The sequence below is a fragment of the Centroberyx affinis genome, unplaced genomic scaffold (assembly GCF_046629955.1).
Source record: "Centroberyx affinis isolate AG114_WGS23_722 - 3 ecotype Tasmania unplaced genomic scaffold, CSIRO-AGI_Caff_v1 ptg000039l_1, whole genome shotgun sequence".
In the NCBI taxonomy this organism is placed as follows: Eukaryota; Metazoa; Chordata; class Actinopteri; order Beryciformes; family Berycidae; genus Centroberyx; species Centroberyx affinis.
In genome coordinates this window covers 36,918-98,215 of record NW_027278752.1, presented here as the reverse complement: position 1 = coordinate 98,215, position 61,298 = coordinate 36,918, and the positions used below count along the sequence as shown (strand labels likewise).

The window sequence follows — 61,298 nt, the reverse complement described above, 5'->3', positions numbered from 1 at the left end:
TCGATTATCAATATAATGGATAGTACACATGGATATATATATATATATATACTCTGTACATGTAGACTTAGTGAAGAGAGAAGGCCTTTGACTTACATTACCAGAGGGAGCTGGGCAGGCTTAATCTCTACACAGCACTTTTAGATACATAATCAAATCCATCCTCCCAAAGGCCTGCTGAAACTGGTTACGCTTATAATACAATCAGGTCTCACATGCATCAGGACAAAAACAGTTGTGCAACGTCTCCCCTGTTCGCTGAACTGGTCTAATGCAGTCGCTCACTTTTGCAGACAAATTTGATAAATGAATGATGTCACTTTCATAACTTGTGTTTCTTTAAAAAGATCTATAGGTCCTGTAGGGGCTGCCCAGCTTTTAGAAAGACAGATATCCCCTCTTATGTATTAAAAGCACAATATAGTTCATGTGTAAGGATTACAGTCTGTATTTTATATTTCATACTGAACAGAAACAAAACCACTTATATATATCTAGCGGTTGCAAAAATGTGTGTAGGGCTCGTAACATTCGTTCTTGTTAATTCACTGAGGAGCCCTTACCTATTTGTGTGTGTGTGTGTGTGTGTGTGTGTGTGTGTGTGTGACTCCTCGGTCAGGTGCGGGAGCTGCAAACTCGCCTCCAGACTTCCCAGGGAGGCGCAGGATCCGGTTCGGGACGTCCGACGGCCGCTTCGCGTCCCGTCAACCCCAGCACCGGAGAGCTCAGCACCAGCAGCAGCAGCAACGACATCCCTGTAGCCAAGGTAGACACACACACACACACACACACACACACACACACACACACACACACACACACTGGTCTAACTAATTAGTTAAATCTTGTCCTGGTTTAATAGATATGTTTAAAGAGTAACTAAACCCAAATCTGTGGTGAAGCCTGACATCTAGTGGTGAAAAGTAGGGTACTGCACTGGCCTTCTGCTATTGGCTGGTCTTTGTGCCAGGCGATGTCACCTTCTACAGAGCAGTGATTCTCAACTTTTTCCATATTAAGGACCCCAATTTAGTCCACATTAGAGTCACAGACCCCCATTTGATGAGGTTTTGTCTCTCGGACCCAAATCTGACAGTATTTTTATTGTCAGATATGATTTTCTCCTATCTGTATTGTAGGTAGAGAGATAACAGAGAAACTACAATCAAAACAGTCTTTCTTCTACATTCTCTAATTGTGTTAACTTCTTGTAAATGAAATAATGCTGAAGTTTAACAATTCATCATTTTGCTGGGGACCCCCTGGAACCCCCCTTAAGGACCCCTGGTGGTCCCCGGACCCCACGTTGAGAACCACTGCTATAGAGTACAACAGGCGGTGACTTCACCACAACAGACAAACAGATTACATGCCTGCAAAACCCAAACCGTATGATACATTTCAATTAAATATCCTTGTTGTGGCACCGTTTTTGTCAATAAAGAAATTATGCAATAAATCTGTCAAATATCATAGGGAGAGTAATGGCAGTTGCAGTCATTTGTCACTGGATAAGCTAAATATCATCTAAATGACTAAAATGTAAATGTAATCTGGATAATCTGGATATAAAATGTATTCTCTTTCTGTCTCTGTCTCTCTCTCCCCCCCCATCTCTTTGACAGTGCCATTTTTTTATTTTTTATTTTATTTCATTTTTTTGGAGTAATGTTTTGTTTGATGTGATCGGCAGGTGGCAGAGAGGGTGAAGCTGTCCAAAACACGCAATGAGTCCACCGCCTCCTCCACTGAGAGGCCGGTACTGGGCTCTGAGATCACCAGCATAGGGGTAAGGCTGTGTGTACTGTGTGTGTGTGTGTGTGTGTGTGTGTGTGTGTGTGGTCACAACATTATACTGTGCAACTTATGTTATTATATGCATATGGCATTGCCCCAGAACAATAGATGACTACTCCCTATTAACATTTTTGCAGGTCTAGAAACGTTTTTGATGTTACTTAAAGCAGACGACTGCAAAACTATAAAAAATAAGTGATTTGGTCGATTTTGTTCATTCTATTATTTTATTTATTATTTTGAATTATTAATTGATTCACAGTGATCTTATGTATGCATGTTTCTTTGAGTGGTTTTCTATCCACTTGTTTTGAGTGCACTTCCTGGTTTTAATTACTTCCAATTATTGAATCATTATTCTTGTTGTGTTAATCAGCCAGACTCCACTTTTGTATAATAAATCCCTTTTGACTGAGAATGCCCTGCTTTTATGGTTTTATAGTGGCTTCTGGCACACCCATACAATTTTAAAGGACCTGTTTGTTTTTATTGTATTTATTTAATTCGAGGGATCCCGCCTGTATAACAGGGAGTGGTGTTGTTGTAGTTCATTAATACACTTAGAAAAGATTATTAGATTAGATGATTAGAATAGAACAGATTAGCCAAAATAATTTGGGATCTTTTTTATGGGCCCTGGCCTGTTGCAAGTATGAATAGGTGGGCCTTGAAGTAGAAAAGGTTGAGAACCCCTGTTCTAGACTAAGGCATTCTAGACTCATATAAGAAAAGGGCAAACACATGAGAAAAGCTAATGTTGAACAAAAGGGAGTGTTTCTAGCTGAAACACTATTATTTTGTTGCTGCTGTAAGACCAGCTAGCCACAGCTGCTTCTGTGACAAGGGGAATTCCAAGTTAGAGCTATCATTAAGTAGCAGCACTCATGGAAGCAAGGGAAGAGATTGGCCCACAATGGTAAAAAGTGTCTCACGAACAGTTTTCCAGAAGTCCATCATTTTTGGACATTCCCATATCATGTGAATGGCTTACCATAAGGGCAAAAAGAACAATTAGGAGATTAAGTATTTTCATTTGGGAAAGTCTCCTAGGAGAAAGATAGAATCTGTGTATGAATTAATACCTAATATAAAGCATCCACAAGTTATTTAGGGAAAGGGGTAATTGTTTATGTTTTAAAATGAACGTATAAAGATTTGAGACCACTCCTTCAGCGGCTTGCTTGTGGATTTTAGTGAGTGGATGAATTCCTAATCTGTGCGGTACGTAATTGCAAGTAGAAAAATAAAGAGGAACTAGAAAGGTTACATTTTAATTGTAAATCTTGAAAAGTAAGAAGACCATCTTGTCCGAAGATGTCCTGTAAGATGAAAACTCCCCTGCTGCTCCATTCATAGAAAATAGTAGGGTGGGCTCATGATTATGAAATATTGAGTGTGTCTCCGTGCACATTTCAGTTTTAAGTTCTCGGCATGAGCAAGGTCTTGCAACCTGAGAGGATGTAACACAATCTTTCTGACTTTCTGATCATTCTGACTTTTTTTTCTCAGAATTCTGAGTTTATATCTGGGACTTTTTTTTTTTCTTGCAAAAAAAGAGTCAGAATTCGGAGATATAGAGTCATAATTGTAAGAAAAAGAAGTCAGAATTGTGAGGGAAAAAAAGTCAGAATTCTGAGATATAAAGTCAGAATTGTGAGAAAAACATGTCAGAATTGTGATGGGGAAAAAAGTCATAATTTTGAGATAAAAAGTCAGAATTGGGAGAAAAAAAGTCATAATTCTGAGATATAAAGTCATAATTCTGAGAAATAAAGTCACAATTGCGAGAAAAAAACTCACAATTGAGTCCTTTTTTTAGTCGTAAGTTTACAAATGCAATCAGTTCTCAGTCGTTGTTGCCCAAGAGTGGACTTCCCAACATGGCCACCAGAGGGTGCCTTACATCACCTGAAAGCCCTCTCTCGTGGTGTTCTTTTGGCAGGTGTCGGGTAACGTGGCCGAGCATTTGGCCCATTCACTTCAGGACTCCTCCAACATTCAGGAGATCTTCCAGACGTTGTACTCCCACGGCTCTGCGGTCTCCGAGAACAAGATCCGTGAGTTCGAGGTTGAAACCGAGAGGCTGAACAGGTGAGTGTTACGCAAAATTTGGACTCGCAAAATTAGAATTTTGACTGGGTATGATGAAACGTCGGTGTGGTGAGCAGCAGTGATCTGCAGTCTGAGCAGCGTAGTAGTAGCATGGGCAATGCGAGAGAGAGTGAACAAGTGCATTTGTTAGCTTAGATAAACTTGCAAATAGCTCATTGCAATTCAATCAGGAGAGACTAGGATGAACGCTCAAATGGAAAACTTTATTCATGACATGAAACGTGATGGAAACTTTGGCGTAAGCTCCATGGAGGAACTCCCATTCGTGAAATTAAGAGTACATCCAGGATAGACGTAGAAATTAGGACGTCCCCCTGGGGAGTTCCTCTGGAGCCTGGACATTGGTGGTGATAGGGGGTGGTAGAGGGACGAAGGTAAGCACTGCGACTGGAATGACATCAGCATACAGCATAGATCTGTGAGTAGCACAATAGAATAGTAGGTGATGTGTATATACTCCCATCACTTAGACCATTGCCTCTCTGAAAAAGAGAGGGAAGTGACGGCTACTGTAATTCTGATTGGTTCTCTGGAAAAAAGAGGGAGAGTGTTTGCCAACTCTGATGGGGTAAAGGGAAAGCATGAATGAATGAGTGATTTAGGTAGTCACCCTGATTGAAATTGCGTAATACTTCACTTGTCTGCCTGAACTTACAGAAGAGGATCAGGGTGACGTGAAAAATTTATTTGAGTTCTGAGTTTAAAGTCAGAATTCTGAGATTAAAGTCAGAATTCTGTAATGTCATTTTCAATGTTTATTCTCAGAATTCTGATGTTTATTCTCAGAATTCTGACATTAAACTCAGAATTCAGACTTTAATCTCAGGATTCAGACTTTAATCTCAGAATTCAGACTTTATTCTCAGAATTCTGACTTTATTCTCAAATCAATTTTTTTACATGTGGCCCCAATCCTCTTCCGTATGAACTAGCTTTGCAGCATATTATTTATAATTAACTGCATAAACTTTACCAGTGAACACTGTAAAAACTCAATTTCATTTAGTAGTCCCCAAGTAATTATAATAAATGAAACAGTATTGTTTTTAGATGCAAAAGGAATTAGTAGCATGTTTCATTCTGTGTACTTTAATTTAGCATTCTGTGTGCTTTAACTTTTATTTTAAAAAAATCCCTTGAACAGGTGAAGCCTTTTCTCACTGTATTTGCAGTGATAGGTTTCCCTCCCCATCGCACAAGGGTACTTTATGTTAAAAACAAGATGGCGACTAAGCTTATGATGACAGTGACTCATGAATTTTAAAGTAACCCTGGTTTCATCAGTGATAGTGGGGATGTGATGATAATAACTGCAGTAATAGTGTTTTCATTGTCTACCTTTAAAGGCACAGAATAATCAGTGTGTGTGTGTGTGTGTGTGTGTGTGTGCATGTGTCCTCCAGCCGCATTGAACACCTGAAGTCCCAGAATGACCTTCTGACAATCACTCTAGAGGAGTGCAAGGGCAACGCTGAGAGGATGAGTATGCTGGTTGGCAAGTACGAGTCCAATGCCACGGCACTCCGACTGGCACTGCAGTACAGGTACACACACGTGCACGCTCACATGCACAGACATTATGTACCTAAACAATAAGCCAGTGGTTCTCAACGTGGGGTCCGTGCGTGTTTTCTCTCTCTCCTCCAGTGAGCAGTGTATTGAGGCATACGAGCTGCTGTTGGCCCTGGCTGAGAGTGAACAAAGTCTGGTCCTGGAACAGTTCAGAGCTGCCGGAGTCGGCACCGTAGGTAAGGAAGACACTATATGACGCTTGTCCACATGTATATATACATATATATTTATATATATATATGTACATACATATATATATATATATATATATATACACAATACCAGTCAAAAGTTTGGACACACCTGATTGAAGCCATTTTGATCTAAATACTTATGCTTAAATGCTTGAAATAAATAGTGAGGTTGATGGCTATGTATGAATTTCTTTCCAAAGCCTTTGCCTTTCCATCAAGGCAAAGGGCGGCTAGTTTAAAGAATCTAAAATATGATATAGTTTTGATTTGTTTAACACTTTTTTGGTCACTGCATCATTCCATCTGTGTTATTTCATAGTGTTGATGTCCTTGCTATTATTCTAATATGTGGAAAATAGTAAAAATGAAGAAAAATGTGGTGTGTCCAAACTTTTGACTGGTAGTCTATATATCCCTTTGCACATGCAATCCTTCACCCAAAGGACCAGGGCCCCCACGTGTCGGCAAGCATCTGGCCTGCCTTAGTGCCCCTTAGCAAGACATTGACTCACTCCCAGCTCCAGGAGTGCTGTTCTGTAGCTGACCTCTGACCTCTGACCTCTGACCTCTGACCTCCTTGTGGAGGAGAGCAACAGAAAAAGCTATTCGGAACTGATCGGTACTAGGAAGGGAAAAGGTTTATGTTTTTGCATCAATATAATTTGGTGCACAGATATTCTAGTGTTAGCCACATCCTGCAGATCTAGAGACACTGATCAAACGCCATGCATCTCTAAGAACCAGTAATGCCTTAAATGAACCTGACATTTTCATTAATTTACATTATTTCAATTCTTAAGTCGTAAACACCCCCTTAATCTTGACTCCTTACTTTCTAATTGAATGAAAAGTTCAGGGAGACAGGAACTTTTCCATTAATTTCCCCTAATTACCCTGTGAACCATGCACACAATCCCTTAATTACTAGTGTCTCTGTGTATCAACCCATGAATAAATCCCTTATAAACCCATGATACTAACCTTAGTTTTTTTTTAAAGCTGTTATTTTTAATGGATAATCAGATGCACTCGGCTGCTCTGATCACACAGTGATTCAGATAATCCCCACCTACCTAAAGAGGATCCAAACCTGTTGAGACCGATCCGGTCCTGACTGACAAAATAACAAAGGAAACAGGAGTAGTGATTCTCTTTTCTAATACCATCTGTACAAAACAGAAAAACAAAAAAAAAGTTTAAAAGCTTCTCACAGTAGAAGACTCAATAACACCAGTGAGTTATGTGTATAAAGCATGATATGTTTATAGACCGTTATTGCCTTCTGCGTGCACAGGGGATCAGTACAGCGAGGAGAGCATCGGCCAGATCCTGAAGCGGGCCCACGACAGCAGGAAGGCCGCCGAGAACGCGGCCAAGGACCTGCTGACCCGACTGGACGGTAGCTGCGGAGCCGCCATAGCTGTCAGCGGGTGTAGTGTCCAGCCCTGGGAGAGCCTCTCCTCTAACAGCCACACCAGGTGAGAGGAGACGAAAGGCCTTGGGATTTGCAAATTTCAAAATCTTCTATTTTTTTCAGAGGCGTGGACCAATCAGATGGAGACCTTTTTAAGGCAGATGAAGGGGTCCAGTGGTGTGAGACCTGAGGCAGATGACAGGAGAGGGAGAGAGAGAGAGAGAGAGAGAGAGAGAGAGAGACAGAAAAAACGAACATGCAATGGTTTTTTTTTTTTTTTTTTTTTTGCTCAAGGTCTTTTTATTGGTATTTAAAGTCATACAAAATGCAATAAATCACAGATACAGTTGGATAAACACAATATATCCCCCCCCCCCTCATGTTTCGGCTCCAACAGAGCCCCATCCCTATTGTACCATTTAGTAATGAACAGAATAGATTTCACAAACAAATTACATGTACATATAAATAAAGTCAATGTGACAAGAATTGTAGGTGAGATACAAAAAAAAAATATATATATATATAAATAAATAAATAAAATTAAAAGATACAATAAACGATAAAAATTAAATAAATAATAATAAAGAGTGGTAAGAAAAACATACAAAATATATATATAAATTAAAAAGTTACAAACAATAAACAAGTAAGCTATATATAATATGGGGTCAGTATTAAAACATGCAATGTTTGATACAAGAACGATCTGAACTTTCAGACACCACGAGAGAGCGCGTCAGCCAACACATTCTTAAACACCTTAACGCGTTGCCCTTTATTATTTCTTATTCATATTATCATTATTATCATAGCACCACCAGCTCCACAGCCAGCTCGTGCGACATGGACTTCACCAAGGAGGACGAGCAGCGGCTGAGGGACTACGCCCGGCAGCTGAGGAACGACCGCGCCGCCGTCAAGCTGACCGTGCTGGAGCTGGAGAGCGTGCACGTGGACCCCCTGAGCGTGGACGTGAAGCCCCGGGGCGACGTGCACAGGCTGGACCTGGAGAACGCCGTCCTCATGCAGGAGCTCATGGCTATGAAGGTAGAGGGGTCAGGCGGATGCTTTTACGTACTTATCCAGAGTGGTGGGTAAAGCCTTTACTTAAAGAGTAACTGAACCCAAACTCCAAATCTGTGGTGAAGCCTGACACCTAATGGTGAAAAGTAGGGTACTGCACTGGCCTTCTCCTATTGGCTGGTCTTTGTGCCAGGTGATGTCACCACCTGTTGTACTCTATAGAGGGTGACATCACAGGCACAGAGACCAGCCAATAGCAGATGACCAGTTCAGTACCCTACTTTTCACCATTAGGTGTCAGGCTTCACCACAGATTTAGGTGGGGTTTAGTTACTCTTTAAGTAAAAGTAGCAATACCGTGATGGGAAAAAATACTCCCATTAAAAGTAAAAGCCCAGCATTCAAAAGTTTACTTATGTAGAATTATAGAAGTATTAGCAGTAAAATGTACTTAAGTATCAAAAGTAATCATTTTTGAAAAATGGTCCCTTTCAGAGTGATAACTTATTGAAGCATTAACCTTTCAGATGTATTTTAATGTTGTCGGTCTAACTGCTCCATATACTGTTGGGGAGTTTAAACTCTAACAATGCAACATATTTTATGAGCTTATCATATGTTTTGCGTGTAAAACCTTATTCTGCAAAGTAACTAGTAACTCCAGTTGTCAGATAAATGTAGTGGAGGAAAAAGTACAAGATTTCCCTTTGAAATGCAGTGGAGGGAAAGTAGAACATCTCACAGAATGGAAATAATCAAGTAAAGTGCCAGTAGCTCAAAATTGTACTTAAGTACAGTACTTGAGTAAATGTACTTGATTCCAGGAGTAGGCAAATTAGCTTTGTGCATGCTCTGTAATGTGATGAGTTCAGTCTTATGAGGGGGTGTGCACACTTGCGTAACCAAGGTTTTTAGTTTTCCCTTTTTAACACATTGGCAGAAATGAATACGTTTTTGTTTGTAATCATTCCAACATGTTTAGTTTAAGTTCAAGATTATTACTAAGTTAGTTTAAGTTTAAGATTATTACTAAGTACTCACATGGCAGCTGACAATCATCTGAAATACGTGAGCATCACAATAGTGTTTCGTTTAAAATGTACACACCATGATGAAAACGAGAAGAATTTTGGTCGCGTAATAAATTATCAAAACATTGTGAAATAAAAAGACATTTCAGCACATAGCCAGGGAAAACAAAACTACACCAAAATATGAGCAAAGATATTTCCACATATATACTGTACATGCACACATATACACACACCTATATATATGTATATACATATATCTACACATACCAATATGTATACTAATAAAAAAAAAATACAAATAAATAAAAAAAATATATACAGTACTGTGCAAAAGTCTTAGGCACCCTATATTTTTATATAAATTTCTTAGAAGTCTTAGATGTGTATTTGTTTTCTGCAGTAGTGTGTCAGTAGACTGCTGTTTACTGTAAATTTTTGATATTCAGAAACTTTTCATTTCATTAGTTTTGAAAGCATCTTCGCTTTATGGATGTCTTTGACATATGCCCAAGACTTTTGCACAGTACTGTATATATTTATTTTTATTTATTTTTTGGAAATAGCAATAGATTGGATGGTTGGTCTAATCATGTAGTTCTTCTTTATCTTATATTTTGACTTAACTTGTAGAGCACTGTGTTTTGATAAGTGCTCTATAAATAAAGGTTATTACTATTATCATTGTTGTTATTATTATTATTCTAATTCTAGGAGGAAATGGCCGAGCTGAAGGCCCAGCTGTACCTCCTGGAGAAAGAGAAGAAGGCGGTGGAGGTGCGTCTGAGTGCGCGGGAGGCGCGGGAGCACGCCTACCTGGTGCACATCGAGCACCTGAAGGCCGAGGTGGAGGAGCAGCAAGGGCCCAGCAAAGACAAGACCACCGGGGCCAAGGTGGGAGTGTGTGTGTGTGTGGGGGGGGGGGGGGGGGGGGGGGGGAATCATCTCCATAAATACACACATCAGTTTTTAGTTGTGTGTGTATATCAGGGTTTCCCACAGGGTATTTCGGTAATGCTTTATTATCTGGGTCCACAATTTCCTAATCATTTCCTAGAAAGGAACTGTTCATTACTTAGGGAGTTTCCTGGAAAGAACCATGAGATGATGGAGTAGTTATATAGAAAATGGAAGCAGTCTGGAGGAGTCGATAAAATACTGTACATTTCTAAAAGAGTTTCCTGGAAAGAACTGCAAAACTATAATTATTCATTATTCATTATTCATTCATTCATTATTCATCACAACAGAAGAAATTGGAGGAACTTACCAACCAACTACTATTGAACTCTTTCTCTATTTTCCCTGTAATTAGTACATAATTTCATGTTGTTTTCCAGGAAACTTCCGAAGAAATGAACAGTTCCTTTCTAGGAAATTATTAGGAAATCGCAGACCCAGAAAATAAAGTGTTGCCTAAATTTCAAAACACAGATAAACAAAAAAATGTTTTTATATTTCAAATTCATAATAAATGATTATAATTATTATAATTGATACAAGTGATTATACAATTTGACTGCTCTTAAAATTGGTCAAATTCTGATGACTTTTGCCTATTATTAGGTCATTTTGCACAATAATAAAGCCATAAAGGTAGGGTACAAAACATTACCACTATTGCTGCAACTGCTCCTAGAACAGGGTGTTATATTGTTTCAAATATTGTCACATCCCCTCTCTCTTTAAACACAATATGTGTCTGCTACCCCAGATCATTTTGAAAATATGACTTCAATTTTTTTTATGCTTGTGTCATCTGATCTGGGTGTTGTGTTGTGTTGCGGGTCAGGACTTCGGAGACTCACCAGCCGCCAGCTTGTCTGACCTCAGGACTGTGAACGAGAACAGTGACCTGGCTGCAGAACTCACCAATGCATTCAGACGGTAGGACGTGTGTGTGTGTGTGTAGGTGTGTGTCCATATAGATGTAGTAGATGTAATAACTAATTATAGGATTAGAATGATTGGTAACTACTGAGTAATATAGCAGTAAAAAAAAGGTTCCTGTTGTCTTCTGTAGAGTTACTATGGATTGTAAGGTTTGTATACCTATACTATGTGAATATTGTACTTGTATGTCTTTTCTAAAATATATACTATATTATTGCATGCATTCTACATTATAAGCAAATGAAAACCTTATGAAAAAACATTGTTTATAATATGCACAGGTGTAGCCTCTAAATCAATGGAGACAGTGTGTCTCTTGTGGAGTAGTGCCATTATCTAATAAAATGACTGGTAAAAGCACCTTTTTTACTTGTATATTACTCAGTAATTGCCAGTCATTCTAATGCTATAACTAGTTATTACATCTATTTTACTTTGATATTACTATATAAGTCCGGTCATTATTTCTGGTCATTATCCTTATTATATACAGTACTGTGAGTTTTTATATAAATTGTGTCTTAGACATTTATTCATTTTTCTCTGCATTAGTGTGTCAGTAGACTGCTCTTTATATATGATATTTAGAAACTTTTCATTTAATTCTTTTTGAAAGCATCTTCGCTTTACTTTTTTTTCTTTTACATGCTTCCCTGCACTTATCTCCTGTTGGTTTGTTTTGTAAACTCTGTTTTAATAAGTGCTTTTATTTGTTACTGTTTTATTGACTGTGCAGCATATTTGTAACTTATTCAAAAAGTGCTCAACAAATAAAGTTGGGTCCATACAGGAGTGACATAGAGTGACAGAGAAGCCTTTAAGACAGTGTCGGTGTGTGAATAATATCAATATTTTTTATTGTGTGTGACATTTCTGTCGGTGTGCTATTGTCTTTTTTACGTTCTTGATTGATTATCCTCTTGTATGCACTCCATTGTAATTTCTAAAAAGGGAGAAGAAGCTGAAGTCTCGTGTCCAGGAGCTGGCTGCAGCACTGGACCGCCTGACAAAGAGCAATGACGTCCGCAACCAGCAAAGCGCAGAGTTTGTCAACGACCTCAAGCGGGCCAACAGGTAACCGTGGCAACACTAACAGGCATGCGGTTGGGACGAAGAACGGGGTCGGATGCGAGAAAAGGCCGGTAGTCTAGTACGGTGATTCTCAACCTTTTTCATATCAAGGACCCTTAATTTAGTCCACATTAGGGCCACGGACCCCCCATTTGATGAGATTTTGTCTCTTGGACCCAAATCTGAGAATATTTTTATTGTTCGATATGATTTTGTCTAGAATTCCATCACTATCTGTATTGTAGGTTGAGATATAACAGAGAAACTATGATCAAAACAGTCATTCTTTTACATTCTCTAGTGTGTTAACTTCTTGTAAATCAAATAATGCTGAAGTTTAACACTTCATCAATTGGCTGGGGACCCCCTGGAACCCTCTCAAGGACCCCTGGTGGTCCCTGGACCCCATGTTGAGAACCACTGGTCTAGTAGTCTTGGGGGTTTGTTACTCAAAAAGAGTAATATTACTTATTCATTTTAAAGTTATTTGGTAACACTTTACAATAAGGCTCACTAAGTTAAGGGGTAGTTGATGCTTAATAAGCATTAACCACCCCTTAATTAACAGTTAACTAATGTGTAATTACTAATGGTGTTCATGTTAACTAAGGTATTAATTTATACATTATTTAATAGTTTATAAAGATGACTATTAAATAATGTATAAATGAATACCTTAGTTAACATGAACACCATTAGTAAATGATTACCAGACACATTAGTTAACTGTTAATTAAGGGTTAGTTAATGCTTATTAAGCATTAACTAACCCTTAACTTAGTGACCCTTATTGTAAAGTGTTACCAGTAATATCATTACTTATTACTCCCTGGGAGAAGTCATTTCTTACTTTGTTACACCCCCAAAATTGGAGATTGGGTCCTCTCTTCCTTTCCAAAATCAGGATAAGTCAGTGTCCTCTCCTGAATGATCAGGAAACCAGACAGTGTCAATGTCCAACATTCTTGTCATCCTTTCACTGGGTAAAATAGTAGGGGAATACTTAAGTCGTACTGATACTGTCGCACTCGTTCTGAGAAAACGATATCAAACATGATTTAGATATGATGTGTACAGGCTACGTAATCTGAAAAGATTACTAGTTCAAACAGATATGCACCAATAAAAGAAAGAATCAATGTCAAATCAAAGTCACTTGCAGATCAAGTTCAGGTTGATGATTCATTTAAATTACACATAAGAATTTGTGGCATCCCATGGGATGAGAGCACCAAGGTGAGCTCTTAGAGATTAAACAGTAGAGGGGACATTACGTCATAGACTGTGGGATAACCATCCACCATCTTACCTGGGTACAGTTTATCTGTGGCCTATGGGAAACAACTATGGTTGTCACTATGGTTGAAAGGAGAGACTGTTTTATATACTAGCCTATATAATATAAGCAATTACAAAAACAGCAGACAAGAATTCTATTTGAACTAGGGCTGGGCGATATGGACAAAATCAAATATCACAATATTTTTGACCAAATACCTCGATATTGCGACAATATTTTAGGGATGACTATTGGTGCTTTCACAAAATATTTACACAATGAGATTTTTGATAAATAATCATCAGTAATGTGGATATAATGACTAAGTGGGTAAAGGCAAATAATAGAACAGCTAGAACAGTCTGGTAAGTTCAGAAAATGACATCACTTTACTGTAATGCAGCCTTTAAAACCAGGAAAAGACACTTATGCCATATCACGATATTACGATATCCAAAATCTAAGACGATATCTAGTCTCATATCACGATATCAATATAATATCGATATATTGCCCAGCCCTAATTTGAACTTGAACATCTTTCGGTAATCTAACGTTACCTAGGCGTTACGTTACCTAGGAAATCAGGTCGGCTGAGTCAGTGATCTCCTTCAAGTCCCTTCTTAAAACATGCTTTTATCAGAGAGCCTTTCCTGATTTTACTTGAGCTTTAATTTCCTTTGAACTGTCTCTTATTTCCTTTAAAAATGTTTTTCTTTTCCTATTTTTATCTTTTCCTACACTGTATTGGTTTTTATACACCAAATTGCTTTTTTTCTGTTGTCTTTTAAAACCTGATGATTTTATGACTATTTTTATTTTGCTGCCTTTGTGAAGCACTTTGTAACGTGGATTTTGAAAAGTGCTCTATAAATACAGATTATTATTATTATATTATTATTATTACATTTCAACTTTAAAACCTTAAAGTTGAAAGTTGGGGGTAACCAAGACCCAAGCAAAGCATAGCAAAATCTCTAAATGAATCCACAGGTTCATGGAGTACAGCAATCCACATCCTTTCTCTGCTTGACCCGGGGACAAGAGAGAAAAATTCCGCTCTTCAAATGAGTCTCTCTTCACAAAGCTACACATAGACTAAACCAGTGATTCTCAACCTTTTTCATATCAAGGACCCCTAAGTTAGTACACATTAGGGCCACGGACCCCCATTTGTCTCTCTGACCCAAAATCTGAGAATATTTTTATCGTTAGATATGATTTTGTCCAGAATTCCATGACTATCTGTATTGTAGGCAAAGAGATAACAGAGAAACTATGGTCAAAACAGTCATTCTTCTACATTCTGTAACTGTGTTCACTTCTTGTAAATTATATAATGGTGAAGTTTAACAATTCATCAATTTGCTGGGGACCCCCTGGAACCTCCTTAAGGACCCCTGGTGGTCCCCGGACCCCACGTTGAGAACCACTGGACTAAACCAATTTTCTCATTTTTCTACTAACAAACTTTTACGCTATCAAAATGAATCGGAGGATGATCTTTGCCTGATGCACATTTTTTTCCTCTTCATTACATGCTGAAGCACAAAGTAACTCTGCTGCTTTATTTCTAAATTAAAAATTAAACAGCCTTCAAAAAAATTTGTGTTACCTGGTAAATTCGGTTATGATTTCCAACCAAAAGCACATCAAGTCTTTATGACTTCTGTACTCCGGAAGCAGGGGGGCTTCCACGGTAACCCCCTTTGAAAGCAGCATCGCGGGGGTTTAAACTCCCGTGAACCTGACTCGCCTTCTCTCTCCCCCGCCCCCACCCACCCACCCCCCCCACACACAGCAACTTGGTCGCCGCCTACGAGAAGGCCAAGAAGAAGCACCAGAGCAAGCTGAAGAAGCTGGAGGGCCAGATGATGGCCGTGGTGGAGCGGCACGACACGCAGGTCCGCATGCTGAAGCAGCGCATCGCCCTGCTGGAGGAGGAGAACGCCTGCCCCCGCACCAACGAGACCTCGCTGTGAAGGTGGGGGGGGTGCCGCTGCCGGGACGGAGACCGAGATCAAGACCCATCAGTGAGGACACGCAGAAATAGGACCTGTGATGGGACGGGGCCTTAAAAATCCTCAGCGATCCACAGCGAGAGCTTACTTTGCAGCATTTGTTAATGAGCAATACACTAGAGACCGCTAGAGAATGCTAAATGGAGAGCAGTATTGATTGAATTCACATTATGTGTGTGTGTGTGTGTGTGTGGGAATGTGTGTGTGACTGTGATACAACTGTCTCTCCCTTCCTTCCCATTCCATATTCCAAAGACATGACTGAGTTCTAGTTCTCTCGTTTTCCTGATAATGATAACATTTCTCACAAAGTCACAGCTATACAAAAGTGAACTAGACATTATAGTGGAAAAATGTGTAATTCTCTATTTTTTATATTTTTTTTGGATAGCATTATTGTAAGATTATCTGATTATCCTTTTCCGGCGGTTTTATTCAAATGCCCCCCCCACTCCCCTCAAGTTAATCGCATTGTTTTACATGTTTAGCTTTGGTTTGTATTTCGCCATCTGAACGTTCGCGTGCTAATTATTGTTTCATGTCAGTGTCCACACAGCGATGCATTTGTTCTGAACTGAATTACTTCAGTGCATGACTTGTGAGTCAATGTGAAGCTGACATGAACAGTGCATGATGTCGGATGCAAAACCCAGGAATAGACTGAACTGTTATGCTGCCACAATTTTACCCTACGATATACCAGGTCAAGTGTAACGATACCAAAATTGTGCCGTGATACCACATCGAATCATACTTAAAATGAACTGTTAATTCAAAAGCTGGTGTCTGTATGTACTATGAATTTTGATGCATGAACAATACTTTTGATACAATACTTAAGCTTCGGTATTATAGGTAGACCTGTCATAAGACTTTGGTCCTGGGATTCCTGAGTGGTATTGAAGTCAAGTCAGATTTATTTATATTGCCCTTCATCGCAAAAGCATGCCTCAAAGGACTTTACAAAGATAGACAGGCAAAACATTACGGAAGATAGACAGACAAGTTTTGTGAAGATTGGACGATCAGTCAAGTTTCTCATTTAAAGCTGGGGTAGGCAACTTCATAACTGAAAATCATAGCTAAAACTGTCATAACACCTTTCCAGCTATGAGTAACTCAAATGGTCGGAGGGAAGATCAGGCCACCTGCCTCTGTTTTCAGGCTCTCCAAAACCTCCCCGCTCCCGGTAGGCCTCAACCAATCAGGTGAGCTCTCTGCGAGGTCTAGGCCAGTGATTCTCAACCTTTTTCATATCAAGAACCCCTAATTTAGTCCACTTTAGAGCCACGGGCCCCCCCATTTGATGATATTTTTTTCTCTCGGACGCAAATCTGTGTATTGTTAGATCCAGAATTCCATGACTATCTGTATTGTGGGTAGAGAGATAACAGTGAAACTATGATCAAAACAGTCATTCTTCTACATTCTCTAACTGTGTTAACTTCTTGCAAATGAAATAATGGTGAAGTTTAACAACTCATCAATTTGCCGGTGACCCCCTGGAACCCCCTCAAGGACCCCTGGTGGTCCCTGGACCCCACGTTGAGAACCACTGGTCTAGGCTATGGCAAGCCAAATGGGGCAAAACGTGTATTGCCATAGAAGTCCTGCCTGCCTTGCAAACTGCAGAGAGAAAACTATTATATCCACAGAAGAGATGAGGAGAAACAGCCAGAATCCAAACTGAATACTGGGACTGGAATAAACTTGTGTAAGGAAGCCAGTTATTTTCCCCCACTGCACAAGACCTGTCCATCAGGAAGAAGCCACATTCAGGTCAGTCAGTCAACCTTAATCAACTTTCATTTCTCCAAAGTTGCCTACCCCAGCTTTAATTGCGGTCATATTGTTCATCGCACATTGTTCAAGTTATTTACAAAGAAGCCACAATCTTGCACATATGAGGCTGATATTTCACCTACTGAGCTAAACTCCTGTTCTGGCTTTGCTGAGGAGAAACTACCAGGAGAAGTATTGTGATACTGCAGCCTATGATTGACAGTGCTACCCACTTAACCACATACGACTTTATAGTGCTCTCCATCAATGAATAAATCAATATTAAATCACATGGGTTAGAAAATTGCTTCTGGCCACACCCCAATCAGCGATGACAAATCTGGTATTTTGCCTATGGCAGATGATGCCAAACACCTGCTTTGAGTTTAGAGGGTTTTCTCCACTATGTGATTTAGTGGTGATTTACTTTTCATGAAACTCCAAAATAATCACAATACATCAGGGACTTCAACTCAACAACCTTGTGCTCCAAAGACCTGTACCTAAAGCACTCTGCCAGCTTCCACGTTTGTATTCTAAAGTGGGGAAATAAACCTTCAGAAAGAATATTATAACTGTATTAGTGCCCTCCATTCATCAATTTAAACATCTTTACAGACATCATCTTGAGAGTCCAGACATCATTTGTCTGATAAAGACTGATCAAACGATATTGAACATGTCACATTCTCAATTTATCAAACTATTTGCTGCTGCACATTTCGACCTTATGCTCAGTTTTCAAGAATTTTTTTGTCTGTTTACTAATTCAGGTATGACGCGTGGGATCACAGTCTATAAACACAGGAGAGACTTCAGAATCCGGGGTAGGTACCTGGGGCTCAGCCCAGAGGAAGCTACAGAACCATACTAGGGAGGCCAGGGGTATCCTCCCCTGGGAGAAATTCTTAAAAATTTCAACAGCAGAATGCATCAAAATGCATCAATGTGACATGAACATAGATGGGTGTAAATGAAGCCACATAGTAAACACTTAGTAAACACATAGTAAACACAGCAGCAGTCTGTACAGGCCTACAGTGATACAGTACAGCCACTTTCACACATGTAGCCTGTTCTGTAAAGTTAATGGCACGGTTCATGGCAATCCATTCCGCCAATTTCACTGCTCAAGAAGTTGTAACATTGCTGGTAAAGTTTCGTGTTGACTGTATGTGTTACCAATGAGCGTTATATGGTCTAGCCTACATTTTCTGCCCAAATAAGGGATTCTGGTTTGCTGCATTTCTTTGCTTGAGCTCTTTGGTGCTAATATTGATGTTTTAAAAATTGGTTAATATGATTGTAGATCAATTTCAAGGCCAAATGTAACAAAAAACAAAAAAACACTTGCATTTTAGCATTTGATGTCATCTGCTAATTAAATTTGGCTCATAACCTATATAACAAGTTATTTTAGTGGCATCTCAATAAACTGCATAAAAGATAGCACTTTATAATGACTGTATTGTTACCTCTACTTTACAATAAGCATAATTTACATACACAGCTGATGAAATCGCGGCAAACTAGCACCAACAAAAGTATATTTTTGTATTTTTTATTTTATTTTGTCCTCTTATAACATCAACCTTTTGGTTCAGATTGTATTGCATCTTTGTAATATTGAGCAGTTTGCCTTTTCACACCGTAACCTTGCACCCAGAAAAACAGTTTTTTCTCCCATAGTAGACATGGAAATGGTTGTAAACATGGAATTGACATTGTTACTGGGGTATTTGAGGATGGAAAAAACAAATATTTTGTCAGATTTGAGCCATCTTAATGGGAAGCAGAAAATATTGCATTTCAACCCAACTCAGTGCCGCCCGCCATCAGTAACCCCACTCCCATGAAAGTACAGCTCAACAGCTTTCTAGAGAAGTTGACCCCAGCCCCTTGTGTTGCTGCATAATATGCCTTCAAAAATAGCCCGGGGTCAGAGTTCAAAGGGCAATATTGCAGTGCAGGAACCACCCATGTTCTTTATATTGACATCTGTTACTCTCCAGGTCAAGGCCTTTCCAAATATGTCTTCAAGTTTGTCCTACAGCAAAGTTTCATTTTCACCTGTCTGGCCCCAGCCTCTTTCAAGCATAGTTTCTGAGGCCCTTTCAGAAAATTTTTAAAAAAACCAAGCTTTCTGTCAGCAGTTATTTTTGGATTCTTCTGGCTCTCGTGGACGCTTACACCGGCTTAGAAGGTAGTGCGTCTTTGAGAAAAAATTGTTTTTATCCAAATAGAATACAACTAGTGACAGAAAGCTCGGCTTTTTTTACAATTCTTTCAAGATAACATACTGACACCGGTATGATTATACTGTGAGCGTTTATCATAGTTTTCAAAGACTGTCGCATATGCCTAGGTTTCTATTGCAGTAGAGTGGGAGGGGGCATCCCGGAGCAGGCAGCTATCGAAGTTATGGTTTCTACTAATAGGGATCATGACGGATGGGCCCAGGGTTCAAAATACCGAACTATTCCTTTAATGTAGTGTCCGAAACATTGTTTGATCGTTGCCCATATAGTTCACTATATGACAAACAGTGCATAGGGAATAGTGAATGAGTGAACGAGTGAACCATTCTGAAAGCAGCTTTCGTTTCCTGGCTCTACCTTGCCTCCTCTGACCTAGACCAGACCAGCTGGACCCTCGGTTCACTGGTCCCTTCCCCATCTTCAAGGTCCATCCGCTGTTCGTCTCCAGCTTCCCCGTACCCTGAGTTGGGTCCACCCTACCTTCCATGTCTCCCGGATCAAACCTGTTATCCAAACCCCACTTTCCCCTCCTACCAAGCCCCCTCTACCTCCCCGTCTCATCGACGGCTCTGACGCCTACACGGTGAAACGCCTCTTAGAAATCCATCGCCGAGGTAGGGGACTTCAGTACCTGGTGGACTGGGAAGGGTATGGACCTGAGGAGAGGTGTTGGGTCAGACAGCCAGAGACATTTTGGACCCTTCCCTCATTAGGGACTTTCATCGTTGCAATCTTGGCCAGCTGGCTAGGACGCCTGGAGGCATCTTTAGTAGGGGGGTTCCTGTCACGACTGCTGTCAGTTCCAGCTCAAGCACCTGATCCAGTCTTGATTCCCTGTCCTTTGCCCACTCCAGTCATCCAGTCCAGTTCTTCTTTCTCTCTCTCTCTCTCCCAGTTTCCCGCCAGTCACCAGGTGCTATCCATTTCCCAATCGGCCACTCCCTATATAAGACTGTTTGTTTCACCCTGTCTTTGCCAGATCGTCTTGTGAGTTTTCCGAGTTTGTTCCAGCGTTGTTTCCTGTATTACTCGTATCCTGATTACCTGAATTCTGTCTGTTTACTGGACTTGATTTCGGTCTGCCGGACCTGGCATTGTTTTTGTGGTTTCCTGACTGCTTTTCTAGCTAGACCACTTGCCTGCATATTGTTTTCAGCCTGCCTGCTATCGTCAGCAATCGGCCTGCGGCCTCGTGCCTACGACCGATAATACAGTACAACAGCACTCCCTCTCGTGTGATATTGCTTTTATACAACAGTTGTATAAACAAAGCTATTCATCAACAGTGTTGGGCAAGTTACTGAAAATTAGTTACAGTTACTTCTCTCAAAAAGTAATTGAATTACTTTACCAATTACCGCATAATAAAAGTAATTAGTTACTAGGGAAACTTTTGCGTTACTTTTAAATGTCTGCTTCAATTCTCTAATTACACATAGCTATATTATTTTAGTGGTGCTGTGGCACAGTGTGGGACAAGATAACTGTCAAATTTTATCTATCATTGTACCCATTATCATTATGATGAAAAGTAAGTAGTGGAACAATAAAACACAATAGATATGTTTTGATAGGCATATTTATTGTAGCCTTGACAGGCCTTCAAATCAAGCATTAGTACACTGTGTGGGCTAAGTTACCACACCGGTAGCAGTGTTGCCAACTCCTTTCCAAGGAAAGTAGCTATTGCCTGCTCAGAATGTTGCTAGAAGTCGCCAGATGTCATACGATAATTTGCATATCAATATATAATGCTGCACTTGTTATGCACTCCGCAGCATAGCCCATTTTAATGCAAGTGCTGACTCTGCCCACCCGGGCCAATTTCGGTGTACGCCAGTAACAATTACAAGTGGACCCTATCCTACAGTCCCTGCTGTGGGAAGCGCTGTGATAATCAGACCTCTCTGGATTAGACAAGCAAGTAGAGAAAACCGGCATCAGCCGTACCAATTTATAGCCAAATGCTTTGGGATTCAACACATTAACATTGCTTCCCATGGTCAGAAAAAGTCTCCAGATTTGTCCCTAGTCGCTTTTGAGAAATAAAGTCGCCAGGGAGGTTGGTCGTCTTTTGATTCACTTGCACCACCGTAAAGTCGGATGATCATAAACTGGATAATCCAGTAACGAGTAATGAGCCCATTTAAATTTCAGTAATTGTAATTGCGCTATTTAATTTGAAAAAGTAATTAGTTACATTACTAGCTACCGCCAAAAGTAGTGGAATTAACGCGTTACTTTGTAACGCGTTATTCCCAACACTGTTCATCAAGTAATGGTAATTTGAGACAACAGATGATTTTTGTCTTCCATTCGTCTCCACCAACAAAATCAGTTCCCTCAGGACTCCACTACCAAGTGTTGCCAAGCAACAGGTAAACTGTTTCCCGACCGACTGAAGGCTAGCTAGCTACTTTGAGGTTTGCACAGACAAATTCAGCTTTCTTTTGTCCCCCTCGTTCTCCTCTGACGACGTTCATAATTAAGGTCAAATGTATCCATATTTGCGACAGCGCTAGCCAACCAGCTGGTTAGCTAGCCAGCTACTCAGCTAACGTCAGATGACATTATCGTGATCCGCTTTTTATTTCTCCTCACAAGAAGCTCCAGGCAGGTGTGAACACAGCCTAATCAAGGTTACATTAGAACACCTGCGAAGCGGAGTGATACAGTAAATGTCCCAGTGCTGTTATACTGTATATCAGCACTCATGGAATGCCTCTTGTCCAATCAAATTACTAGACCGGAACTAACTGTTGTATAATAGTCAGTGGTGGAAGAAGTACTCAGATCTTTTACTTAAGTAAAAGTAGAAATACCACAGTATAAAAATACTCTGTTACAAGTAAAAGTCCTGCATTCAAAATGTTACTGTTAAGAAAAAGGTACAAAAGTATTAGCATCAAAATGTACTTAAAGCAACAAAAGTAAAAATACTCATTATGCAGAATGGCCCATTTCAGAATAATACAGTATATATTATATTATTGAATTATAATTATTGATGCATTAATGTGTAAGCATCACTTTAATGTTGCAGCTGGAAAAGGTGGGGCTGATATCCACTACTTTATATACTGCTGGGTAGCTTACAGTAATCTATAATAATACATCACAATTTATTAGTTGATTATATTTTGTATTAATAATCTGAATCTGCAAAGTAAATAGTAACTTAAGTTATCAAATAAAGGTAGTAGAGTAAAAAGTACAATATTTCCCTCTGAAATGTAGTGGAGTAGAAGTATAAAGTAGCATAAAATGGTAATACTCAAGTAAAGTACAAGTACCTCAAAATTTTACTTAAGTACAGTATTTCGAGTAAATGTACTGAGTTACTTCCCACCTCTGATAATAGCTACTATTACACATTAGTGTTAGTAGATTTTATGACTTTACAACAACTTACTGTAAAACATTCAATACTGCAAGGTAAAATTGTGATTCATAATATATTATTACTACAGGTGAGAGGTAACTACAAAATATTATTTCCAAGGATAATGGCAAGAATACACCACACACAACTTCACTAAAAACAACAGCAAACCATTAAAAATGTACAATACTCATAGAAAACACTACTGGCATGAAATCAGAAAGCACATTTTCACCTGCAACTTACTTGGATCTAGCTGCACAGCAGGAAAGACAGACATTCTTCAAAAAATTTCACCGCAATATTAATGATCAGACATCAAATATGACATGTTTTAACTTATCATTTGCCATAGTGAATTTATTGAATGGCATACATTCCCAAAATAAATAATAAAGACCTTTGCTTGTACAGGTTCAAGTTCTTGTCAAGGTGCTTATTGATATTTGTGCTTTCATGAAAAAAAAAAAAAAAAAGATGATTATGATCAGGCTCCATCCCAGAGACATCTATATCTCCTCCTTGTTTGCTTGCATATAGATCACATTCTGCCTGGACACCTTTGTGACACTGGAGAGATGAAAGAGATATACAGTATAATGAGAGTCATCAAAATGAATATGTGTAACCCATAGCAGGTCCTGCTTTGAAATTAGCAATCTAAAATGAGTCAATACTGGCAGATTTCATTTCCAGGAGATCACATATCTGGGAACATGACTTCACAAGACAATACCTTGAGGGGTTTGCTTCATTCGTCTCCAACCAATTTTTGACAAATTTGTTCTTCAGTTAAAGCAATATTTCACCTAATTTTAACATGGGGGTTATTTGGCACTTGACCACCATGAAAACACACATTTTAACACAAACACAGGCTATTTTCGTGGCCTCATTCAAATGAATGGGAAGTACAAATCTGAACGCTACACACACGTCCAGCTGCATCCAATCATGGTGATTAGTTTATGGTTTTCATGGTGGCCAAGTGCCAAATAACCCCTATGTTAAAACTAAATGGGATACTGCTTTAAGGACACCTATCTTTCGAGAGGATTCCATACAAGAATTACTCCATTAATTGAAAGGATCCGGGTAAATAATGGGCATTTCCTTTCATGGTGCAAATATGTAATAAAATGCTGTCCCCATTTTTGGAAATTAGTGGAGACAATGTAACCAGTAATGAGAAGAGATAGATGTGTCTGTACCTGGAGTACTTTGTCCTTTGTTGGTAGCGATATATGGCAAAAAACAGCAAGGTGGCAGCGAAGAGAACTCCGAAGGCTATGGCCAAGATATCGCCTGTGAATTAAATAATTGGTTGGAACGTTATGGTTGAGATTATTTCAGTACAACCCCATGTTTCTAATTGTGCACATTTGCAATTGTATGAGTTTATAAATTCTTGACTCAAAAAATAAATGTGGTTTCATGATTTATGAGTTTAAAGGAACAGTTCACCCAAAAATGAAAATTCTGTCATCATCTCCTCCCCCTCATGCCAGTTGAAACACAGGTGAAGTTTGTCCATATAACACACAGGGAGGCTGCCAGCACAACTCCATAGCAGCCTTCTCCAAAACAACTGAAGTCAGTGGGGACCAGTTCTTCAGAGTTCCAAAAAGACCTACAGTATATTTACACCATCATTTAGTGCAAATCTTAACTACAGCTGATTGATTTGCAACAAATAATGGTGTATAGGTCTTTCTATTCACAGTGTGATTGTTTGGCTGTTTTTGTTTTGGAACTCTAAAGAACAGGTCCCCATTGACTTCAGTTGTTTTGGAGAAGGCTGCTATGGAGTTGTGCTGGCAGCCTCCCTGTGTGTTATATGGACTAACAAATTTCACCTGTGTTTCATTTGGCATGAGGGGGAGTAGATGACGACAGAATTTTTCATTTTTGGGTGAACTATGCCTTTAATGCAGCCTACCTTTTGACAAACCCTCTGTGGTACATAAAAAACAGAGAGAAAGACATGTTAGTTAATATGACCAAATTAGAAAACACCCATACATGTCCTGCATATAGCACGGTCAGCCAGCGGCACTGAGATGAAACACAGCAGGCTCTTGTTTAATGTGTGATATGTGCGATCAACACCAGCGTGCGCCACTGGCTACTGATAACGGCATGAAATCAAAGGGCTGGCACACGCACTGAGTTTTCAAAAGTCAAGCTGTCAAATACGCACAACTTCAATTAACTGTATGTACAAACAGCGCTAAGAACACATAAAATGGAAATATTGAGATAAGGAGTTGCACAGCTGCCACACGGTACCAGGACATTTGAGGTTAAAATATTTGACAGTACAAGCTAAAACACATGAAACACAATTGTCAAGGATGATACAATAAAGTCATGGAGTTATTTCTGCTGTGGCGTTAGGGCTATCAATCAAATAATCACAACAAGGATTGCATCTGATATAAAGCTTTGCAGGGTGGAATATCAGGTGTGTGTGAATCCGTGGTGCTTACCTTGTCCTCCGCTGGATGAGAGGTGATTCTTTGAAGAGTCCGTCTCTGCAGTATTGGATACAGAAAGACCTGCATGACCTGAAATGTGGAAATAGTGTTACTTTAATATCTATGGTAAATGCATTCTACTTTGACATCGGGCTATTCCATCACTACATCACTTGTGTAGGTCTTTGTAACACTGACTGGAATAAATGGTATAAGAAGCATCATTATGATCTGAAGGTCACATTTAAACCTTTGAACCACTAATATGCTTTATAAATAGTATGAAGACACCTCATAGTTATTTACGCATTTTCTGTTGGACTGGGGCCAAAGGTTGAATGTTATCATGCCATACCCCTGACTTAAGTATTGCCTAGTTTACCTAATGAGATAAGGCACTTGACAAGGGCACATGCATGAGCCCATGTGACATTTGAAGTATGTGCTGTTGGATTTACTAAAAATTGTAAAGTATAGCTCAGGACTAAAGGTGACCAGTCCCTCAATCAGTGACAAGTTATCTTTTAGTTATCGTTTTTTTGTTCTTGGATAAACCATTGAAATTTATGGATTGCATAAATAATACAACCATGGGTCTAAGACCACCATCTTGGTCTGATTTACCTTCTAATACTCCTTTCACACACACAACCTGGGAATATTACAGTTCAGTCAGGAACACTCTAGCCACAAGATAAAACCATTTATAGCAACAAATGGTAATAGTAATTTTTGGCGGTTATGGCTCTGCACTAAGCTGCTCCCTGCTTACCCAGCAAGCATGCTGAAGGTGTAGTGGGGGTGCAATGCAAATCCCCCCCATCTGTGACACAGAACAGAGCCAGAGCAGTAATGGACCTTATTCAAACGGTGGCCATTTTGAACACTTGGGGTGGGAAACTTTACCCTGAAGATTGGCATACATATGTAAAAGTAGCATTACTTAAACACATAAGTGAGGACAAAATACAGATAAACCGTTACCAAATAGCTAGCAATCGTGAAAACAACCACAATGACTTTTTGAATTTCCCAGTTATATATAGCTTACTAGCTAGTTAGTAATGGACGCCATGTGAATAAGGTCAATACTGTGCCGTGTTATCACTTTAAAAGCCACCCTAGGCTCAACTGGAGGCTGGGGAGGTGGAGGTAAAGCTTTACCAAGCAGCCGAGTGGGTGCAGCAGTTAGTGTAGCAACAATCAGTGTAAGAGGAGGTAATTTAAATAGTCCGCCTTATTATGAGAATAGATTATGATTGGGGTGTGTAGCGGTCAGCTGATAGATGACTAGCAATGCGTGCCTGAACTAATGCAATGCTCCATTATGCTGATGCTGATTGCAGGAGGCAATTCATACTGAGCCTCATGGGAATACATGGGAATGTGCTGTGTCACTATAAAGACCTGGGACAGGCCCATTTGCACAATTGTACTTCCTTATTGTCATATCTCTGTGCATCAAACATCATAACATCATCAAATGCAGGTTGTGTTACATTATGTGTTCAACATGGCAGACGATATGACCCTTGAGACATTGTTCTGGAAACTCACAAAGTAGATTTTCTACTTAAAGGAATAGTTCACCCAAAAATGAAAATTCTGTCATCATCTCCTCACCCTCATGCCAGATGAAACACAGGTGAAATTTGTCAGTCCATATAACACACAGGGAGGCTGCCAGCACATCTTGGTAGCAGCCTTCTCCAAAACAACTGAAGTCAATGGGGACCTGTTCTTTAGAGTTCCAAAACAAAAACAGCCAAACAATCACACTGTGAATAGAAAGACCTATACACCATTATTTGTTGCAAATCAATCAGCTGTTGTTAAGATTTGCACTAAATGATGGTGTAAATATACTGTAGGTCTTTTTGGAACTCTGAAGAACTGGTCCCCACTGACTTCAGTTGTTTTGGAGAAGGCTGCTATGGAGTTGTGCTGGCAGCCTCCCTGTGTGTTATATGAACAAACTTCACCTGTGTTTCAACTGGCATGAGGGGGAGGAGATGATGACAGAATTTTCATTTTTGGGTGAACTATTCCTTTAATTACCCAAGGAAAGTGTCACGCATGTATTAACACTGTACTTATTTGTGTGCTAGAAAAACAAGCCAAGGAGTTGTGGCCCTACAACACAGGTAAAACATTTAACTTTGACATCATATGCAGCAGAGTTTGTCCAGGGTCCAAACCTAATCTTGACCAGGGTTGTTTAGCGGGGTAAGCTTTCTACTGATCCATTCACACTAGTGGATAGTGGACGACCCACATATTTCTTGTCCAACGAGGTTAAAGATAATGAGTACAGAGGCAGGTAGTCTAAGGTGGGACACGATGTTTAAGATGTTGTTTACCTCCTAGGATTTGCGATGCAGTAAAAGAGGCAAGGACCGTCCTCCCGTGGAGGAGCTGTGGGGCTCTGAAATTCTTGTTGAGGTGCTGAAGCTGGCCGACTTTCAGTGTGTCCTCAAGAGCCGCCAACTGTGAAACACCAAACACCCTCAAAATGAATAAAGATAACATGAAGATCCATGAATAATTCTTTCTGCAGGTGCTCTCTTATTGAGAACTCTGTTGTTTGTCTTCGTTTAGGGGGGACTCAAAACAAATCTGATTCCAGTCCCTGTAACTTTTAGCTTAGCATGATGGACTTGTCTGTGCTCTTTGCTGTAATTGACTTTTTTTGGTGTTCACAGCAGTTAAGAACACATGAAGAAATAGCTGAATATGAGCATCAGTCCAGACTACAGTTTGCCCTCAGTTCATTTTGTTATACTAGGCTTTTTCAAGCAAGACAAACTGCTAGCTATCACTTGTCAGCATCTGTCTCTTCTACCCATAATCCCTTGTGTTTTGGGTTGTTTCCTGCAGTCGATTGATTGTGTTCTCACTCGTAATGAACCACACCACAGTTCTCTTGGAAGACGGACAAGACCCGCATTTTCAGGCATCTCCTGTGGTTATATGGTACCACCTGAATTAGATTGCCATTGTCCTCACCTGGCCAAATGAACCAAACTAAAGGAGGAAATGCTCCACAGTTCAAATAAACCACTCTAAACATGCTTGTATGAACACACCTTAATTCGAGTTTAGACATTACATTGCCATGTGGACATCTTTTTAAATGTTTAATTTCATAGTGAAGAATTGTAATGAGCCCCTTAATTAGAGTAATGCTTCAGGAAAAAGATTCTTTAATTCTCCTTGCAGTATGGACTATTCATTTTTTATGGTTCAAATTTCAGATTCAGATTCAATTATTTAGCCTTTTACAGGAATTTGCCTTGCATGTAAAAGCATTGAGCCAGACCAAATAGATTATTAACCTGGTTGATAATATTGATAGAGGTTCCCCATCTATAATATTGTTGCTGTTAATTGTAATATAAGAAGCCATATTTACTGTAAATGCTTTTTGAATCCACACAAGAATGTAGCCCAATGTCAGAAGACAAAAAAACAGCACAATATGCCAGTGATATTGAATTTATACCCAAGGTATACATGACATTAGCAATGTAACCCAACTCAAAGGAAGTTTTGACTGACCTGTCTCCTGGACACAGTGATGGTGTCATTGAACAGGGTCCAGTTGACTGTTTGGTAACAGGGGGGGGTAGTCAGAGACCCAGTGTATCTGTAGAACTTGTCCAGATTTTTGGGCAGCAGATGGCGGATGTTAAATCCCAGGATCTCAGTGTTAGACTCTGAAAAAATGAAAAATGTTTTGATTTTATTGGCATGTTTTTTTCACAAATGAACCTTCCAATGTCGTGAAGAAAGTAATAATAATAATCTTTATTGGTATAAGAGCTTTTCAACAATAAAGTTTACAAGGATCTCAAGGTGCTCAGGCTTGCACAAAGTTGAATGTCAGTAATGTAGCTAGGGGATAAACTATTCTGTGCACTTAAAGTACCCACTGAGCACTAGACGTGATTTCTCTAGACTAGACATGTCTAAGCTTTAGTGCTCATAAAGCCCAGGATCGTTTTGACTATGTAAAGCCCAGTTTCAGACCAACCAATAAATATATTATTACATATTTAAACAATGCACAATGCACCAGAGAAGTCCATATATACAAGATAATTATTTATTTATGTGATATACCCCAGAAGACATCTAAGTCTAAGACAGTGATTCTCAACCCCATTTGATGAGATTTTGTCTCTCTGACCCAAATCTGAGAATATTTTTATTGCTAGATATGATTTTGTGCCTATGACTATCTGTATTGTGGTTAGAGTGAAGTGAAACTCTGATCAAAAGTATCATAATTCATCAATTTGCTGGGGACCCCCTGGAATCCCCTCAAGGACCCCTGGTAGTCCCCGGACCCCACGTTGAGAACCACTGATCTAAGACATAGACGTCTACTAAACGTTCACTTTTAAACCCCATATAACCTAATTGTAGCCTAGAAGTCTACAATCATTTAGGCATCTCTTAGAACTAATTAACGTAAAATTACTCAGTGGGCCAGCAATAAAATCTTAAAATTGACTAACAGGCAGCCGGTGCAGGGAGGCTAAAATTGTGCCGATGTGGTCTCTACATTTTTTACTAGAACTATTGCGGCAGCCTTCTGGATAAGCCGTAGGTATTACAAAGACTGGTAACACTTTACAATAAGGGTCACTAAGTTAAGGGTTAGTTTATGCTTAATAAGCATAATGCTTAATAAGAGCCCTGTTACATATTGGGAGGAAGAAGATGGTTTACATATTGAAGACATAATCTGAGAGCTGAACCAGTCTGATGCTGCAGGAAGAAGATTTCAGGAAGGAAGTATTGTTGGGGAAGAAGGACCATTGACTAATGGCGTATCTTTTGCTTACCTTCAATACTAACATCAGTAAGTCCAGACAGGATTTTCTCATAGTTGTCATTCTCATGAAGGCCAACCTTTTGAATTGAAAAAGTCATGCGTTCAGAAGCTTGCTTATCTCAACACATCATGAAAGGATGCAAATGGTCAATTAACAATTAACATTTAACACTGATTAGATCTCTGCCACATCAATCTGTCAAGACATTGAAGTAAATGTAAGCTATGATGTATTTAACTGTTCTGAAACTATCTTTGCTTACCCCAATGAAACCTCCAAGTACAACTAATCCATCTGGCTTGCTGGCTGCCTCTGAAACGCTTGCATATTTAGAGTTGTAATGAACCACGTGGATCTGGAAAGAAAAGAGGAACTTGATTTCTACTAACATTTTAGCTAAAAAAGTCCCTTTAAAAACTATATATGATCTTGATGCTATGTACCAGGCCCCTCTCTTCACTCACCTCAGCAGGGAAATGGACGTTGTCTACAGTATGTTCAGACCCGGGAACCTCAACAGTCCCCCAGTGGAAATGCAGCTGGGCAGCGTGGTAAACTGTGTCAAACCCAGTGACGATGCGCATGGTGCTAGGGAGGATCAGCTGCACTAGAACACAACATGACACGTCAACACAAACCTTTGTTCATCAGAAGTTTAGCATTTGTATTTTTACATGGGTTTACAGGGGCATCCTTTTTAGCCTGATCACACACACCAACATTATCACAATATTTTATATAACATACATAGAAATCTCAACTACCTCACCAGTCATCACACCCATCTAGAAAAAACTTAAACATCTTTCTTTGAAAATCCTTTTTTTTTTTCTGATTATTAACTACAGCTAGTTCCAGGGACCTGACCACTTACAGGTGTGTCCATTGTTCAACAAGGTGAGTCCAGGGCCATCAGTCAGATCATAACCATCCAGTGTAATAAGGGGCAGACTGCGGTCATAGATGGCCGCCTTGGTGTCAATGTTGATTGGTGATTGCGATTTTCCACTGCACTGGTGGAAGGCTGTGGACCAGGCCTTCTGATCTGTTTGTGTCAATATCACAACAGAGTGACTAGGTAAATAATAAAATATAATATTCCTCACGTAAAGCTCATACACTAAAATCCTTCATATACAACATTGGTAACTGGTATGAGTTTGACAATACTGATGAAAGTGAGAGAGATGTTAATGGTGAAGTGAACTGCACACAAGACCATTTTCCATCAGTTAAGGTGGTAGAAATATGTTTTCTCTTTAGCATCGAGACTATTTCTCCACTTCATTACATATTCCACATGTACAGGGAGGATGAACCCCTCCTAGGTCAGGTAACCTGGATATTTCTTCTCTTTTGATCTCCACCTGGTCAGGTGCATCAGACATTAAGTCAGGAATGCAGAATCTGAACCAAGACCTAGATTAAGCAGACAACGGGGAAGAGTCCACGAGGGCATCTGTCCCTTGGCAGCCACTCCGGACCACCATTGCCTGTGCATTGCTGGAAATCTCTTGTTGATACCCAAAGAGCGGTTACCAAAGGCTGGGTACTGTGGAGGTGCTCTATTGGGTGTATTGCATGTGATAGCATAGCTGATGCACCCAGGAGTCCTGCGTTGCTGTGCTGACAATTTGGCTAAGGCAGCAGGTGTATCTCCCATATCCCATACATCCACTGTGCTGTGACAACTCCAGTGGGATGAGTGTATGGTGTAGAGACCCCATAAGGTGCATTGCTCATGGTTGTGTAGCTAATGCGTCTAGGGATAGTCCGTGTGGCTCAAGCTGGCAATACAGCGGGCATTTCACTGTGCTAACTCTGTGGTCTTCACAAAGCAAACGGGGGGTTGCACATTAGCCAGCTAGGCTAGCGAGCTCAGCTTTCCAAGGGCTGCAGTCGTGCTGGCTTTGTACGGTGGTGAGTGGCCCTCACCGTGACATGGCACACGCAATCATCAATCATCAAACAAAATTTTCAACAGTAAAAAATACACAGAAAAAAGGAAAAAGCAAGCGTAGGGAAACTAAAGCTCTTTCTCAATTTGCATTCTTGCGCATTCGTGTCCTCCATGACACATATCTAACTGCCGAAGCACGATTGCAAAACAAAAGAATGAGAGGATGGATAAAGAGCCTGGAAGTTTACTTGCCAGTCAAGGATGCATTGGATGGTGACTTGGCCAAAGCCTCAAGATTCATTGCAAGAGCAACTCATCATATCTGAGCAGCACTGTAGTCTGCAGTACAGAGCCACTTGAAACAGCTAGGCAAATTACTAGCATAGAGTCCATCTCAAACTGTAAGGAATCATCTCTGTGCTTAATTTCATGAGAAGAACGTTCTCTCCAAGACAATTTGGGATGAACATTCTCCACAAGGTCACTAGCTGGATTTGATAATCAGCCTATTGGTGTGTCTTTCCCTACATGTAGCACTTCAACATTTCTCTTACTCCTCCCACCACGTGTCTCCCGTCGGTATGGCGAGCCATAATTGTGTGACGTGCTCAATTAAAATGCCTGTGGAAGATGGCCATGATAAGTGTGTTTTGTGCCTAGAGTATAATCATGCCTCGAGGGCCAGGGATGATCCAGCTTCATGCATGGACTGTCGAATTATGACCATTCGCTCAAGATAGGCCCATTGCCATCCTCTCTCCCCGCCTCCTTGCCCTACACAGGAGGTTAAGTGACAGAGTCATGGATGGGCTTCTATCAAAATGCACAAGGCCATGGCGGGCCAGACACAACTGGCTGCGATGGGTGGCATCCTCTCCATGTATCTATGTCAGTTGTCGCATAGGTTGCACAATGAGCAGGAAGATTTTGATTTGGGAGAGGAAATCCAGCAGGTTGTCTTGGGACAGTGTGACGCCACCTTTGGCTGTCCCTGTACTGGCCACTGTTAGTGTGTATTGTGGCCACCTAGTGGGGATTGCATGTATACTACATTTATGTTTGAGTTTGACCATTAGTTGTTGCCGTAGTTCTTAGTTCCTGTCTCATTTCTTTCACAGTACAGAGTACATTTTTGTACATGTTCATTATTTAAAGAATGCAAATATTTGGAAGATTATTGTTTAATGCTGTTGTGGCATCAAGACTAATTTCTTCTTGTGAGTTGTTCACTGATTTGGGGTCATGCTCTGTGTTGGGACTGCACTGTCTCTTTGCGGTGTGTCTTACAGAGTTCTCCATACATATGGAATATGTAACAGTGTAGAGAAATAGTCACGATACAAAAGAGAACTTTCTGGTTACAATGTAACCATGGTTCTCTCCAGCTCTAGGCCACTTGGAGACTCGAAAACAATCAGTGATTCCACGGCAACAGAGTTGCTTTATAGATTAGTAACATAGGCGTGTCCGACCAGGTTGGTGTGTCTTAAAAAAATATCCACATTATCTGACCCAGGAGGGTTCATCCCCGTACATATGGAATATGAAAGTGGAGAGATAGCATCTTCACTCAGAGAAACACTGTTATAGCGTAACTGCATCGTTCTTCTTTTTGTATGTGACAAAGAAGAAAAGACAGAGATTGTAATCTGCAGTGTCCATTACAAAAGAACAGCAAATAAACAACAAATAAAATCTAACACCGATGTTATGTAACAATAACTGTAGGGTATGTGGACAATGTCATCTAAAAGATATAAACTATCATATAAATCATTGATCATCCCATCATAATTACCTTCATATCCCCAGTGCTCATTAGATGAACCTATGATTGACAAACAGAGAAATAATTAGTGCATCTTCCAGAAAAATGAGAATGGCTATTTGAATGCATAATATTCATAACAAAAGTAATAGGCAAATGCATCATTTGTGTTTTATTCTTAATAATCAGCATTATCATTATATGCTATTATTAAAAAAACAACGTAAGAAAAGAATAAAAATAAGACACATTTAATAAAATATTTAATAACCTTTCTGTTATAATTATCTTGTATCTTGACCCAAATGGTAATCATCAGGTCTGTCTTGCCAGTCAAATATGAATTAAATGTCTGACCATAACATTTTCGACATGCATCAGGCTTCAGGCAAAGAGTTGGACATGTGTTGATGTGTGGAATTTCCTTAAAGGATAATTCCAGTTATTTTCAGCTTGGCGGGGCCTTATTGTTTTCCTAGCTTTTGCCATCATGACGATTCCTTGCGTTCAACATTTCACCACTCCTTCACTGTAGAGCTCTACATACCTCCAGGTCACCTGCAATGCTGCTGTCCAACACACATACATAGGGCCAAAGTGGTAACCTCGAACGCTCTACAGTGAAGTAAGTGATGACATTTTCAGCAGAATCAATCATCATGATTGCAAAAACTATGAAAGTAAGGCCCAGGTTGGAAATAGTGAGTAAGTAAAGCTTTATTTATATAGAACTTTTCAGACTAGAAGTCACAAAGTGCATCACATGATTAAAACAAACAATATAAAATAAATAAATAAAAGAGAATACAAATTCAGGTGATGCAGTACAGTACCAGCTAAAAGGTACCTCAAGTGCAACAAATACGGAATTATAACCGGTAAAATAAACAGAATGATTATCCTTTATATGAAGTATTCATCATGCCCCAGAATCCACCAGTTTGTAAAGTATTTCATTGGTAATTTTGGGTGGCAGTGAACTGCATCTTGGCAACAGCAAGCTAAAGTAATCTGAAAGCAGCAGACATTGGCAAAGTCACATGGTGTGGTGGTGGTGTGCCTATTATTATTGCCCTCTTTGCCTAATCATCCCCCAAGTGCATGGCATTGTGTAAATGTACCCATTACACTGCCAAGGGGCTCAGGAAGAATGGGCCTGGTATCGAGGGGACACAAAGGTCTTAAGATCCTGACCCTGGCTTATTTTGCTCTTACAAGGCAGCATTCACTGGATTTACAGTGGGAGTTATTCATTGGGCCCTAAGCCTCGGACTTTGAGGAGACAGGGAGGACAGTGTCTGAATAGACTTGAATTTTAGGTCACTTTCACCGCTATAATGCAAGTGGTATTCCACTACCTAGCTCTGACACCACTAAGTTGGTTTATTTGTAGTTGGGCCCAATGCACTTATTACGCAATACTGACTAAGGAATGAGCTGGTAGTGTTAAAAGCTTATGGGTAAGAGATTCAGAGCAACAGATCAAAGAGAGACAAAATGGGAGATCTGCATACTTGTGATATTTTTTAAATCATTATTAATCCGGGTAAGATTTCCTCACCATGCATACTCTTTTTCATCTATGCCCTGCTTCATAATCATCCAGTTAAACTGGGAGCTGTTGTCCCATTGTCCATGTTTGGCCAGTTAGTCACCAGAATAATAAAAATATACCACCAAACAACAAAATGGGCCCAAAATTGCAAGGTACATTTCCAATCACTGTTTAGTGTTAAAATGTTTTAGGGTGGATTTTTCCTATAACTTTTCAGAAACCCACCCCAAATTCTACCTTTGGCAGGTACACAGAAGTCTGTTAAAATTGTACTGCATTACTGTTAACAAATGAAGAAATAACTACCCTTAAAGAGTGATGCAAAATACCAACAAAGTAAAACAGTCAAAATATTATGTAATCCTAGGTATGGATTTAAGAGGATTGTTTCATTCTGTTTTGGAGGCAGTGTGGCACCACTCATACATAAGAAGGCAATTAAATTAATCTCCTTTTTTTAATCTAAAACTGAAGTACTTGCAACATACATGGCCATAAAGCCAAGAGGAAATCAGAGCTAATTAGAATCACCACAAGCTGACAAAAATCTGTCTAAACAGTTTTTCGGTAACACTTTACAATAAGGGTCACTAAGTTAAGGGTCAGTATTAACTAACCCTTAATTAACAGTTAACTAATGTGTCTGGTAATCATTTACTAATGGTGTTCATGTTAACTAAGGTATTAATTTATACATTATTTAATAGCCATCTTTATAAACTATTAAATAATGTATAAATTAATAGCTTAGTTAACATGAACACCATTAGTAAATTACACATTAGTTAACTGTTAATTAAGGGTTAGTTCATGCTTATTAAGCATGAACTAACTCTTATTAAGCACGAACTACCTCTTATTAAGCAATAACTAACCCTTAACTTAGTGACCATTATTGTAAAGTGTTACCAGTTTTTCTTTGTTTTAATCATTCTTTACCAACTTAAATATGTTTTACGTTCTGGCTCTTTCAACAGGCTCAGACATGTATGTGATGAGTAGTTATCTTGACAAAGTAGTAATATTACTTATAATAAGTCCTTCTTAGTTGCATTTCTTGCTGTTGGGTTTGTGGCAAAATATATGCTAATCTAGTCAACATACTGAAGTTATTTTTTTCTACACTGAGCTTGAGTTTATCCAGCATGACGCAGCATCTATTAACTTTAAACAACATCAGGAACCTAATAAAGAGCTATCATGTTAACTGCTAATCACAACTCACTGTTATTATTGTTCTCCCCACTGTCCAGCTCCTCACTCTCCTCTGAGGAGGAGGATGAGCAGGAGGCATTCAGCAACACATCATGGAGGAAGAGGAGGGTGAAGATCTTCAGCCTCATCACAGCAACGTGGTCTGGAAGGTGACTCTCGTTTCAGACTTCAGATGAATTGTCTGTGAGGTAGTGTAGCGGTGTAAGACAGAGTAGTAGCTGGTAATCAGAGAGCCTCAGTGAAGGAACAGCCAATGATTCGGTTCAAGGGAGCAACAGAGAAAGGTGTCACCATGTAGCCTTTAAATCCAAAAATCCAAAGAAATTCTTAATCTGTCACTCCCTCTAATAGTGTTGTGAGTTTGTCAAGGCAGCTCAGTACTCCAGCAGGTTGGTCAGCTGGGCAGGGCTTTACAAAGTCATCAGTCTCCAATCATGGCCCAGGGAGCTGCTTAAGGTGCTCAAATACACACACACACACACACACACACACACACACACACACACACACGCAGCATAGTGCAAACTGCTTGTATCTTGGAACCTTTTCTGTTTTTTCTTGTCTCATTCCCTCTGTGTACAAAGTCCACCTCCTACTGCAATAACATCAGAGAACAGGTCTACAGAATTTCCATCTTTGGTAACATGACACAAAAAGTGAACTTACCACAGATAGGGAGATAATGCAGATACCACTTACCCTATAGATTACACTTAAAGCAATACTCCACTTAGTTTTAACATGGGGGTTATTCGGCACTTGACCACTATGAAAACCAGAATATAAACTAATCACCAAGATCAAATGCAGCTGGACGAGTTTGTAGTGTTCTGATTTTTTACATTCATTTGAATGAGGCCACAAAAATAGCTTGAAAACTGACATTTAACACACTGGTGAACAGATTCAACAGGAGATCCTGCTTTTAAGACAATAAAGCAATCTTGGGTTCTTTGTCATTTTGCATTTCTAGCCTTGCTTTACACTAGTTTAGTGAAATTCACTGATAGAGCTCTTGATACAAGAAGTAAGACAATAACAATAGGTTTCTTAATATCTATACATGTTCTTATCCCTCTCCTGCAGATTCAATTTCACCCCCATTTCAAGGGGGCACAAAATGTACACTGTGTGCACAATTATTAGGCAAGTTGTATTCCTGAGGATTAATTTTATTTTTGAACAAATACAGTGCTCTCAGTCAATCCAAAATGTTAATAAACCTCAAACCTGAGTATTTAACAAAGGAAAAGTGAGTTTTGGCTTTCTCAGGAGAATATCTATGTGTGCACAATTATTAGGCAACTATTAGTGTGCACCATTATTATGCAACTAAATGAAAAACTAAAAATTTCCCATCTCACTTGTTTATTTTCATTTATTAGAGTAAGAATAACAAATAAACAACTCGAAATTTACAAATAAACACTTCTGACATTTCAACAAATATTCAGTGACCAATATAGCCACCCTTCTTTTCAATAACTGTCATGAGCCTTCCATCCATGGAGTCTGTTAGTTTCTTGATCTGTTGATGATCAACTTTTTGGGCCAAGAGATATCTGAAGACAGATTTTTCAAAGGTTTTATGGACGGATGAAATGAGAGTGACTCTTGACGGACCAGATGGATGGGCCCGTGGCTGGATCACTAATGGGCACAGAGCTCCACTTCGAGTCAGACGCCAGCAAGGTGGAGGTGGGGTACTGGTATGGGCTGCTATTATTAAGGATGAGCTAGTTGGACCTTTTCGGGTTGAAGATGGAGTTGTTTATTTGTTATTCTTACTCTAATAAATGAAAATAAACAAGTGAGATGGGAAATGTTTAGTTTTTCATTTAGTTGCATAATAATTGTGCACACTAATAGTTGCCTAATAATTGTGCACACATAGATATTCTCCTGAGAAAGCCAAAACTCACTTTTCCTTTGTTAAATTCTCAGGTTTGAGGTTTATTAACATTTTGGATTGACTGAGAGCACTGTATTTGTTCAAAAATAAAATTAATCCTCAGGAATACAACTTGCCTAATAATTGTGCACGCAGTGTAGTTTTCCCAGCCACACCAGTTGAATGTGGAAATTGTGCTTTTTTTCCTCTTTCTGTGTGAATTAATGCAGTTTATACGTCACCTGTGTCTGCATTGCCGTAATATTTGTCACTATCTTCACAGTTTTTTGGAGGGGGTGACATCTTTACAAACATTAACATGTTTTTATTTACTATCAACAAGGGAAATACCATTTCGTTAAAACATCGGGACCTTTATTTTGAGGGCTGAGAAATTCTACCGGAAGTGAGTTTCCTTATCGTGGCTAGTTTCACTCTGCTGTACTTTGCAGAGATTGCCTAGGATTACAGGCGAAAAATTTGTTTTTCAACTTTGTTATTTACCAGCCTATACGACAAAAACAGTTAATAACTAAAACATATTTTTTCTTTACAGGCCTGTAGTCTAAGCCCTTTTTTGTTAAATGAAATATATAATATATAAAAATATATACGTGTATATATGGTAGTCTAGGCTGAAGAAAATGCTAATTACCAAGTAGCAAATTAAAAAATCACTGCATTAGGGAGTCAAAGGACAAAATAAACCTAGTAATCATAAGTTAATGTTTAAAAAGTGCATGTCATCGATTAATTAGGTTGCTAACCACATAGCATAGCATCAGAGTCGATTGATTGCTACTTAGCTACGTTAAGTTGCTAACCCAATAGCATATAATTGGAGGTCTTTTGATAGCTATTTAGCTAAAATGAATAGCGTAATGATTGGTGCAAGGTTGCTCACAAAGTGTAATTTATTGTAGAAACCAAGGTAGCAGTTCTAACAATCTCCTCTGCCACTAGTGTGAAATACCAGCCCGCCGAAAAGCTTTTGTTGTGATGAGGGGGTAGGGGGCGTTTCTTGTACTGATGTAGCCGGTGGGGGGCGTGGGGGGAGTCTGCAGGCTGCAGATAGACCCTTCTCAAAATATCGAGGATGCATCGGGTGGTGACTTGGCCGACGAGACCGAATGGGAAGCCGCGAGATTCATTGTGATAGTGACGCATCATGTCCAAAACTTGACGGCGGATAGCTTTGAATGAGTGCATGAGACATTGATAAATTGCAGATTGTAAAGGGTTAGCTGTCCACATTCACAAAAGTACAACATCGATGATAACGTTGTCCTAATAAATGTTGAGGAAAGTATTGTGACTGACTACTTTTCTAAATGGCTAACTATTAGCTGTCAGCTAATGGTAGTTAGCTAATTTATGGATATAATGCAGTACTAGCTGCACTGCATATAAACACAAGAAAATCATTTTCGGGTGTCTTATTGCTTCCTCCAACTGTATTCTTAATATCCACTGAAGCAATAACATGAGCCACACTGCTGACTATCATACAAATGAATATTTTTGTTGTTATGTAGGGACCACAGAGGAAACAAAAGCCCTCATCCAGTGGAGAGGGGAAAATGAAGCCCTCTCCACTGGGAAGAGAAATGCTTCCAGGAATGGATGGGCGTGAGCAGGCTTCTTCACAAAATTCAGTTATTTGAATGTGAGCACAGTTTCTTCAGCAAACAAGGACAGAGAGAAAAGTAATTAGTTTTAAATAGAAGTAAGACGAATTTCAGTTGTGTTTGGTTCCAATGTGTATTTGTTATGTGCTGTTTCTGTCACATAATGTTTGTTAAAGAGAAGGGTTACAACATGAAGCCCAAACAAGCCCACTAAAGTGGAGTTCTGATGATTTGCTTTTGTGAATTTGTATATTAGATGTATATTAGAATCATCAGTGTGGGCGTGTGTGGTGTTATGGAGGGCAGCATTTGTATAGTTGATTACTTACAATTTTAACAATCATATTGGCAGGAATTGAAGGACCCACCCATAGGTAAGGGAACAGAGGTGTGTGTGTGTGTGTGTGTGTGGGGGGGGGGTGTCACTGCTGCCACCTGGCAGTGGTATGGGATGATGGATGCTGTGCTACAGGACAAACATTAACAAACATCAACCCTCCCCAGATAGTCGCCTCCAATCTCTCATCCACCACAGATAGCGTAGTGACCTCTACTTCCTCATAGTGAGGAAGAGTGAGAGAGGCAGGCAGCCGCAATGGATGAGAGGGAGAGACAGGCAGCGGAAAGGGCTGAGAGATTTCTGTCTCTGGCAAACTGATTGAAAAAATGTAGCTTTGTGAAAACAAATAAACAAATAAAACTGTTTGCATTGTTTGGCTCTTTCTTTCTAAGACTACAACAATTCAAGGACATCAACAGATTGAAGGTATGATTATTTTGATTAAAACAGTCTATGCACTGATTCCAACAAAATGTATGATCATTTCCATTGGGAACATCAAATACTGTATCCAGATTCAAAGTAACAGGTTGCTCAATTTGACTGGTAACACAAAACTTTACAGATTCAAAGTAACAGTTTGATCAAGTTGAGAGGTTACATGACACTATTTACAGAATCATTGAAATGATTAGCTTAAGTAATCATGATCCTTCAAGTCTGGAGGAGGGTGCAGAGGAGCTGCAAGTCTTGCCCTTCGTGTTGCACCAGATTGTTCTGCCCTAGTATCATGTTGTTCTTTTTCTTCTTCTTCCTCTTCCTCCTCCACAGGAACGTCCTCCACAGAATCCTCCTGCTCCAAAGTGTCCTCCACAGAGCTGCAGAGGTTGTGGAGCACGCAGCACACCATGATCACCTTTGGGGCAAAGATGGGGCAGACTTCTAGGGCTCTCAAAAAGATGCACCTCCAGTGTGTCTTCAGCATGCCAAAAGCTGGCTTTATAATGGACCAGGCCCTGGCATGGTGGGCACTGAAGTGTTCTTCAACTCCTCCACAATTTATATTATTGAAAACGATTTTTTAAGGCAGAGAGGTTACTTCATCTAAATTATGTATTGTTACCAGCTACAGGCAATGGGGTATGGGGTAATGATGGCTGTGGGCTGGTTGATGCACAGGTAGCCACCATCACCAAGGAGGAAGAAGCCAGGAGGCAAATGGGAAGACCTTGAGTATAATTTTGAGGTAGTGGAACGGGAAACACTGTGTATTAGTAGTCAGTACTTCTCTTTTAACACTAGACATAAAATTACACAATATAATCTCATTCATAGAATATACTATACCCATGACTGGCTGCACAGAATAAAGCCTCAGTATTCCCAGTTCTGCCAAAGATGTAAAACTGGTAGGAACACTGATACATATGTTCTGGGCCTGCCCATGTCTAAATTCATATTGGACCTCTATACTCAATGTGCTTAATGACGTCACAGGAATAAACATCCCCACAGAACCAAGAGTAACCCTTCTGGGCGACACATCTATGATAAAGGTCAATAAAAACAAACTCAAATTTATTAGACTTGCCCTTATCACAGCCAACAAATGTATAACCATGCAATGGAAAGATGAACAACCAGCCACATCTACTACATTGACTAATGAATTAGCGTTGATGGTGATGATGTTAGGGAGGGAGGGTTGGGCTGATCTGGCATTTATTTGACTGTATTTTTGTACTTTGTTGCTTCCTTCAGCCCAAGGGCTGCTATGTTACAAAACCAATGAAGATATTCTTACGAAAATTGAACAGTTTTAATGTTGATCATTGTGTCTTGCAACTGTTTTACAAGGCTGTCCTTCAGAGCATCCTGTCCTTTGGCCTGATTTGTGTGTTCGGTAACATGCGCAACCAAGACCAAGATTAGTTGCAGTGCATGATCAAGATGGCGAGTAGAGTCATTGGGTGTCACCAGATGTCAGCTGCCCAGTTGTGTAAATACCTCATCCTGAGTAAGGCTGAGTGCATCCTCAGTGACCCTACTCACCCGCTACAAAACAGGTTCCAACTAAGCTATCGGGGCAAAGGTAGGATTCTGCACAGGAAGACACCCGCTTCGGATGTTATCAGCCGATTAAATGGCCGTTATCAGTTGTCATCGGGACCATAGATATGAGGTAGTATGGCCCTACTCTACCTCCTAGTTGGCTCAGTAGGCTGTTATCATCTATTAGTAAGCTGGATCACCGCAGGGACTGGCTACGTTGGTCTGCGTCCACGTCACGTGACTGTCAAGTTTCTCTCTGCGGCGAAAAAAAAAAATGGCTGACATTCCTTTTATTCTCAGTGGAAAATGCAATATTTTAAGTTTCGGCATTAAAATGCGTTTTGATGACATTTCTAGCGAGAAATGTGCATTTTATTTTCATAATCTTCGTTCAGTGAATGTATATGATGTTTAGTTTGTTAGTTATTACGAAGATTCATTCAGGCTTTTTTTTACCGTTGCTGTGGTGGTTGCTATGCATGCTGCTATCGCTGAAACCACAGTTGTAGTTCTTCCGGTTTGCAAAGTGGTCATAAAAAGATATATCTACTGAATATATCAAATATCTAGTACAGCCGAACTAGTAATTACACTGCATCTAGGTGATCTATGTTAAGAAAAAGTAAAGATGTTGGTTTGTTTCAGATATTTTAGCCAAAACAGGAGTCGAACGCGCAGAGTCCGCCCGCAATGCCCTTCCGTGAGCCACGTCATCCAACGTGTTTGTGTGTCGATATCTGAATTCTGCTGTAGTATTCACAGATGAGACGGCTTGCCCATCACAATTTCACAAACTCTCCATCGAAATTATATTATTTGCACTTTGTAATGACATTTTTAAAGTGTTGTTTACATTCTAGCAGCCAATGCCATCGCTAGAAAGATTTGTGGTTCAGAAATAAACATAATTCTGCACAGTCAGACTTTGTTGTCACTAAACTTTTATTTATTACATCGTATTGTAGTTGTATCGAATTGTGAACCCCATATCGCGTATTGAATCGTATCGTGAGATAAGCATATCGTCACATCCTTATTCTTAATGCAATTCCTACTGTCACTGATCAATAAAAGATAAAGGACATAGATTACTTAATGCTTCTTTACCTCTTGCTGCTTTTCGGAGCCACCAGTGTGCAACGTTGTCCAGTGCAACTTTAAATGATTTAGAGAACTCAGCTGGCATACAGGATTACACAAAGTATTATGAAGACTTTGTGTCTCTGAGACACTCTGACAAGCACACAGTTAACCAGGACACCAGGTCTCCCCATAAACTCCTTCAGAGTTTGCCCTTCATTGGTTTAGCATACAGTTTGACTTCATCCTATGCCGGAGTTTCCGTTTGTTTTACATATTGAGGAAGAAACATCGCCGTATGACATCTGCATGCATGATTACAGTCACAATAAGAAAAACAAATTGAACCTGCATGAACAGCTTCTAAATCAACAGCGTGCTCTGCAACATTCAGGTTTATAACACAACACAACCCTTATTATAAAATTATGAAAATAAACCAACAGCTCCATATGAATGATACATATTGTGGTAAAGTAGAAAAAAAGATGGAAAAAGAAAAAATATAAGCAAACAAACATGGAAAGAAAGAAAGAAAAAAGAAAGAGCAAACAGCAAAGTTACTCTCAGCATGTTACAAGCTAAGAAACAACAGTTGAGATCATTCTTTTATGTGTGTTTATTTCATTATTATTCCAATGGACTTTTTCCTATTTATATAAACAGTATCTAGGCTAAGTGTATATACTGTATATTATAATATAATATAAAATAATATTATATTATATTTTCCCTGGTCATCTCTGCTTTAGCAGTTGAACCAAAACAGGGTGTGTGTGTCATGAAGAGCAGAATTCTACTGCCAGTGACTCAACAGTAAGTCCATTCCGTGTTCCACAGAAACACACAGGCTGCGTTCGGAATGGTTCACTCATTCCCTCACTCACTATTCCCCATGTAGTGTTTATCATATAGTGAACTATATGGGCAACGACCAAACGAAATTTCGGACACTACAGTAAATATAATTGCGTCAAAAAAATGCGCTGGATATTCGTGTGACGCACCGGGACGCGCCCAGCATCACGTAAATAAACCAAGCATCATGACAGCAGGTTGAAATGGACTCAGGTCGTATTGATTTTGACAAGTTTTCAGCATTAAATTACAAATAAATTGTTGAAATTCTAATCTTGTGCAAGTGTGGTTTTGTCAACTTTGGTGCTGTCTGCTAATGGCAGCAAGCTGTTTTGGTTTGGTAAACAAGCTTGTGAGCTAATGACTAGCAGAAGCTTCCATATCACCTCCTGTCCTGTATTGGTGGATAAAGTAGTCAGCTGACCTGTAACGATGATTCCTGCAGTTTTGCTGCTCTTGGTTCAAAACGGAGGAAACTCAAATGAGGTGTCTAATACGTTTTGTTGATTTGCTAACGCTGTCAACCGGTAAATAGACCAGTTTCTATTAGCTAACATGTTAGCTAGCTGTTTCTTTTTCTTCACGTAAGACACGATCAGATTGCATTGTGGTATACAGGAGAAATTGTAGGGTACACTGTCTGTTCACTACAATTTGTATTGTGGGTATCTTATAGTGGACTATTTAGTGAATCAAATTAACCGTTGAGAATTCGGACACTAGTAGAAAATGGCGGATACACTATATAGTGCACTATTTCTGTAATAGGGAACGGTTTCGAACAGAGCCACAGTGAACATTTTTCCTGAACACTCTCAGGTCATTTGTGCCACCAGAATCAACAGTGTTTGAGTGCTTTTGCGTCTACTCTGTAGTTGTGATCGTTTGGTAGTAGGTTTGATTGTTTAATCTTTCCTGCAGTATTGATTTGTCCTCCAGTTACACAATATCCATGGACTGGATGGAAGGAGACAGGGTCATCTATAGACCCATCAGTAGGGGTATCCCTACTGAAGCTCCTCTGGTTCCTCTGAGCCTCCCTGCTGAAGCTCCTCTGGTTCCTCTGAGCCTCCCTGCTGAAGCTCCTCTGGTTCCTCTGAGCCTCCCTACTGAAGGTCCTGTGGTCCCTCTGAGCCTCCCTAGTGAAGCTCCTCTGGTTCCTCTGACCCTCCGTACTGAAGCTCCTCTGGTTCCTCTGAGCCTCCCTGGTGAAGCTCCTCTGGTTCCTCTGAGTCTCCCTACTGAAGCTCCTCTGGTTCCTCTGAGCACCATATCCATGGACTGGATGGAAGGAGACAGGGTCATCTATAGACCCATCAAGGTATTTGAGCATGAATTTATTGCTGTTAAACTGTAAACATTTTGAGTTGGAATTAAAATGTAGCATAAAAAGCTTTTGACTGACATTATCTAATTTCCTTCAAAGGCACTGTTCTATGTGTCGATATATGAGCAGACTCTACAGCTCTGCTGGGAGAGGAAGTATTATCTGTCCCAAGTAAGAACCACTTTTGTTTCAGGCACACACAAAACAAAACACCTCATACATTCTGCTAGTGTCTCTTATGCTTATACATGAGGACATCTGATGTTTTCCATTCTGTTATAGAAAAAACTGATGGTGCATTTGCTGAGGCTTCAGCAGCAAAATCAGGGCCCATCTGAACTGTCAGCTGAGGACATGACCGACTGGCTGGTGGAGCAGGGCAAGAAATCTCTCAGGGAGCGGTAAGACTTACTGAGACACATACAGACAGTCCACCACTCAGCCTATCATCAACTCTGCTCATGTTAAGCTAGTCTGTTTCTCATGAGAAGAAAACAGAGCAACAGTTAAGATGTCCCTTCTGTTTTCTTTCTATTTGAAGATTGTGGAGGTATGAGCTTGAGGGTTTTGATGAAAGTGTCCAGCCTCTCCTCTCACTGGTAAGACCATGATAATGAATATACTTAGTTTGGAGTAAATCACATAACAATAGTTTGATCCTGTAAATATGTCAGATCTGAATGGTGCATCCCATTTCTTGTTTCAGGTGTGGGAGGTGAACATCAGTATGAAAATGAGAGACATTGAGTTTGAAGCCCGAATGGTGCTCAGCTCACCAGACGCCGACAGTCCTTGTTTTCAGTAAGTCACATTTATGAGATTAGATGAAACTTGAATGATTCCTGTGGGGAAATTGGGGCTTTGCAGCAGCCAATAGTAATGGGATATAGTAAATAAATATAGAAAATGTGTATTTCCACTCATTTTGAGCGCCTCTCATCAACAGAGACCCTCAGATCACGCGACTGGCTGAGAAAGCCACCAGGAGCCTGATGCAGAAGCAGCAGCGCCCCGGCTCCAGCCTCCTCGGCCCCCAGGAGGTGGCGATGCTGGTTGTGCCCAAAGTGCTGCAGGGTTTCTGGATTCATCCGGCGAGCCTCTTGTGTGTCATGCCCTCGCTGCAGCTCAGCGACCTGGCTGTCGGACTCACCAAAGCAGTTCAGGACAAGCTCTCCGCCTCTCTGACCTCCACGGACCGTCAGGCTGCCTTCTCCCGCTCCATCCGGGACGAGAAGGTCCTTTCTATCCAGGAGAAGGTGAGAGAGCAATACACACCAGACCTCCTCGTGAAGGAGCTGAACCGCTTTGGGCGAGAGCTGCTGACCAGGATCGCTGAAGTCACAGCGGGGGAAATCTGTGTGATGTTCGAGCCACAGAAACACACAGAAATGTCTGTGCTGAACACCAAAGAGGTAAGATCACCTGCTGCATACATGTATGATAGAGTAGTCGCATTAGATACAGTGGAGTAAAAACAAACACTTTCATTTTCCAAAATTCAAACTTCTCTCCCTCTTCAGGTGGAACTAGTTGATTCCACTCAGCCAGCTGTAGTTGACGGAGCTGTGAACTCAACCCCCTTTGATGGAGGTTTGAGCGAGGAAACAACACCAAGCCCAGAAATGGACTCTGCTGTTGCTTCAGCTCCTCTGGTTCCTCTGAGCCTCCTTGCTGAAGCTCCTGTGGTTCCTCTGAGCCTCCCTACTGAAGCTCCACTGGTTCCTTTGAGCCTCCCAACTGAAAATCCTGTGGTTCCTCTGAGCCTCCCTGCTGAAGCTCCTGTGGTTCCTCTGAGCCTCCCTACTGAAGCTCCTCTGGTTCCTCTGAGCCTCCCTGCTGAAGCTCCTTTGGTTCCTCTGAGCCTCCCTACTGAAGGTCCTGTGATTACTCTGAGTCTCCCTACTGAAGGTCCTTTGGCTCCTCTGAGCCTCCCTGCTGAAGGTCCTCTGGTTCCTCTCGGCCTCCCTACTGAAAATCCTCTGGTTCCTCTGAGCCTCCGTAATGAAGCTCCTCTGGTTTCTCTGGGCCTCCCAACTGAAAATCCTCTGGTTCCTCTGAGCCTCCCTGCTGAAGCTCCTCTGGTTCCTCTGGGCCTCCCTACTGAAAATCCTCCGGTTCCTCTGAGCCTCCATACTGAAGCTCCTCTGGTTTCTCTGGGCCTCCCAACTGAAAATACTCTTGTTCCTCTGAGCCTCCCTACTGAAGCTCCTCTGGTTCCTCTGGGCCTCCCTACTGAAAATCCTTGGGTTCCTCTGAGCCTCCTTACTGAAGCTCCTCGGGTTCCTCTGATCCTCCCTGCTGAAGCTTATCTGGTTCCTCTGAGCCTCCATGCTGAAGCTCCTGTTGATCCTCTGACCATCCCTACTGAAGCTCCTCTGGTTCCTCTGAGCCTCTCTGCTGAACCTCCTCTGGTTTCTCTGAGCCTCCATGCTGAAGCTCCTGTAGATCCTCTGACCATCCCTACTGAAGCTCCTCTGGTTCCTCTGAGCCTCCCTGCTGAACCTCCTCTGGTTTCTCTGAGCCTCCCTGCTGAAAATCCTCTGGTTCCTCCGAGCCTCCCTGCTGAAGCTCCTCTGGTCCCTCTGAGCCTTCCTGCTGAACCTCCTCTGGTTTCTCTGAGCCTCCATGCTGACGCTCCTGTAATTCTTCTGATCCTCCCTGCTGAAGCTCCTCTGGTTCCTCTGGGCCTCCCTACTGAAAATCCCCTTTTTCCCCTGAGAAAGAGGGGGTGCAACGATCCTCTGACACCACATCAGGTAGGAGTTCTTCATCAGGCCTGTTCACACTGTAGCTAATGGCTACATCCATCAAGATGAACTGAGGAACTGACTGTCCTGTTACTTTTCAGAGATCGAAAAGACCAAGAAGAAGAGAGTGTGCCGCTTCTCCCGCCGGCTGTTTAAAACATTCTTCATCTGTGTTGCTTTAGAGTGTTTCTCAAAAATAAATGTTGTGTTGCAGCATTGCAGTCAGTCCATATCAGTCAATTTATTTAATTTACTGTGAATTCATGTAAAATGAAGAAATTATCATGGAATTGCATGTTGTTATCACATGAAAACCTCCTAACTCCAACATTGCTGATTTTCCTGTACTTATGAAACCCTTTCAAAACCTGTTGGAAATCTGAAAAATGCATGGAGCTAAAAACAAAGCTGTTTTTCTTTGCTGAAAGTTGATATTTTGGAGATATGAGGTCGTCACCTGCCAAACACTATTTTAAATGCTTTATTTGAATCCAGTACATTCCATTATTATTCACATGAGAGGTTTCCAGAGGTTTAACAAAACTTAAGAACATTTAAGGATACAGAATGCATCGTCATCCTCACATGATCCAGGCACTTGTTACTGCAGAGACTGAACCCAATAGTTGTTTGGCTGTTTTTTTGATGGACTTGCAGTCAGTAAGGCCCTAACAGCCAGTTTGTGAATGTGTCCAAAGCTGTCAAATATCAGGAGCATCATCTTACCAACATAACCTAGTGCAGGTCATGGTCATTTTATCTGTCAAGGCTCGGTCCTTACAAAGGTCAAATGGATGGTCTGTCTCAAAAATAAGCATTTCTCTCTAGTCTTTGTTGACAGAAAGCATGGAAATATTTTGAGTCACTTACAAACCATTTCTACCACTTTATGGGTCACGTGGGTAAAAGTATGCTGCAGGGAGTTAGACTGCAGACTCTCAATCGGACATTCAATGTCGCGGGGCTGTTAGACTTGTCTTGTTTGTTGTGAACAAGAGACTGCATTACCCGGCTTCTAAAATATAACACAAAGGAACTGGGATTTTTTATATTGCACCCTCAGCTGATGTTAAGGAAGCTGCCAGCACTATATGAGATCTGATAGCACAGGCTGAAGCAAAGGCGCCCGATGCGGCAAAGTTGATACTGGGCGATTTCAATCTCTGCAGTCTGACTGAACTTTTACCAGTGTACCATCAATATGTGTCATGCCCTACTCGGGAGGATGCCTGCCTCGACCGGTGCTATGGGAATATGGAAAGGGCCTATTATGCCAAGACACTGCCAGGGCTGGGAAGCTCGGACCACAATATGATTCGACTCATGCCTATCCAGCCCAGCTGCGTCGGGCTGGATAGGCAAGTCCATGTTCTTTCATATGTAGTTCACAGTATAATAACTAGTAACATTGAGAAGGTTACGTTTAAGATTATAATAACAGAGCTGAGTAAACTTTGCATGCTCTAAAATGCCATCACAACACTATGGATTCCAGTTAGTTCTAGGGATTACCTCTTTAGTTTGGGAGAAAGAGGTCAGGGTCCAGAGTTCGACAGAGGTTTATTTTCTTTTATTACGATTATCAAAATATGTGTACCTGAAAATTCTACAGAGGAATGAGGGAAACTATTCTGTTTGCGTTTAAGACTGCTACCTTATTTGTTGCTGCAGAGAGATTTGTTCAAAATGAGTCAGCACGGCATAGGGTTCAAAACAGGTACAGAGGTCTCTAGTAATAGAGGAAATCTGGAGCCTGATCTCCTCTATTTTATTAATAAAATAGTGGAGAAACTCCTCATATTTTTCAGGAGTTGCTTCAATTGGTTGAGAAGGAGGGGGGCTGATCACTGAATCAATAGTCTGAAACAGGACACTGGGATTGTAATGCTTACTTGCTACAAGATTGGACAAATAAGAATTTCTTGCTTCCTTCTGATATGCGGACATTAAGCCTTTAAAAATGTCAAGAAATGCCTTTATTTTTTTTAATAGTTTTTATATATAGTTTTTTTTTTTTCTACTTGCCTTACTACTACATATCCGCATACTACCACATAATACCGCATACAACTGCATAATATCACATAATACCGCACAGTACCGCGTAATGGTGCATATGACCCCATACAACTGCATAATAATGGTAAATTCCACTAAGAATAAAAGTGTAAATTCTTTACCATCTCATGTTTACAGACACACTGTGCTAACAGGGCAAAGTGAAATATGCACTACTTTTAATGAACATTTTGCTGATGCTGGTAACCTTTTTATGCTCAGAGTCCACTAAGAGAGTGCTCATCCCCACGAAGGACGCCCCGTCTATCCCCAGATGAACGCCAAAGTCGGTGGAAAACGAGTGCCTGCATCTATTATGGTCAGACCGGTCACTTCCTGGCAGCGTGTCCGCTACGGCCAAAAGAGGAGGCTCGTCAGTGACGGCAGGGGGTACTGAGGAGCCACACCACCACCTCTTCTCCAACCCCTCGCCCTCGTATGCAGTTCCATGCTTCCCTGCTCTGGAGGGAAGACACCATCCCTGTGCTCGCTCTGGTTGATTCCGGCGCCGATGAGAACTTTATCGACGCCACACTTGTCACCCAGGCTGGTATATCCACCGAGGCTCTCCTGACGATTCTGGACTCTAACGCTCTGGATGGCAGACTCCTGGCATGGGTTACTCATCGCTCTGTGCCCCTCACCCTCATCTTGCCGGGTAACCACAGAGAGGCCATCCAGCTCCACCTTATTTCCTCCCCTCTTGCACCTGTGGCTCTGGGCCGGCCCTGGTTAGAATTACACAACCCTCATATAGATTGGTCTACGGGTTCAGTGGTGAGTTGGAGCATTTCCTGTCACTCCCACTGTCTTCAATCAGCTCTGGCCCCCGGTGAGTCCGCTGTCCCTCCCTCACCTGAGCCTCATCCATCTCGTCATCTTTCCAGATTTCGCTCTTCTGATGAATTTGAGCTTGCTCTTTCTGCGAATGGGTCTCCATGCTGTGTAGCGAGATGAGCCTCCTGAATTTGCACCCAAAATGCTGTCAAAACATTCATTTATAATTGCCAACGCAGCCTCCATAATTCTTGACTGGAAAAGAGGCAGAAAAAAGGCGTGGAGAAAACAAAAAACCTTGAAAAAAAAAAAAAATGACCCCAAATCACAGAGATGCCGATTCGCACGGGACTAATATATCACATGACCTCTGTGTTTGGCACAATATGGTAGGTAATTTGCGGTGGAATTTTTTCTTTACAAATTATGGACATGGCAGATTCGCACGGGATTAAGATCACAGATGACCTCCGCAATTATTACAAATTACTAGAGGTCCCCAGGTAATACTAGTCCCGTGCGAATAGGGCTATAAATGCTGATGAAACTAAATGTATGCTTTTTACTAGATCTAAGGTAAACAATGATAGTATTCAGATCAGCACTTTAGATGGCACACCGATTATAAGTACCTAGGTATCTGGATTGATGACAAGTTTACTTTTAAAACTCATATAAATGAACTAACCTGTAAATTGAACAGGTCCTGCTTATCTATATACTGTAGGAAAAAGATTGCGGAAGCAACCTTTCTTTCTGTGCTCAATTATGGTGATGTTATTTCTAGACATGCATGTGTCTCCACCCTTAAACCACTAGATGGCACCTATCACTCAACTCTTAGGTTTAATACTGAGGATGTGTATGGTACTCATCACTGTGTCTTGTATCAGTAAGTGGGTTGGCCTTCTCTTTCCATTAGGCGAGATCAGCACCTCTATCTATTCATCTATAAGGGTTTACTTCATAAATTAGCACCATACTTGTCACCTCTCCTTTACTGGAAATATGAAATTTATAACACGTGTTCTCAGGACTGGCTGATGTTAAATGTTCCAAGTATTAATACTAATCTAGGTAAGACTGCTTTTAGTTATGCTGCACCATTTGTCGGGAATGATTTACAGAGTATACTGAAACTCAATGACCTGGCTCCAATAGGCCAATTCAGACAGCTGGTGAGAGGATTTATTGATCTTGGTTGTGTTTTATATGAAATTTTTGTGTGAAAATGTTAATATCTTATTATATCGTGTGTATATACATATGTACAGCATAGGTGGGTTATGCGTGTGTGTATGTATGTACTGTATGTATACATGTATGTATGTATGTGTATACATATATGTATGTATGTGTGTGTATATATATATATATATACACACACATACACATATATATATACAGTGTAACACACTGTAACACACTGTAACACACACTGACACACTGTACACACACTCTACACACTGTAACGCAGTGTAACACACTGTAACACACACTGACACTCTGTACACACAGTAACACAGTGTAACACACTGTAACACACACTGACACTCTGTACATACAGTAACGCAGTGTAACACACTGCAACACACACTGACACACTGTACACACAGTAATGCAGTGTAACACACTGTAACACACACTGACACACTGTACACACAGTAACGCAGTGTAATACAGCGTAACACACTGTAACACACACTGACACTCTGTACACACAGTAACGCAGTGTAACACACTGGAACACACACTGACACAATGTACACACAGTAACGCAGTGTAACACACTGTAACACACACTGACACACTGTACACACAGTAACGCAGTGTAACACACTGTAACACACACTGACACACTGTACAAACATTAACACAGTGTAACACACTGTAACACACACTGACACAATGTACACACAGTAATGCAGTGTAACACACTGTAACACACACTGACACACTGTACACACATTAACGCAGTGTAACACACTGTAACACACACTGTACACACAGTAACGCAGTGTAACACACTGTAACACACACTGACACAATGTACACACAGTAATGCAGTGTAACACACTGTAACACACACTGACACACTGTACACACATTAACGCAGTGTAACACACTGTAACACACACTGACACACTGTACACACAGTAACGCAGTGTAACACACTGTAACACACACTGACACTGTACACACAGTAACACAGTGTAACACACTGTAACACACACTGACACACTGTACACACAGTAACGCAGTGTAACACACTGTAACACACTGTAACACACACTGACACACTGTACAAACATTAACGCAGTGTAACACACTGTAACACACACTGACACAATGTACACACAGTAATGCAGTGTAACACACTGTAACACACACTGACACACTGTACACACATTAACGCAGTGTAACACACTGTAACACACACTGACACACTGTACACACAGTAACGCAGTGTAACACACTGTAACACACACTGACACTGTACACACAGTAACACAGTGTAACACACTGTAACACACACTGACACACTGTACACACATTAACGCAGTGTAACACACTGTAACACACACTGACACACTGTACACACAGTAACGCAGTGTAACACACTGTAACACACTGTAACACACACTGCCACACTGTACAGACAGTAACGCAGTGTAACACACTGCAACACACACTGACACACTGTACGCACTGTAACACACTGTAACACATACTGACACACTGTACACACAGTAATGCAGTGTAACAAAGTGTAACACACTGCAACACACACTGACACACTGTACACACAGTAACGCAGTGTAACACACTGTAACACACTGTAACACACATTGACACACTCTACACACAGTAACGCAGTGTAAAAGTGTAACACACTGTAACACACACTGACACACTGTACACACAGTAACGCAGTGTAACACAGTGTAACACACTGCAACACACACTGACACACTGTACACACAGTAACGCAGTGTAACACACTGTAACACACATTGACACACTGTACACACAGTAACGCAGTGTAACACAGTGCAACACACACTGACACACTATACACCGAGTAACGCAGTGTAACACATTGTAACACACTGTAACACACACTGCCACACTGTACAGACAGTAACGTAGTGTAACACTGCAACACACACTGACACACTGTACACACTGTAACACACTGTAACACATACTGACACACTGTACACACAGTAACGCAGTGTAATACAGTGTAACACACTGTAACACACGCTGACACTCTGTACACACAGTAACACAGTGTAACACACTGTAACACACACTGACACTCTGTACATACAGTAACGCAGTGTAACACACTGCAACACACACTGACACACTGTACACACAGTAATGCAGTGTAACACACTGTAACACACACTGACACACTGTACACACAGTAACGCAGTGTAATACAGCGTAACACACTGTAACACACACTGACACTCTGTACACACAGTAACGCAGTGTAACACACTGGAACACACACTGACACAATGTACACACAGTAACGCAGTGTAACACACTGTAACACACACTGACACACTGTACACACAGTAACGCAGTGTAACACACTGTAACACACACTGACACACTGTACAAACATTAACGCAGTGTAACACACTGTAACACACACTGACACAATGTACACACAGTAACGCAGTGTAACACACTGTAACACACACTGACACACTGTACACACATAAACGCAGTGTAACACACTGTAACACACACTGACACACTGTACACACAGTAACGCAGTGTAACACACTGTAACACACACTGACACAATGTACACACAGTAATGCAGTGTAACACACTGTAACACACACTGACACACTGTACACACATTAACGCAGTGTATCACACTGTAACACACACTGACACACTGTACACACAGTAACGCAGTGTAACACACTGTAACACACACTGACACTGTACACACAGTAACACAATGTAACACACTGTAACACACTGTAACACACACTGACACACTGTACACACAGTAACGCAGTGTAACACACTGTAACACACTGTAACACACACTGACACACTGTACACACAGTAACGCAGTGTAACACACTGTAACACACTGTAACACACACTGACACACTGTACAAACATTAACGCAGTGTAACACACTGTAACACACACTGACACAATGTACACACAGTAATGCAGTGTAACACACTGTAACACACACTGACACACTGTACACACATTAATGCAGTGTAACACACTGTAACACACACTGACATACTGTACACACAGTAACGCAGTGTAACACACTGTAACACACACTGACACTGTACACACAGTAACACAGTGTAACACACTGTAACACACACTGACACACTGTACACACAGTAACGCAGTGTAACACACTGTAACACACACTGACACACTGTACGCACTGTAACACACTGTAACACATACTGACACACTGTACATATATATATATATATATACACACACACACATACACATATATATATATATATATACAGTGTAACTCACTGTAACACACTGTAACACACACTGACACACTGTACACACTCTACACACTGTAACGCAGTGTAACACACTGTAACACACACTGACACTCTGTACACACAGTAACACAGTGTAACACACTGTAACACACACTGACACTCTGTACATACAGTAACGCAGTGTAACACACTGCAACACACACTGACACACTGTACACACAGTAATGCAGTGTAACACACTGTAACACACACTGACACACTGTACACACAGTAACGCAGTGTAATACAGCGTAACACACTGTAACACACACTGACACTCTGTACACACAGTAACGCAGTGTAACACACTGGAACACACACTGACACAATGTACATACAGTAACGCAGTGTAACACACTGCAACACACACTGACACACTGTACACACAGTAATGCAGTGTAACACACTGTAACACACACTGACACACTGTACACACTCTACACACTGTAACGCAGTGTAACACACTGTAACACACACTGACACTCTGTACACACAGTAACACAGTGTAACACACTGTAACACACACTGACACTCTGTACATACAGTAACGCAGTGTAACACACTGCAACACACACTGACACACTGTACACACAGTAATGCAGTGTAACACACTGTAACACACACTGACACACTGTACACACAGTAACGCAGTGTAATACAGCGTAACACACTGTAACACACACTGACACTCTGTACACACAGTAACGCAGTGTAACACACTGGAACACACACTGACACAATGTACATACAGTAACGCAGTGTAACACACTGCAACACACACTGACACACTGTACACACAGTAATGCAGTGTAACACACTGTAACACACACTGACACACTGTACACACAGTAACGCAGTGTAATACAGCGTAACACACTGTAACACACACTGACACTCTGTACACACAGTAACGCAGTGTAACACACTGGAACACACACTGACACAATGTACACACAGTAACGCAGTGTAACACACTTTAACACACACTGACACACTGTACACACAGTAACGCAGTGTAACACACTGTAACACACACTGACACACTGTACAAACATTAACGCAGTGTAACACACTGTAACACACACTGACACAATGTACACACAGTAATGCAGTGTAACACACTGTAACACACACTGACACACTGTACACACATTAACGCAGTGTAACACACTGTAACACACACTGACACACTGTACACACAGTAACGCAGTGTAACACACTGTAACACACACTGACACTGTACACACAGTAACACAGTGTAACACACTGTAACACACACTGACACACTGTACACACAGTAACGCAGTGTAACACACTGTAACACACTGTAACACACACTGACACACTGTACAAACATTAACGCAGTGTAACACACTGTAACACACACTGACACAATGTACACACAGTAATGCAGTGTAACACACTGTAACACTCACTGACACACTGTACACACATTAACGCAGTGTAACACACTGTAACACACACTGACACACTGTACACACAGTAACGCAGTGTAACACACTGTAACACACACTGACACACTGTACAAACATTAACGCAGTGTAACACACTGTAACACACACTGACACAATGTACACACAGTAATGCAGTGTAACACACTGTAACACACACTGACACACTGTACACACATTAACGCAGTGTAACACACTGTAACACACACTGATACACTGTACACACAGTAACGCAGTGTAACACACTGTAACACACACTGACACTGTACACACAGTAACACAGTGTAACACACTGTAACACACACTGACACACTGTACACACAGTAACGCAGTGTAACACACTGTAACACACTGTAACACACACTGACACACTGTACAAACATTAACGCAGTGTAACACATTGTAACACACACTGACACAATGTACACACAGTAATGCAGTGTAACACACTGTAACACACACTGACACACTGTACACACATTAACGCAGTGTAACACACTGTAACACACACTGACACACTGTACACACAGTAACGCAGTGTAACACACTGTAACACACACTGACACTGTACACACAGTAACGCAGTGTAACACACTGTAACACACTGTAACACACACTGCCACACTGTACAGACAGTAACGCAGTGTAACACACTGCAACACACACTGACACACTGTACGCACTGTAACACACTGTAACACATACTGACACACTGTACACACAGTAATGCAGTGTAACAAAGTGTAACACACTGCAACACACACTGACACACTGTACACACAGTAACGCAGTGTAACACACTGTAACACACTGTAACACACATTGACACACTCTACACACAGTAACGCAGTGTAAAAGTGTAACACACTGTAACACACACTGACACACTGTACACACAGTAACGCAGTGTAACACACTGTAACACACACTGACACACTGTACAAACATTAACGCAGTGTAACACACTGTAACACACACTGACACAATGTACACACAGTAATGCAGTGTAACACACTGTAACACACACTGACACACTGTACACACATTAACGCAGTGTAACACACTGTAACACACACTGATACACTGTACACACAGTAACGCAGTGTAACACACTGTAACACACACTGACACTGTACACACAGTAACACAGTGTAACACACTGTAACACACACTGACACACTGTACACACAGTAACGCAGTGTAACACACTGTAACACACTGTAACACACACTGACACACTGTACAAACATTAACGCAGTGTAACACATTGTAACACACACTGACACAATGTACACACAGTAATGCAGTGTAACACACTGTAACACACACTGACACACTGTACACACATTAACGCAGTGTAACACACTGTAACACACACTGACACACTGTACACACAGTAACGCAGTGTAACACACTGTAACACACACTGACACTGTACACACAGTAACGCAGTGTAACACACTGTAACACACTGTAACACACACTGCCACACTGTACAGACAGTAACGCAGTGTAACACACTGCAACACACACTGACACACTGTACGCACTGTAACACACTGTAACACATACTGACACACTGTACACACAGTAATGCAGTGTAACAAAGTGTAACACACTGCAACACACACTGACACACTGTACACACAGTAACGCAGTGTAACACACTGTAACACACTGTAACACACATTGACACACTCTACACACAGTAACGCAGTGTAAAAGTGTAACACACTGTAACACACACTGACACACTGTACACACAGTAACGCAGTGTAACACAGTGTAACACACTGCAACACACACTGACACACTGTACACACAGTAACACAGTGTAACACACTGTAACACACATTGACACACTGTACACACAGTAACGCAGTGTAACACAGTGCAACACACCCTGACACACTATACACCGAGTAACGCAGTGTAACACACTGTAACACACTGTAACACACACTGCCACACTGTACAGACAGTAACGTAGTGTAACACTGCAACACACACTGACACACTGTACACACTGTAACACACTGTAACACATACTGACACACTGTACACACAGTAACGCAGTGTAATACAGTGTAACACACTGCAACACACACTGACATACAGTAACGCACTGTAACACACTGTAACACACATTGACGCACTGTACACACAGTAACGCACTGTAACACACTGTAACACACATTGACACACTGTACACACAGTAACGCAGTGTAACACACTGTAACACACACTGACACACTGTACACACAGTAACGCAGTTTAACACAGTGTAACACACACTGACACACTGTACATACAGTAACACACTGTAACACACTGTACACACAGTAACACAGTAACACACACACTGACACACTGTACACACAGTAACGCAGTGTAACACACTGTAACACACATTGACACACTGTACACACAGTAACGCAGTGTAACACAGTCACACAGTGTCACACACACTGACACACTGTACACCGAGTAACGCAGTGTAACACACTGTAACCCACTGTAACACACACTGCCACACTGTACAGACAGTAACGTAGTGTAACACACTGCAACACACACTGACACACTGTACACACTGTAACACACTGTAACACATACTGACACACTGTACACACAGTAACGCAGTGTAATACAGTGTAACACACTGCAACACACACTGACACACAGTAACGCACTGTAACACACATTGACGCACTGTGCACACAGTAACGCAGTGTCACACAGTGTAACACACACTGACACACTGTACACACAGTAACGCAGTTTAACACAGTGTAACACACACTGACACACTGTACATACAGTAACAAACTGTAACACACTGTACACACAGTAATGCAGTGTAACACATTGTAACGCATACTGCACACACTGACACACTGTACACACAGTAACGCAGTGTAACAGTGTAACACACTGTAACACACACTGACACTCTGTACACACAGTAACGCAGTGTAACACACTGTAACACACACTGACACACTGTACACACAGTAACACAGTGTAACACAGTGTAACACACTGTAACACACACTGACACTCTGTACACACAGTAACGCAGTGTAACACACTGTAACACACACTGACACACTGTACACACAGTAACGCAGTGTAATACAGTGTAACACACTGCAACACACACTGACACACAGTAGCACATGTGCCAGCACCATAGCTCCTGCATCACATTGCTAGCTGGCCTGGGAAGCTAAGCAGGTTTAGCTGTGGTCAGTCCTTGGATGGGAGACCACCTGGTGCTGGAAGTGGTGTTGGAGGACCAGTAGGAGGTGCTCTTCCCTCTGGTCTCATGCATAATATCCCCAATGCCCCAGGGCAGAGACAGGGGGTGCATTCCATTTGGCCAAAATGCGTCCTCTCCTCCGTCCTCGCGGCCTCGTCTCCTCTGTGACTCGGCATCCAAAAATGAGCCGCCATCATGAAGGACGTTCCAATTGGCCAAAAAACGCATGAAGGATCCTTCATGTCTCCTCGGGTGCATTGTCTTGTGTCTCCTCCTCCGTCCTCGCGACCTCGTCTCCTCGCTGACCCGGCATCCAAAAATGAGCCGCCATCATTAAGGACGTTCCAATTGGTTAAAAGACGCATGAAGGATCCTTAAAGTCTCCTCGCCTCCGTCCTCCAATAAGGCGTGGTCGGAGGATACTCAGGTGTATCCTCGATGCGGAAATGATGAGTTAAGTCAATTAACCATTGGCACGTGCGGATATCAGACCGCCTCCATACCATCAGAAAACGTGCTGACATGGCTGGAAGAGTCCACAGTTGTAAGTAGCTCCAACTTGTTACATATTGTCCAAACAGAAATAGCGTAGGTTTTAAATGTTAGCTGAACATGTGTTTATGAAGTGTTAAATGAACCTTATGAAGGTTAAATATGTCCAGATACTGACAGATCTGGTGCAGTTGTATGATGTCAAACCCAATCCAAATAGG

At 40.9% G+C, this 61,298-nt stretch overlaps 2 protein-coding genes across 2 annotated transcripts; one reads left to right on the top strand and one right to left on the bottom strand.

Annotated features, from left to right (window-relative positions):
- Positions 1–613: 613 nt before the first annotated feature.
- Positions 614–17,826, top strand: LOC139642257 (colorectal mutant cancer protein-like; the record flags this gene model as incomplete). The annotated part of the gene is made up of 11 exons (XM_071517011.1): positions 614–766; positions 1,694–1,789; positions 3,740–3,888; positions 5,313–5,453; positions 5,557–5,657; positions 6,970–7,153; positions 7,905–8,139; positions 9,861–10,040; positions 10,939–11,033; positions 11,991–12,113; positions 15,191–17,826. Coding segments are annotated over 11 exons (1,638 nt in total), but the record flags the coding sequence as incomplete, so codon positions are not given.
- Positions 17,827–23,341: 5,515 nt separating this feature from the next.
- ca9 (carbonic anhydrase IX) lies at positions 23,342–36,716 on the bottom strand. Its single transcript, XM_071516999.1, has 10 exons — positions 36,599–36,716; positions 31,025–31,195; positions 30,615–30,757; positions 30,413–30,505; positions 30,160–30,226; positions 28,868–29,025; positions 27,670–27,796; positions 24,772–24,786; positions 24,044–24,137; positions 23,342–23,402 (listed from the first exon to the last, which is right to left on the bottom strand). Exons 1-10 carry the CDS (start codon positions 36,714–36,716, stop codon positions 23,342–23,344), a joined length of 1,047 nt encoding a protein of 348 aa, XP_071373100.1.
- Positions 36,717–61,298: the final 24,582 nt, after the last annotated feature.

Coding starts and splice junctions, on each gene's coding strand:
- ca9 (XM_071516999.1), bottom strand. CDS start 36,716: ATGAGGCTGAAGATCTTCACCCTCCTCTTCCTCCATGATGTGTTGCTG. Junction 30,758..31,024: donor GTTGAACAATGGACACACCT/GTAAGTGGTCAG, acceptor GTTGTGTTCTAG/TGCAGCTGATCCTCCCTAGC. Junction 23,403..24,043: donor CAAAGGACAAAGTACTCCAG/GTACAGACACAT, acceptor TCATCTCTCCAG/TGTCACAAAGGTGTCCAGGC.